Genomic DNA, 72,089 nt, shown 5'->3' with positions numbered 1-72,089 from the left:
CAAAACCCGGGTCGCCAGCGCCAGCCAGGTGGAGGCAGCCCCAGGCTCCCCAAACTTGCTGGGATGGGGTGCAGGGTGGGTAGAGGCGGCTCAGGAGGAGAAACTGGGTCCGACCCCACACAGGACATGGGCGCCCCAGGAGTGGGAGCCCCACGGATGCGGCCTGGAGAGGGGCCAGCGTGGGGCCAGCGCGGGGACGCAGGTCCCACCGGCCGCCGATCCAGCAGCAGAGGCTGCGTGAGGCCACAGGTGAGTGCCCACGGCCTGGGGTCTGGGGGTACATGCTGAGGTCTGGAGTATGGGGTCTCCGGATGCGGGGTGAGGGCTGGGGCATAGTTGGGGTCTCCATGTATAGGGTCTGGAGCGTGGGGTCTCTGGGCCTGGGGTGCCAGTTGGGGTCTGGGGGTGCAGGGTGGGGTCTAGAGTTGGGGTCTCTGAGTGTGGGGTCCTTGGGGATAGGGCCAGGCCTTTTGTAGTATAATATACATGAAAGTGCAAATATTGTACAAGTGGGCATTTCAAAGAACTTTCATTATCTTGTACATTTGTATAAATAGCATCAGGCTCAAGAGAGGACATTGCCCTGACCTCAGACTCTGCTCACAACTCCCTTCCATTGTCGTCATCCATAAGAGTGACCTTTATCTTGACTTCTAATGCTGTAGATTATATTGTCCTATTTTTTTGTGTGTGTATATATATATATATATTTGCATAAATAATATAAATATAAATAGTTATATATAAATATAAATATTTATAAAACTCACTTTCGATGTGTTTTCTTTTGCATGATTTATCTTGCTCAACTGTATGTGTGGGATGTTATCCTGTTGTTGTGTGTTGTGGATCACTCATTCTCATTCTGTTGTGCACATACACCACAACGCATCACGTCTTCTCCTAAAGCGTGCTTGGGTAGTTTAGGTTTTATGGACACTGGCAGTACCTTGCTAGGTATGTGCTCATTTGTCTCACGGCACATACATGTTTAGGCCTCTATGCATGAGGTGTGGCCGCAGAGTGTGACCGCTGTGTATGAGTACGGTATGGTCAGGTTTAGGTGGCACTGACAAATACTTTTCCGGCAGTGAGTGTTTCCAGTACCTTCATAAACTCTGTAATAATTACCATTTTTTTCGTTTTTCTAAATTTTTGCCACTCTGGTGAGGGTTCTTATATTTTATTGTGTTTCTAATTTGCATTTCTCTGATTGTTAATCAAGGTGAAATCTTTCATGTGCTCTTCTCTGTTTTTGCATACATTTTTGCCTTTGGCTTTTCACCTCTTTTGCCCAGTGTGTGCACTACCACCTTTTACTAGTTTTCCATAATGCTACGAGGAGTTCCTTACATATTACAGATCTGAGTCTTTTGTTGGTTATTTGTATACCTCACAAATGTCTTCTTGCGCTTTGGGTTTAATTTTACATTATTTTTATTATGTTTGAATGAACAAAAGTTCTTAACTTTGAAATAGTCCAATTTACCATTTTTCTCTGTTCGTATTTTTTCCCTTTTAAGAGATAGCTGCCTAAGCCACGATCATTAAGACAAGGTCTTACATTTTTGTTAAAACATTGTTTTTTCTTTGATACTTAAATCTGCAAACTATTGATTTTTGCTGATAGGGTGAGTTGGGAACTAATTGAGTTTTGTTTAGACGGTGAGGCAGGGATTTAGTTTCTTTTGGTCTCAGGATGTCCCACTGTGGCAGGTAGAGTCCTGAGTTACCCTGGGAGTTCCCTGCCCCTGGTATCTGGTATAATCTGCTGCCCTAGACTGTATGGACAATTTTAAGTAGGATGGATTTCACTCTTGATTAGATTATGGTATAGCACAAAGGTAAAGTCATATTTCAGATGTCATTAAGGCCCCAATTCAGTTACTTTGATTAAATTAAAAGGAAGCCCATCCTAAGTGGATCTGATCTAATTACATGAGCTCTTCCAAGGGACTTGGCCCTTTTTGAAGGGAGAGATTGAAAGCATGAGAGAAATTCACCTGCTGGCTTTGAAGGTGTGAGCTGCCATTTTGGAGAGGGGCCCAGGTGTGAGGGAGCAGCACATGGTCTCTATCCACTCAGGGCCTGAGTTCAACGACCACAGGGAAATGAACTCCAACAACCACAGCCCTGACCAGCACTTCCGGTGAAGCCTTGCGAGGGCCTGAGCAGAGGACCCAGCTAACCTCTACCCATACCCACAAAAATGATGAGTAACAGATCTGGATTGTGTTAAGCCACTAAGGGTGTGATAATTTCTTAAGGCACCAGAGAAAATAATGTACTTGTTCATATGAAACTACTTATTGAAAAATGCACCACTTTCCCCACTGCATCCTGGCAACACTCTGGTCGTCAACCCACATAGAAGTGTCTGGTTTGCTCCTGAGTTCCACTGGCAAGTTAGTCAACGCTTGTGCTGATGTTACATCGTCTTTTTTATACTAAGTCTTGATATCTGGTAGTGTTGAGTCTTTTAGGTTTGTCCTTAGGCTTTAAAATTTCCTTGGCGGTTCTTGGTCCTTTGTGTTTCTGCATGGATTTTAGCACAAGGCTGAACTTCTTGAAAAATAAATGCTGAAGATTGATTGGGATTGAATCGAACCTACATAAATATCGATAATGCTATATTTTTCCCCACAATTTCAGATTTTTATGTAGTACAAATTAATTTCATACTATGTGTAAGAATGCAATAAATATATTGCATACATATTTCTAACTTCGGTATAAAAATAGTGTTTCTTACTCTTTATCTTTATGCTCATGTTTATTTACAGTTTTCTAATTTATCATATTCAGTTCCTATAACTCAGCTGCTGTGTGTAACAGATGATGATACCCGTATGTTTACAGTGCCTTCCACTTTCCTTATGTCTTTCCTCAAAGCTGTTGTATTATTTCTGCATTATTAAGACTTATGACATGAACATTCTGTTCTTTATGCATAAATAACATATTCGTTTCAGTTTGTCTTACGGTAAAATAAATTCCTCACCATTGCCGTTTTTTTGATAGCACTTTTTCCACTCATCTTTCATTAGTTGAAGTTTTCCCTCCTGCATGTTCCTTGTTTTGTTTTTGAATTGTTTTTGTTTTATTTATTTTTTTAACCTTAAGTTATAGTTCGGCTGCTTATAAAATTCTTGGTTCACATGTTCTTTCCCTGCATATTTTGCACTGAGCTCCTTGGTCTCCTAGAATTAATTTTGGTCTGGAGAACACTGAGGTCAGACTGATTTTTGCTCCTTTTGTTCACCGCTGATCAGACGACTTTCCTCTGCTGTCTTTGTGAAGGTTCCTGCTGCATACAAGCATCACAGATGGTGTTGTGGTTGTCTTTAACCTTTATTATACGGCGATTTTGCATTTCTGATTTTCCTTGTTACCATGGGGTAACTTTCAAGTCAAGAGAACGAAGCTATAACAGCACACTGTCATTTTAAAGCCAAGAAATGCTCCTGGTTTGCTCCCATGGAGTCACACTTCTAGTGGGGCTACAGCTTTTTTTTCTTTTCTTTTTTTTTTTTAAATATTTATTTATTTATTTATTTATTTATTATTTATTATGATAGTCACAGAGAGAGGCAGAGACACAGCCAGAGGGAGAAGCAGGCTCCATGCACGGGGAGCCCGACATGGGATTCGATCCCGGGTCTCCAGGATCGCGCCCTGGGCCAAAGGCAGGTGCCAAACGGGGCTACAGCTTTACACTTGCGTCAGTACGATAGACAGCACCTCATAGGTGACTAAGTCACAGAATGCTCTTCACCACTTACTGAATTTGGAAAAATAGACATGACGGTTGCCTTGGGTTAAGACTAACCAAAGCATCAGCAGCTTCAACGACCGTGCCAGTGGCAGCTACAAGCAGTAAGTAATTCCCATGTGCAGGACAAATTTTAATCACTTCATATGGATTGTCCTACTCAGTCCTTACACGGGTGCTCTTCTTAGCTGAATACTAAGATCTAGTGAACACAGGAAGGAGAGAAGCCACTCAGGGGGCAAGAGATGGAGCAGTGCTGGGACCCAGGTGTCCTGAGTGTGTGCTGCTCTTGCACACTTGCACAGAGACTGCTCTGGAGGCGTGCACACCCTCTCTCGTGGAAGAATTAGGCATTGTTTTCCATGAAGCTCTCATTCCCGCGGAATGCTGGTGTTTCTCTAAGGCCAGGCATCACGTCTGCAGAAGGTCTGTCACCTGTTCTATAGTTTCATGGCCAAGAATATTCCTTCCTCTTCTCCCCCGTCTATTGCACACTCCTGCAGAGCACAGAAGATACAGAAACCTGGGAGCAAATCAGACTTCACCTTTGGAGCTGGGGGCTCAAGTCTTACTGGAGTGGTGTGAAGTTTGAAAAGGTGACTGTGAGCGTGGGAAGTCCTTAACCCCTCTGAAGTTAGTTTCACCATCCATGGAACGGGGCATCCTTTGTTCCCATCTAGGTATCTGTCACCTTCAGGGCACTCGACGCACGTTGCCAGAAGTGATGCTGTCAACGCTGGCCTTAGCTCGGGCACTGTGGTATGAATCGCAACGGCTTCCTTCCTGTGGTTGGGAAAGCAGGTGGGATGTGAGGACGGGGTTGGATTCCAGGTCCTTTCCTGGGTGGTAGCTCAGGGTACTTGGTGCATCCACTGTGGTTATTGTGAGAACGGCACAGATCACCCCTCTGGAAGGGGATCCCTGTTGGTTTTATGATCTGTTCCTCGGTTGTGGATGGTGCAGAGGGGCCGATGCAGCAACATCAGGCCATGCTGCATTTCTTACCAGGGACTGGCTTTCTTTCCCCGTGTAATTGCCAGATCAGAGTCTCTGCATCCATCCCATCGGTGTGTAATAGGCACTTAGAATGCAGATCCCGTCTCTGAGCACCAGCAGCAGCACCAACCACCAAAACGTTCATGGCTTCATCATTTGCCTAATTGATTTAAGCGAAATAATAACTCGATAACTTTGAGCGAAATACACCCAAACCAAAATTCAGTGATGAAGTCAGCAAAGGTATGGACGTGCCTTCCAAGTATGAGAAGCAAAAGACTGATTTAATCAAACTTTTGACTAATGATCCCAGAAAATATTCTAGTAAAAGTCTATACACAAAAACTTAAAGGTTTCAAAGTGAACTTTTTCTAACCAAGTCTTTTCTGAAAATCAGTTACCATGGGAATCATTTTTCAGATTTAATCCATAGACTGCTGGGGACGCCTGGGTGGTTCAGTGGTTGAGCATCTGCCTTCATCTCAGGGCATGTTCCCGGGGTCCTGGGATCGAGTCTCACATCGGGCTCCCTGCATGGAGCCTGCTTCTTCCTCTGCCTGTGTCTCTGCCTCTCTCTCTGTGTGTCTCATGAATAAATATTTATTAAAAATTTTTATTTATTTATTTATTTATTTATTTATTTATTTATTTATTTAGAGCACAAGCAAGGGGAGGGGTAGAGGGAGAAGGAGAAACAGGGAGCCCAACACAGGGCTCGATCCCAGGACCCTGAGATCATGACCTGAGCTGAAGGCAGATGCTTCACCTACTGAGCCACCCAGGAGCTCCTCATTTCTTGATATTTTTAATGTACTACAAATTTCCTAATTTTCTTCAGTTTTATGGAATGCTCCATACATAAGTATACTTACTGAGAAAATTTTTACCTGGTCTATACATGTCTGATATATTTTCTTCCCAAAGCATGCCAAGCCAACACTGAGAGTGTGCTTTCAGGGGGTGGACTATCTCAAAACTAGTTTGGTTCATTTCCAAATGTACTAGGAGATCTCTCCTTACCTCCTCTTGCCCTAACTGCTGAATTAATTCTCTTCCAATGCCCTTTAAATTAAAAAAAAAAATGTTTTTAAGTAGGCTCCACACCCAGCATGGAGCCCAACACAGGGCTTGCACCCATGATCCTGAGACTGTGACCAGAGCTGAGGTCAAGAGTTGGATGCTCAACTGACTGAGCCCCCCAGGCACTCCAAGCTGCTGAATGCAAAATCAGCATGCACCCAGGGTCTGCTCTTCCACACACAGCATATTCTGTTCTCCTGGCTGAATTTTTGGTTCATTTTGAGGCTTTTTAAAGAATATGTTAATGGAATTTTTATTTTTTTCAAAATGAAGTTATTTATTCAATATAATGCAAACCATGGGGAACTACTTGAAAAGACAAAAAGCATTCTTATTTCAGTGACTCTTCATTTAAATGCACCAAAAAGCTTCCTAATTTTAGGTTCTTAAAAAATCCATTTCAGTCAAATGTGGCCAATAAATATATAAATGATTAGCAATGAATATTTTATAACTGTAATTTTGAAAAAATTTTAATATCTCAGTCCACTTTTAAAAACTATGAGTGGTAAATGTAATTTTTGAAATCAATATGCAACTTTAGCAAGTTTTAGCAAGTTAATATATTGTCTGTTAAAATACACATACATGAATATGTATATGTAATATACACAATATATATAAAATACACAATAAATCCCATACAGAGAGTTTTCTTAAAGGTTGTCTGATTTGAAATTTTGCCCAATATTTTTTGGCTTATCTTGCATTGGTTTGTATGTATATGCTGAAAGTATAGACTTTTTTCTCTTCTTCTTCTTCTTTTTTTTTTTTTTTTTTAGTCCTGGGAGTTTAACATATATCATAGATGGGGATTCTGTGTAGCATTTTCTTTTTTATTATAATTTTTATGGAGATAACTTTAAATTCACACATATTTGTAAAAAACACTGAAGAGAGATGATGTGTATTCATCATCCATGTGTATTCGGTTTCCTCCCATGGTGGCTCTTAGCTGGGGCTGCCATAACAAAGTACTTCTGACTGGGTGGCTTATAGACAACAGGCATCTATTTCTGATGGCTCTGGAGGCTGGAGGTCCAGGACCAAGGCATTAGCAGGTCTGGTGAGAACTGGCTCCCTGGTTCACAGATGGAGTCTTCAGCCCGTGTCCTTACATGGGGGAAGGAGAGAGTGACTTCTGCGGAATCTCTCTTATAAGGGCACTAATCCCATCATGGGGGCTCTATCCTCATGACCGCATCACCTCCCAAAGACTGCCACCTCCCCATACCATCACATTGGGGTTAGAGTCTCAACATGTAATTTTGGGGGGACACAAACATTCTCTCCGTAGCAATAACATTTTACAAAACTGTAGCATGATGTCAGAACCAGGATATCCATATTGATAAAACCGATTTCTCTTACTTGGGTTTTCCAGTTTTACTGACCTCTGGGTGTGTGTACTAATCCATTCACTTTCCCTACATGTGCAGATTTACATTTCTACCACCACAGTCATAATGCACACCTGGCTCATTGTCACATGGGCTCTTCTGTTGTCTTTTTATAGGACAACATATACATCATACATCAACATATACATCAACTCCCCTCTGTCCTTCTGACCACCTCTGTCTCTACCTCCCCTTAACCACTAACCTGTTCTTCAGTTTCTTAAGGCTGTTATTTCAAAACTGTGGTGTTAGTGGGATCACATATTATGGAACCTTTTGGGGTTGGCTTTTATCACACAGCACATTTCTGTGGACATTCATCCAAGCTGGGTGTATCCCCCGTTTGTCCTTTTATTGCTGAACACTCTGTGGTGGACACATGCCACTGTTTATTTAACACTTCAACTGTTGAAGGACAACTGGGCTACTGCCGGTTTTTGGTGACTGTAAATAAAACTTCTATGAACACTTGCATATAGGTTTTTGTGTGAGTGTCAGTTCTCATTTCTTTGGGATAAATGACCATGGATGCAGTTGCTGGTCCATGTGGTCATTGTGTGTTTAGTTTTACAATAAACTGCCAAACTGGTCTCAGGCTGCTTGTACCACCACATATTCCTACCATGTTCATGCTGCCTTTGACATCATTGAGCTTTGTGTTGGCCCCACTCTGATGGGTGAGTAGTGATGGCTCATGGTATTTAATTAGCATTTCTCTTTAGATCATGGTGTCAGACATCTCTTTGTGTTGCTCCTGCCTTTTACCCATCTTCTAATGTGACAGCTACCATTAAGTTTTGAGAGCTCTTCGAATATTTCAGGTACCAGTCCTCTGTTGTATGTGTGGTTTGCAGATTTTCTCTCAGGCACTGGCTTGCCTTTTTTCTCTTCATGCCACCATCTGTGGAATGTAATGTTTAAAGTTTGATGAGGTCTGTTTATCAGTTTTTATTTTGCAGCTTGTGCTTTTGTGTCACATCTAAAGCTCTCTGCCTTGCCCTGGTTCTGAAAATGTTCTCCTATTTTTTCTAAGAATTTTTATAGTTTCACATTTTACACATTTATGATCCATTTTGTGTTAGTTTGTGTATAACATGTGCTTTTTAGGTCAAAGTTTATATCTGTATTTATCTTGGCTGTGGCACCATTTTTTGGATCCTTCCTCCATTTAATTACCATTGTGCCTTTGTCAGAAATCATTTCAGCACATTTGTCATTCCTATTTCTTGTGCTCGCTTTGGCAGCACATATACTAAAATTGTTGTCCTATATCTTGGTTCTCTATTCTGCTCTATCAATAGATTTCCATATTTATCTTTCAATATCATGCTTTCTTGAGACAGTATGCTGTGGTGTACAGTATACAGTACGGTGTACAGAGTCTGTACAGTATATGGATACAGTATACAGTAAGCCTAAATGTTGTATAGAGTGGCTCTTCCTACTCTATTATTCTTTGTCAGTATTATTTTAGGTATACTCAGCCTGTGCCCTCCCTACCAACTTGAGAATAAGCTTGTACATGTCTACAAAATGTTTTTGGTGTTTTAATAGGAATAAATGTGCCAAAAAAAATCTACAGATCCATTTTGGGAGAGCTGGAATCTTCATTGTGCTGAGGCTTTTAATCCATGAGCATGGTATGTCTCTCAGTTTACTTAGGTGTCCTTTGCCTTTGATTTTTCTCCAGAACTTTGTAATTTTCATCACCATTGTTTTAGGAAGATATTACTGTCCTTACCACTAATATATTCCCTGTGAGATGATAGCATATAGTCATAAATTAAAGATTGTAGTCCAGAAGATAAATGGACCAAGTACCTAATCACTTACTAATATAGGAAAAATAAATGTTGACAACCATGTGGCTAAAAATCTTGTTTGAATAGGAATCACAATGTACAGATTAAACGAAGGAATATCAGACCTATCTATAATTTTTAAATGGTATATTTTGACTATAAAAAATTATGCAAATGACAGTCATATGTATTGCCCGTGGTTGTGCTACATAAAATATTTTTCTGAATAGTCATCATTTTCAATATTAATTCATGGTCCTACATATGTTCTTCAGTATTCATTCAATCCACAGATACTTATTGGATGACTACTATCAAACCAAACCATATCCTAGATGCTTGGATATAGTAGCAAACCCCAAATTTTTATGAACTTTTCATTCTCGTGGGAGGAGATAGGAAATGTACCACTGATCTAAAAAATGTGCAGTTTTACTATATCTAGGAACGCTAGTTTGTTTTTAAGAAATATTTTGTAGAGTGCATTTTCATAATTCAAGTATATTATTATAATAAAATTAATGGCATACCTTTATTTTAATAATTTGACATACTATGTATATCAAACTTTAATGATAAAAGGAGTAAAGATAAAGGAAATAAATAAAAACAATGTGATGACATGTAAGTTTATTACTGCTATAGGTTAGCAAGCCCTATTGTGTAGGAAAAGTAAACAGCACTGTCACCATCCATGACAGTGTGTAGGTGACATGGTGATGGCTCTGATCATGTTCAGCTGGTGGTGAGACAGACACAATCCACATGCAGCCCTCCTAAGCCATCGTAGGCTATTGCATGAAGTGTCTCCAAAGAATTTCCTCTAAAAGAAATGTTTGCCTCTAAGTATAATATCAGGTATACGTATAAATGCTGTGAAAAGAAGTAAAGTGAGCTAAGGGTAGAGCGAGAGCTGCAGCCAAGCCCCATGAGAACATGTCCCAGGGGTTGACTACTTGAATCTAAGGAACCAAAACCTGGAAGAAACATGAAAGCACCAGCACAGGTGTGTCAGGCATGGGGCACGGCAAGGACCAAGTCTTGGTGTGCAGATGTGATTGGCTTGTTTACACAATGGTAAAGGTGTAGCCCAGAGAAAGAGGGCAGGAGAGGGAGCAGGTAAGGAGATGGGTGTGGGGTCAGACCACAGGGGAGCTAAGCAAACGTTCTGTTGTAGAGTGCAGAGACTGCCCTGCTTTATAAATCTGAACATGTACCAAGTGCCTACTCTGGCCCAAGCATGAGCCAAGGTGCCTAGAGATTGTTGTAAATAAAACAAGTTTTATCCTCATTTGTCTTTATAGTCAATTGAGAGGGAAGGGAATGGAAAGTCAAAAGATACACCCATATGGAAAATAAGTCCCATAGATCAGAAACATGATGGTAACCCTTTGGAAATCGTCAGTAGCAGAGCCACATGGTGACACGACATAGCAGACCAACACTGTAGATGCTGTAAGAAGTATATACCTGATTCAAGAGTACTGTGGAGGCCGAGAAAAATTAAGGCCATTCTACCTCAAGTTTAGCATTAGCACAAGTACAGCCATCTTAGGTCCCTGGGAATAAGAGCTGAACTTTACAGGAAAAACTGCAGATTGTCCTAGGCAGGGAATCCCATATCGGAAAGACAATAAAGCTCAGAATGCCCTCGGCAGAGAATCCCGTATCAGATCTTAAGAAACTCCCCCACCCTTTCCCCCATATTGGAATGGAAAAAATTCCTCCACCCCTTCTGAAGATCACCTAGACCAGCCCATAAAAAACCCAGCTGTAACCCACTTCGGGGTCCATGTCCCTGCTCCGCTGTGTTGGGTGCACTTGGACCCAAGCTCGAGCTTGTAAATAAACCCTCATGTACTTGCATCAGTGTTGGCTCCTTGGTGGTTTCTCAGATTCGCAATCTTGGGCACAACAAGTACAAACTATGAGACTGGTCTAGCAGCTGAACAGTAATGGAGGATTTGAAAACGTGGTACCACTGAAAAGAAGTCAAATTCAGAATGGAAAGTAGACACACCAAATATTTTTTTAATGTATTGCATCTGGGTTGTGGAATAAAGAATGGATTCAATCATGATTCACAGGTATTAGACTAACATAATCAAATATTTAAAGATGCCATTTACTGAAAAGTGAAGCACTGTAAGAATAAGGTTTTATTGAAGGAAAATAGATGCTTTTTGGATGTCTTAAATGTGTCAAACTTAATATACAGTTAAAGGAAAAAGTTCAGGGTTGCATATTTTTGTCTTAAATCCAGTTTAGACATCTGAGCTGGAGGTAAGCTAAATTTGGGAGCAATCAGCATATGGATGAAATCACTTGGAGAATTAGTGTAGCAAGGGGAAATGTTTTAGGGTTGAGATCTGGAGCACCATAGCATGTGATCAAGAAGAATTAGGAAAATCCAGAACAGATGACTCAGAAGGAACAGTCAGCAAAGGATGGGGAAAAAACCCACAAGAGTGTGAAAGCACAGAAACTAAGGGAAGAAAAGTTTTCAAGGAGATTAAAAAAAGGTACTTGTCAAATATAGCTAAGAGAGGCAATGGATGAGGACTTTATATTGAAAACCAGATATAAAACTATGAAAGTTGACAGTAATCCTGATATAAGTCCTATGATTGGGTAGTGGAAATAAAAGCATGATTCTAGTGGGTTGAACAGGTGTAGAAGGCAGGAGAAACATGAAGTTGTACTGAAAAATTGTCTCTTGTGAAATAAAGTTTTTGTTTGTTTGGTTAGTTATTTGCTTCTTCTTACAATTAGGAGATACTTAGCATACTTCTCGTTGATGGGAATAATCTAGCAAATAGGAAATAGTATGATGGGGTAGAGATACATTTGTAGAGTGAAGTTTTTGAATAGGAGAGTTTATGAAGTTGTATATAATGTAGAGCAGAATATCCGGTTACAGATGCAGGTGCAGTGTGAGCGTATGGAAGGTTCTAAGCTGATTGCTACTTTTATTGACATAAGTAGTGAGGTCTTTTTTTTTTTTGTTTGTTTTGTCATTTTCAAAGAATAAGAAAAGGTAAGGAATTCTGGAAGGTTGATGTGATGGTTGATTTTATGTGTCAACCTGCCAGGTCCAAAGGATGCCCAGAGAGCTGGTAAATGATATTCTGGGTGTGCCTGTGAAGAAGTTTCCAGAAGAGATGAACATTTGAATCAGTAGACCCAATAAAGAAGATGATCTTCCCCACTGTGGGTGGGCCTCGTGTTGTCTATGGAGGGCCAGAGTAGAACCAAAGCAAGAAGCAGACACATCTGTCTTCTGCTCCTGGGTCTCAGGCCTGTGGACTTGGACTGAGCCACACCACTGCCTCTCCCACCCTCCAGCTTGCAGACAGCAGATTTCCAGCCTCTATAATTGTATGAGCCAGTCTCTCAAAATACAGCTCTTTCTATACACATACATCCTATGGTTCTTTTTCTCTGGAGAACCCTGACTGGTACAGTTGGAAAGAGTGGGAGGGAAATTGGCAAAGACACTGTGAGCAGAAAGAGTTAGGGGTCCCCAGAAAAAGAAAGACAGAGCTTTCCTGACACAAGAGAAGTCATTTTAGGCCCTGGTGATTATCCTGTATCTGTGCCTCACTAGCTCTACTAGTAAGCACACACCTCTTCCAGAACTTCCTAGGAGGTGTCAGGATTACAAAGAAATGCAAAAAGCTCAGTAGTTAAGGATTTTAAGGGAACAAAGGGAATGTAAAAAGTAACCAAATCTCACAGGCCCTGGAAATAGCCTAACCAAAGAAGAGACCATAAATCAGTGGTGTAACTCCAGTGTAGTTTCAAAAGTAAGCAAGGCTCCCTATGGATGGAACTAGAGTGGATTATGCTAAACTAAGTAAGTCAGTCAAAGACAATTATCATATGATCTCACTCCTATGTGGCATTTAAGAAGTAAAACAGATTAATATAGGAGAAGGGAAGGAAAAAGAAGATAAAGACAGAGAGGGAGACAAACTATAAGAGACTCTTGACTCTAGGAAACAAACAGGGTTGCTGGAGAGGAGAGGAGCTGGGAGGGTAATGGGGTAACTGGGGGAGGGGCATGAAGGAGGGCACACGTTGTGATGAGCGCTGGGGGTTATCTGCAACTGATGAATCACTGAGCTCTAGCTCTGGAACTAATAATACACTATATGTGAATAACTTGAGTTTAAATAAAATCTTGAAAGAAAAGAAGAAAAAAAGAAAAAAAAAAAAAAGCAAGACCGCATTCCTTACCTAAGACAACAAGCCCAAAATCCCATGGGAGTTTATGGGAGCATGTCCATAGCCCCTTCCTTGTGAATCTCCTTCCCTTTGGAGCACAACCACCCCTGCTTCATTATAATGTTAAAGCCTCCACCCCAGGAGGAGTGTAAACCTCTTTAGCCTGAAGTAGGATGCTTGTATAGGCCGTGTTTCCTAAGTATGCTTGTGCAACCTTATTCTAATGCCATGACAAAGATCCTTTTTTCTGAATATTCATCCTAAACCCTAAACAAAGGAGCCCACAAAGCCCTGCTCAGGGGGTCACAGCTTCGGGGGTTATTTCCCCAGGATATCCTTATTTGCTGCAAATAGTTTCCTTGGCGTGACAACTCTACCTGGTATAGTCTCATCAGCGCCTCATCAAGGAGTGAGCTCACATCAGTTCACTTACAATCTCACACTTCTCAGGGACCATGAAGGCTCAGTTTGAAGTGTGTGATCATGGTTGTAAATTGAGACATAGATTTGTATTTTTCTCACCTGCTTTAGAATAAGATTTTGAAAGTGTTTTTCAGGGATCCTGGCAAAAGAGGGCAGAAACAAAACAGTTGAATATGCATGAAAAGGAGAGTTGATAAGCATGGAATCCCATCTAGTATATAACTGGAAAGATTATTAAAGACAACCATTGGAAGACCGGAGAAAATGACAAAAAGCAGAGCTATCAGTTGAGAATGTTTGCTCATGAGAAACTGCACTGGGGGAGAATGAGGAGTCGGACTCTGCGTCTGGGAGTACTCCCATGCTCCCACCCAATTTTGGACAGAACAAAATACAGTTTCAGCTGCAGGGGCTGGAGAACTCATTTAGTGGCTGGCAGAGAAAGCCAAGCAGTTTTGCCAGCAAGAGGTAACAGATTCTATTTGGGTGAGAAGCAAAATCCCAAAGCATTTATTTGTTGAAGGTGGAAGACTTCATTCAGAGTGGGAGAGGCTCCCCACAGCTTTACCAGCTGGTGTTGACAGACTGGGTTCAGGCATGCAGCAAAACCCCGGCTTTCCTGAATGAGCTCTAAGGTTTGGGATGGGAGCTGTAGGCAGATCCTCTAACCATGTAACTGGCCAGTGACAGAGCCAGGGAAGGGCTGAGTGAACCTGAGAATGAGTTCCTCGCTCCACCACAGGGTGGGTGGCAGAGGGTGACCGCGCGGCAAGTACCAGAGTGTCTGAGCATAACTGCCTGAGTCACTGGATGGCTGCAAAGTACACGGTCACAAGGGACACTTCTAGGGAGTCAGCGGGAGAAGGGAATGGGAAGCCACCACATCGTGACATCGTATGCCAGAAGTTGCACTCACGGGCCAGATTTTACAGTGTAAGTCAAAGAATATTCCTAAAATAAAGAAGCAATAACTCTCAGAAAAATAAAACAGAACCCCAAGTTGTCTCCTGTGTTATTTATAATGTCAAATCCTCAACCCAAATCCCCAGATATGCAAAGAAACAGAAAGGTATGACTTATACTTAGAAAAATCATTAGTGGAACCTGGACCCAGGTGGACACAGATGTTGGCCTTAGCAGACAAAAACTTCAGAGAAGATGCTACAAATATGTTCAAGGAATTAAAACAGAATGTGTTCAAATGATTAAAGGAAGATGCGTTCATGGTTAATGAACAATTAGGAAAAATGAAAAGAGAAATGGAATCTGTAAAACAGATCAAATGTTAATTCTAGTACTGAAAATTACAATAACTTAAATGAAAAATTAACTAATTGATTTCGGTAGTAAATTTGAGATAGCAGAAGAATCACTGAATTTAAGGATTTAGGATTAGAAATTGTATAATTCAAAGAACAATGTGAAAAAATATTGATAAGGAATATCAAACACTTAAAAATACACAGAAATGAAATATTAGAGAAGAAATCAGAGGGTATGGAAAGAGTATTTGAAGGAATAATGGCCCCAAATTAAGGCATATCAAGGGCCTAAATGAATTCCATAAGAACAAAGGAAATCAAACTTAGACTCATTACGGTCAAATGGCTGAAAGAAAAATTGAGGAGAAAAATCTTAAAAGCAGCAAGAAAGATGGGACATATCATGTTTGGGGACAGTAAAATTAGCATTGATTTCTCCTCATAAAAACAGAGGCCAGGAGGCAGCAGGAGGTCATTCAAAATAGTGAAAGAAAAATATAAAATGTTCGAGATTTATATCCTGGAAAGCTGTTGTCAAAAACAAAGGTGAACTTAGGGCATTTCTACATCAGTAACAGTGGAAAGCACCGTTGCCCACAGTTTTAATTACTGAAAGAAGTTAAAAGTGAATACATGAGGGTGAGGGACGGTGGCAGGGCTGAAGGATCAGTGTGGAGCAGATGGCCCCGGGACCCTTCAGACTGGGTGGCACGGGATCAACACAGGCTCAAGTGAGTCGGAGCCTGCCTTGTGGACGTGGCTGGGGTAAGTAAGGCATCCGACACGTGAAAACCAGGGATCTGACATGCTGCAGAATGAAGAGCACACCCACGTGATCACCTCAGTGGTGCAGCAAAACCATTGACAAAGCTCAACATTTTCAGGGCAGAAACAATCAGCAAACTAGAAATACAAGGAAACTAAAAATACCTAAAAATAATAAAGTCCGTATATGAAACACGGATAGCTGACGACATACTCAGTGGTACAGTGTTTTGAACATACCCTTCCTTTATCAGAATAAGGAAGTTTAATTTGATTTTCAGATTGCTAATTTTTTGTTGTTAAGTATGAATAGCTTTTCAGTTATGTCAGTTTCATAGGAAGATTTTAAGAAATTTTGTGTGTGTGTATACATGCACACACATATATATATACGTATACTCATATATATATGAGTGAGATCGGCTTTCAATACTTCATTCCTTTCCTGTCTCTGTTAAAATTTGTTATCACGTTTTTGCCAGTATGTAAAACTGATTAGAATGTCTTTAACAACTGTCTATTCTCTGGGCAATTCTGTGAAACATTGGTACATTCTTCTATTAAAAATTTGATTAAATTCACTAGTATAGTGTCTGAGGCCTGGGTTTTCTTCATGAGAATATTTTTAATAATTAATTCAATTCATTTAAGATTATATGATAATTTAGATTTCTATCTCTATTTGGTCAGACTTACATTTTTCTAATAATTAATCTCTTTAGTCTGTATTCCTAAATCATTGCTATCTTCCCTACCGTATTATTATCTTTTTTGACAACTTTGAAATTGATAATGATGTATGCTATCATCTCTAATATTGATTATTTCCATTTTCTGCCTCTTTTTTGATCAATATTCTGGGGGTGTTCATCAATTGTATGAATTTTTCAAAGGGCTAAGTCTAGATTTTTCATTGACCTGTCTGCAGCATGTTTGTATGATATTTTGTTGATTTCTACTTTTATCTTTAATATTTTATCCTTTCCATTTTTTCCTAAAAATAATTATATCAACATCCATCTCAATAAATTTAAAAAAATTAATTTCAAAGCTTTATAGTAAAATTTATAGTAAAGCACATTTTAGTTCAAAATAATCTTTTAATATCCTTTATACTTACTCTTTACCAAATGGGTAACTTAGAAGTACTCTCTGTAATTTCTGAATTTATGGTAATGTTGCAGAGGGAGTGTATGATTTGCAGAGTGGTCAGAGAGTATACCTAGGATTTTAAATCTTTGGAGTGTGTTGTTTTGTGTGACATTATTGAAAGCAGAAAATTCTAGTAATACCTTTGCAGATGGTTTATTTATTAAAAAATATAAGCAATAAATTTACAGTAATAAACAAAAATATTTAAAAATATATCTCTGGTAGAGGTGCCTAGGTGGCTCTGTCAATTAAGTGTCTTATTCTTGGTTTCGGCTCAGGTCATGATCTTGGTGTCCTGAGTTTGAGCCCTGCCTTTGTCTCTGCCCGGTGTCAGATCTGCTTAAAGATTCTCTCACTCTTCCCCTCCTTCTGCTTTCACATGCATGCTCTCTCTCTCTCTCAAATAAATACATAAATCTTAAAAATAGGGATCCCTGGGGGGCGCAGCGGTTTGGTGCCTACCTTTGGCCCAGGGCGCGATCCTGGAGACCCGGGATCGAATCCCACATCGGGCTCCCGGAGCATGGCGCCTGCTTCTCCCTCTGCCTGTGTCTCTGCCTCTCTCTCTCTCTCTGTGTGACTATCATAAATAAATAAAAATTTAAAAAAATCTTAAAAATAGATATATATCTCTGACATCTAAAAGTTTAAGGATATTACAAAAATAGGAAATAGGTAAATTATAGACATTAAATAATTGAAAAATTATAAGCATGGTAAAGTATAATTTGGTTAGATATAATATTTTTTAAGTATGTGGGTTAAATGTACAATATTCTAGAAATGGCTGAAATCTATTTTTTTGTTAGTAAAGTGTATATATTCAATTAAAGCTAAACTATTTACAATTTGTTGTGCGAGCATGAACCATGTCTTTTATTTTATTTTATTTTATTTATTTATTTATTTATTTATTTATTTATTTATTTATTTATTTCAGAAGTATAGTTGATATATAATGTTATACAAGTTTCAAGTGTACAGCATGGTGATTTGGCAAATTGTAAACATTATGAAATGGCCTCATAAGTATAGTATTATCTATCACCATGCAAAAATATTACAATATTATTGACCCTATTCCCTACTCTCTACTTGTTATCCCCACGACTAGTTTTGTAACTGGAAGTTCATACCTTTTAATCCCCATCTTTCAAAAAGATCCAGTATGTTATGCTTTTAAAAGGTGTAGACAATAGCTCATAGAGTTTGTAGAACAAACTCCTGCTTCGGTTCCATTTTATTGTGATAAAGTGAACATGGATCCCTTCATCCCTTTAGAGAACTCGGATGGGCAGCAGGTAAGTGTTGAGGAGGGCAGGGGTGGAGATGCAATAGCCAAGTTTCGACAGTGAAATGAAATCTGACAGTTCAGGTCCCTAGGAAGAAGGAGAAGAGAAGTCTTGGGAAGGAAAACGGACACGCAAGGGAGGAGGATTTTATGTTTAGCCACCCCTCTGTGTTTTACATGGTGGACTGATTGAAAATACTTAGTGGAACAATTAGGTTATTTTCTTTATTTTCTTCTTTCTTTCTCCTGATTTATTTTATACTTTATAAACACTCTGATAACAAAACCCAACTGTTAGAAAAAAGCATAAACAACCGATAGCCAAAGATAACAAAGATAGCCAAAGAAATCAACCATTGCTAAACAGACTTGGATAACAATTCATTCTACTTAAGCCTACTGGGGTTAAAATGATGTGCAGATAGGAAGTGGGATCCTGGTCCTTTGAGCTGTCCTCACTGCAGAGTCCAGGCTCAGACCTGTTGCTGATTACACCCGCTGCCCTACTCTGGGTCATCCGAGCACACCTGAGCAGGGAACGGACCAAGGGAATGGGAGTAATGCTTACAGGGCAGTGCAAAGGTCTTGCATGTGGTGGGGAAGGAGGCAGATAGGAAAATAACTATCTGATAGTGGAGGTAGGAGAGAATGATCTAGAGTTTTCTATTGGTGTACTTTTTTTTTTTTTTTTTTGTATATTGTGCACAGATTTTCAAAGGACAACAGGAATATGAATATTTAAAAAAAGGTTGAGGGGAAATGATGGATTCCAGTTAACTAGCTCAGGTTTGCTCCACATATTGCAAGTCTCCATAGGGCTTCTTGGGCTCCTAGTCTGTGAGGATATACACACTCCTCTGTCACAACTTCCCAAATAGATGAGAATTTACCACGACATAGATCTTTTACTGAATACTTCTTGGGGATACAGAAAAAATGATTGCGTTATACAACACACGGAGGTCTTGGCTTTCATTCCCTTTCAATATCTCTGGTTTTCCCCGAGGTTATTCTTCAGTAGCCAATGACCTTACTTGTTTCCCTTTATTTCACACGGTATCGAAATTCTTCAGTGTTGTCAAGGGTGAGTTGGCTCTGGACATTTAGGAAGGAAAAGATCCCATCATTGGAAGAATCTAAAGATTCCCGAGTTGGAATGCGATAGAAGACTCTACTGTGTGGGTCACGGCCCTGCGGATCCTCATCCATGGCTCTAAGAGCCTTATCGGTTGTTTATTCAGGAGAACTGTAACCTCTACTACGGAGTGGGGAGTAAGTGCTGCTTGCAATAAAAGATTTTTCCATAGCCTTGGGTCATTTATAACTTTTGCTTATTTTACTTTGTTTTCTGACTTACCCAAGCTTGAACAGCAGGATAAAATCAATTTTTTCCATATAGGAGCAAACAGCACAATCAGGAACAGAATATAAATAAGATTCTCTTCTAAAGGGTGGGTCAGGGAAATATCAGAATGCCTCAAGTCACTGTGAATTCAAGTTGTGTGTGTTTATAAGATCTGAGAACCATCAACACATTTCAAATTGATCATAACAAAGCAAGAAAAATCAAACAAAAACACAATTTAACCATTTACAAGATACACACAGCCCGTGAATAATTAGATCTGTATCCAAAATATTAATTTTATTTGTTTGTTTGTTTATTTATTTATTTATTTATTTATTTATTTATTTATTTATTGACAGGCCTTTTCGCCCATAAACTTAAGAATTTTTAACTGAAATCAATGGGGGTGAAAAAGAGGATGGAAAATTTTGTCTTTCCAAAGTATTTTCATAACACACAGCTTTTCATAAACATCAGTACTGCTTGCTCCATGTGAGGCTCATGGGCTCTGTGTTGTGTTCATGTTGATGGGATATTACATGTGGGCAGTGACGTGCATCCGTGCAGCTGGAAACTGCACCGCCTCTGGGGTCCGTGCTGGTGTGGACCACGAGTCCGCCACGTCCTGGATGTGTTTGCAGACAGGACTGTTCCTGCGTGCAGTACATTGGTGTCATCAGGGTGTTACCACCATCTCTCTCTCACCTCGATGAGCATCTGATGATATTTATCTAGTAACACAACAATAACAAAAACTGTGTGTGATCCAGGCTTCCCAATAGACATACATGATTTTACAAAATGTGTACTGTTCCATCACATGTCAGAGCTTGAGATGCTTCTCTATGGATCCCAAAGTGGCAGGATGCCACAGTGAGACCTGGGGGCATGGACGTGCTGTTACTCACGCATGAGCTCTATGTTGTGATGCAAAAGGTGAAGTGCTGTACACGTGTACACTTCTTCTACTCATCCTGGTTAGCTACCCAAGAGAAAATGCTCTAATGGGTTCTTACAATGTGTAAGAGAATGCAAACATCAACACTTGTAATATTCCTAACAGCCTAATAAAATATTTTTCAACTATCCAGTGGCACAAGACAATGGCCTAGTTTAGTCTTCAACTTTGAGATAAATCAACACTATTCCCAGGTGGGAAACTTATATTTAAATGCAAGAATCTGAAGAGCCCTGCAGTATCTTATAGGGTAATTTTTATTCTTTTATGAAACTATGTGAAAAATATTTTCCCATGTGGGAAGAACTGAACCGGGGCAGGGGGTGGGGGGTGTCTCTCTGTTCTCTGAACTGGGCTCCACTGGCTTCTACATGGAGGCTTGGGAGGGGGTGCTTTCTCACACCCCCTTTCCCTAATTCTCATCCTTACATACTTCAATTTTCCCCGAGAAATACCCCTTGAAGGATGGTGCCAGGGGAATTGAGACTCTGAGGCTTGGATTGCCTCATGTTCAAACACGTGGTTTGAGTATTAAATAATGAATCATATATGCTGATACCCCTGGGCTCTTGGGGACTCAGTGGTGACATATTGTTAACAGCTTTGCTCCTTTAGTTTATCTGTTAAAAAATCGACACTTCAATTAGTCAATACGAGTAAATTTATCATGGTAATAATAATTTCTCTTCCTTTACATACTGGATAGCTTGAGCATGTGCTGCTTCTTTCAATAAGCATCTGATTTTTAAATTGCCTTTTATTATAATTTACTGAGATATAGTTAACACATAACATGGTGTAAGTTTAAGAACATGCTGATTTGACACATTCACAGACTGCAGCATGATTACCGCCTTAGCTTTAGCTAACACCACCATCATGTCATGGGGTTGACGTGTCTTTTTTGTGGTGGGAACAACACTAGATCTTCAGATGTAGTGTTGCAGCAACTCTGAGTTTTGTGACACAGTGTCGTTGTTGTCTATAGTCACCGTACTGTCCATTAGCCCTTACTTACTTATTTACTGGTTCCAAGTTTGTGCCCTTAAACAACATCTCCCCAGTCAACAGCCACCTAAGACTACTCAAACTCAAAGGGGACAATCAGAGAGACACTGAAACTATTAATTTATTTATTTGTTTTTGAAGTTTGTTCAGAATTATTTTTCCTGTTAATGTTACCAGGTCATCTCAGTGTGACACGCAGCCTGGGTCTGTGGGCTTTTACAATGTCTTGCTTTTTATGAATTCAGCTGATTAAAAACATTGATTATTGAGGACATCAATAATTGATCCATCACACTTTTGCAGAACTGGATATATGTTTAAGAATTCCTTGTTGAGGGACACCTGGGTGACTCAGTGGTTGAGTGTCTGCCTCTGGTTCAGGGTGTGATCCTGGGGTCCCGGGGTCCAGTCCCACATCAGGCCCCCTGCAGGGAGCCTGTTTCTTCCTCTGCCTGTGTCTCTGCCTCTTTCTCTGTGTCTCTCATGAATATGTAAATAAAATCTTAAAAAAAAAAAAAAGAATTCCTTGTCATGCCCAGCATGAAAAAATTCCCTCCCAAAGACCTAATATGCTTATGTGATCCTTATGCTAAATTTGGACAAATGAGAGGTTATTTTTCTTGCTTTGCTTTGGTTGTTACAGAAGAAAGAACTTCAGGGTCACTTCTTCAAGGAAATTGTTCCAAACCTTCCCAGTTCATATTCATTTATTATATGATGTCACAGAATCATTTTGTTTCTCCTTGACCACGTAGTTCTTAAAGTACATCTTTGTATAATTATTTAATTTTTCCGTAATGCACCATAGTGTAAACCATAAAGGCCCACCCATGCATATCTGCACACCACTCATTCTCTAATGACTAAACCAGTCCCAGAACACAAATGGCATTTAAGAGGAAGACATTCCCAAATGAGTGAATAAATGAATTTCAGTATCAATATCTTCCCTGGACTTTTTTTCAAAGATATGATTCTCATCCTTCACTTTTCTTCATTTTTCTCATTGACTTTTTTAAAAAGCCACTTCAAAAAGATATATTCCCTGCAAATTAGTGCAGCCACTCTGGAAGACAGTATGGAGTTTCCTTTAAAAATTGAAAATAGTAGAAATACTAAATGATTCAGTAATTTCACTACTGGTTACACAAAGATAATGAAAACATGAATTTGGAAAGATACATGCATCCTTATGTTCACTGCAGCACTATTTATAATAGCAAAAATATGGAAACAGCCCAAGTGTCTGGCAGTAGATGAACAGATAAAGATGATGTGGTGTATATGTACATAGATACATACGTGCACATACATATACATTACTCAGCCATAAAAGAAAATGAGATCGAGCCATTTATGACAACATGGATGGACCTAGAGGGTATGATGCTAAGTGAAATAGGTCAGACAAGGATAAATATACCATATGATTTCACTTGTTTGTGGAACTTAAGACACAAAATGAGCAAACGAAATAAAAAAAACAGACTCTTAAACACGGAGAACAAACTGGTGGTTGCCAGAGGGGAAGTGGGTCAGGGGAGGGTGAAATAGATAAAGGGGGTTATCAGGACTAATATAAGTATGTCACAGAGGTGAAGAGTACAGTGTAGGGAATATAGTCAGTGAGGTCGTAATAATGTTTGGTGACAGATAGTGACTATACTTGGTGAGCGCGGTTAACGTATAGCATTGTTGAACCATTATGTTGTACACTTGAAGCTAGTCTCACGTTCTATGTTAATTATACTTCAATTAAAAAAATATTCCCTCTTCCCCTCACTAGTTTTCCTTATCCTTTCTTCCAACCATCCATTCATCCATCCATCCATCTGCTCTATCTATCTATCTATCTATCTATCTATCTATCTATCATCTATCATCCATCCATCCATCCACTTTATCTCTTTATCCATCTATCCATCCATCTATCCATCCATCTATCCATCCATTCTATCTATCTATCTATCTATCTATCTATCTATCTATCTATCTATCTATCTTATCTATCTATCTATCATCTAATCTATCATCCATCCATCCATCCATCCATCCATCCATCCATCCATCCATCTACTTTATCTATTTATCCATCTATCCATCCATCTATCCATCCATCTGTCCATCCATCCATCCTTCCATCCGCCTTATCTATCATCTATCTATCTATCTATCTATCTATCTATCTATCTATCTATCATCTCATCACTTGTGTATATCACTAACACAACTGTTTACTAGGTTTTGATTGTTGTATTATTCAAATTATCTATCAAGTCACTCCAGTGTTTTCCAGTCATGTGCTACTTGTAAAGAAAGGTTGCCTGTAGATTTCTGCTTGGTGTGGCTGGCTGTCTCTGTTCTCTCACATGAAGTCAATAAGTGATGTCAGACTCTTCCATCAATTCTTCACATGTTTTAATAGCCATTATATTATTTATGAAGTTGAATTCCTTTTTATTAATGGTGAACTAAGAGAAGTTGTATTAAAATTTAATTTACATTTATGGTAATGTTGACACTATAAAAACATGTCTGTATTATTGACAAGAAAGTTAATAATACGTTTGATGGTAGATCCTATTTAATTAGTTGGCTTAATTTTGTTGATTCCCATTCAGGTTTTGTCCATGGAGCATTGCTAATAACATTTGGTATTGTATCAATATTTTACAAACTGTAAAACAATAAACATATAAACTTTACTTTTTTCATCAAACAGCATTGCCTTTTCATACAGTTATTTCACAATCCTATAGTCGTACTCTTAGAAGACACTTTTTTCTTGCTTCGTGTTGTATCCTATTGTTTCATTTCTGTGATTTCTGCATCTCTGCCAAAGTTCCTTCACTTAATTAAATCAAATTCCCTTCTTCAAGTGAGTCTTCCTGGTCTAATAACTGAATCATTTTTCTTTTAAAACAAAAGAAAATATTGATATATCTATTAGAATGTATTTTATTAAAGTCAAATCACAATAATAATTGTAATTTTTTGCAAAGATTATTCTTTTTTCATTGATTTCCATTAGAGTAAATTTATAAGATTTGATAAGAATTATGAACTCCTTCCTAGCCTTTACATTAAAACTTACCATCCAAAGTCCAAATTTCCTTCCAAAATTCATTCTTTCAAGTCTTGGTATTTAATTCTCTGAGAAATTTATTTGACATATGGTTGAAAACAATTAAAGTAATTACATTTTTTATTTCCTTAGCCAGAGAAAATTTCATATGGTGAATCTGCCAAATTAAAACCTTCTGAAACTTTCCCAAGATTTTGGCCCAAACTACATGTTTTCTTCCCATAATTTTACTGATAGAATCTGTATTAAAATCCAATTATGTTTTTATATAAATATTATTTTCATTGGAAATTTTTTAAAGCACACAAACATTTGATATACAATTTCACATATTGTTCTTTTTAGCTTCTTGGGATCAAAAATGAAATTATTCTAAGGCCTGAATTTTACATTTCAAAGAAATTATTTGAAGTTTTACTTATGAGAAGTAAATCATAATAATTATTGAAAGTCTGTTACCTTGATGATTTTTAAATTTTAGCTTTCTTATGAAAGTAGATACAAGTTTTGAAATGAGGGAAGGCTATATCTAGGTAATAATATTATTAGCTTTTGAAGCTTCAGTAAATAATAATATCAGAAAGTACTTGATTATTTTTAACTATTCCATATATATTAAAAATTCTAATGTCAATCTCTGAGTGTTTTTATTTGCTTTCTCAATACTTTTATAGTGTATTTTATAAATTTTTAGTATAAAGTACTTTAAGTATTTAATTTGTTTAGGTTGTTTCATCTTTGATGATTGCACATTTTATTCATTTGCACCTTGAGTTTGTTTGTTTGTTTGTTTATTTATTTATTTTGCACACTGAGTTTAAATAAAATATTACTTCACCCTGACAATGTATCTACATATTTTACCCTTTGGGATTTAGGGACGTAATGTTTGAGCACCATTTGCTGACATTATGTCATCAGCAGTAGAAATCCACTCATATACTTTCTTGAAATAAAGTGGTTCAATTTTACTCATTTTTACTTATCAAAATAGATTCCTGTCTATTCTGATTTTTACAGTGTTATGAATGTCCCAGAATATTGTTCATTATTAATATCATTTCATTTCCTGCTGTCCCCAATTTAAAGATTCATGCTTATTATAGTTAAAGATCTGAATCCTTATCCAAACTTCACGGTCTTTCCTTTTCACTTTTCTTATTATTATTTTACTAAAAACTCCCTGGTTCACAATAATATTTACATTAGCATTGCTGGTGCATATGTTAAGGAAAATGTGAAAATCAAGTATCTAGAAGGGGCAGCACAGCTACACAGTTTTAGGATGGTAAGCTGGAGGTGCTTCAAATGCACCATTCAGGACCTGATCTGGTCATGGAATCAGCTAGCGGGGATTTGAGATTTGATGACTTCTTGGTAAATCATCTCACGATTATTAAATCTCAATAATTAGTAACGCTTCCTCAGTTGAAATGTTCTTTGTATGGCATTTAGATAGGGAACCTAGGGTTTTTGTTTTTGTTTTTGTTTTTCTTTTGTTGTTAGTATTTTTATGGTGTACCTTTTCTCATACTTTTTCCATCAACATTATGGACTTCATATTTAAAATTTTGTCTTACGTATAACATTGTTAATCTTTTTTTTCCAATTGGAAGCTCTTGATTTTACTGAGTATTTAATTCATATTCCTGTATATAATTACTAGGATTTTTGATTTATATGAAAAATTTTAATGTTTTTAAGTTTTATTTTTTAAGAGAAGTATTAGGTTCATAGTTAAATTGGGACTCATCATATGACCCAAAGTCCATACTTTACAGTAGGGCTCACTGTTGGTGTTGTCCTTCTGTGGGTTTGGACAGATGCACAATGACCTGTATCCACCACTAGAGTATCACACAAAGCTGTTTCCCTGTCCTACAAATCTTGTGCTCTACCTGTATGCCCCCCTTACCCCACCCTTGAAAACCCTTGATATATATATATATATATTTTTTTACTGTCTCCAGAGTTCTGCCTTTTCCAGAATATCATGTAATTAGAGTTATAGCGTATGTACTTTTCTCAAAGTGGCTTCTTTGGTAATATGCATTTAAAGCTCTTTCATATTACTAAGGTCTCTTCATGGCTTGATAGTTCATTTCTGTTTAGTGCTGAATAATATTCCATTATCTAGATATATCACATTCATCTACTGAAGGACATATTATTGGCTGTTTCCACATTTTTGCAGTTAGGAGTGAAGGTGCCATACACATATGTGTGCAGGTTTTTGTGTGGACATAAGTTTTCAGCTCACATTGAGGTCTGTGATCCACTTGGGGTTAATTTTTGTGAAGAGGCAAAGGTTTGAGTGGAGATTTTTTGTGTGTGTGCGTAGATATCCACTTGTTTAGAACTATTTGTTTTGAAGATTATCTTTGCTCAATTTTATTGCCTTTGCTCCTTTGTTTTCTGCAAATAGATATTGTACATATTTTGTAAATGATCTCAACTCTCATATGTAGAGGGAAAACACAGATTTGCATGAAAATGTTATTTTTATGGTTACAGATATTTATCCAAGGAACTCACAAGTTGATAAATCCAGCAGATGAAAACAACATTGGCATGTAGAACATTAGAACAACGTCATTCACAAGGTTGAGCTAATAGAAGACAGCACCCAACGGGGAAAGAATGTACAGATTCTCAAAAAAAATTTACAGATTTTAAAATGCAATAGCAGCATTTTGTTAATTTAGTGTGTACTAGGTTCTAATGTGAAATTCACAAAATGAAAAAAAAATAGCATTATAAATACACAGATTGGTTTCAGTGAGTTAGAAATTTTAGTGGCAAGAACCTGGACTCTGACGCCACAAATACCTAGATTAGAACTGTACTTTGTTCAGTTGTTTGTGCTGCCTAACTTCCGTGAGTCTGGATATCTGTTTCAGTGGAAGAGAAATGATAGATCCCAGGCCGGTTTGCTGTGGAGATTAGAGCCAACGTGTCAGACTAGACCGCAGTTTCTGGCACTGGCTTTAGAAGCGCTCACTGCATGCGAACGTAAAGATGTGATGTGAGTGAAATCTTTCCTGGGGAAATTAAAGATCCTTCAGACACTGAATCATGGAATCATTAGCGGGTCTGTGGACTTTTGATACTTATTCGCCCAATATTCATTCACATATTTTGCTAAACCAAGTATTTCGAATGAATAATACAGTTAAGCTCCCTGCCGTTCATGTGTCATCATTCTCCAAGGCGCTCTAGTTACAACTGAAAGCTGAATTCCAGTCCCACGTCCCCGTGGAATTGTCTTTGTTGCATTAGTGACAGTGACACATAAGTCCACAAGTCACAGTGAGGGTTAGGTGGCACCCCACCTGGATGCTCGCCTCCATGCAGTGACTCTGGGATCTGGGCACAGGGACGGTGTAGGTCATGTGGCTTCCAAGGTCGATGTGGAAAATAATGGAAAAGCACAAGGAGATCTGTGGCTAGACCCAGAAGTACCACGTCACTTACAACAATGTCACACAGCAGATAACTCAGGCTCATGGTCCCAAACCAACCGCAGGAAGAGTTGTAAATGCCGTGGGATTCCACACCCACACAGATAGTGTAGTTGTGGTAGGTACTGCCTGTGTCAGGCAAAGTTCAGCTCTCAGCTTTGATGCTGTCACTTTGCTGTGCAGTCTACTTAACTCGATATTCATACAGCCTCTCCTGTTTTCTCTTGATTTGTGTTTGCGTGTTTCTCACGATGTTAGCCTGAGCTGGTCATGGTCAAGAGGCTTCTGTCTTCTGAGATTTGCCCCTTTATTATTGCTGTGGCAAGAGAGCTGGCTTTTCTTGGGACCTTTAACAGAATCTGATCCTGCTGATGTGTCTGGGTTGTAGGCTTCTCTAGCCCCCAACCCAGGATCCATAGAAGGCAGAAGGAGAACTCCAGAAACACCACCCTTGCAGCCTTGTGCTTGTTTTGTGCACAGTGTTCATGGTTTTTGGTGGGAGGAATGTGGTGAGATGTAAGTATTCCATCTTTTCTGGATTGAAGAAACTCCTCTTTTATTATACTTTATAATTGGCTATTTGTGATGTACAGGAAAGCTACTGACTCCAGTTATTTCTGAAAAGGAGTAGAAATAAAAACATAGGTTGCAAGTTAGTATTTATAAGCATATGCTCATGACATGTTAAAATAAAATACTTGCCATCCATTTATTTTTTTCACACCTGGCCCAAATATCACCTCCTTCAGGAAGGTTTCTTAGTATTATTTTCACTGAATTTGTTCTACTCCATTAAACCTGTACATTTGATAGTGTGGCTTTTTAAAAAATATTTTTTTTATTTATTCATGAGAAACAGAAAGAAAGAGAGAGGCAGAGACACAGGCAGAGGGAGAAGCAGGCTCCATGCAGGGGACTCGATCCCGGGACCCTGGGGTCATGCCCTGGGCTGAAGGCAGGCACTCAACCACTGAGCCCCACAGGTGCCCCAGTAGTAAGCCTCTTAGCATATACTTCAACATTTAATTGCACTCTTCTTATACTCTGATTATAAGCTGTTCGAAATTCTCCTGACTCGTGAACATCTTTTGGTCTTTTCTAAGTGTATCTCTTGCCAACAGGTGATAAGCTCCGCCGTCCTCTTTGTATACATACAGAACTCACCCACCCTCATGGCAGCTGCCCACTATGGTTTTGGAAACAACGGACGGGTCCCATTTGAAGTCCTCAAGTGACACAGGGCTCCTGGTCTCTCACACACTACCAGGGAAGCATTTGTTTTTTGCATGGATTACTCCCAATATGGTAAAGTTCCTGATGTGGCCCCCTTTCTTTAACCATGTAGGATTCTTCTCTTGGGGCACCAGGGTGGCTCAGTCGGTTAAGTGTCTGACTCTTGGTTTCGGCCCAGGTCATGATCTCCGGGTCCTGGGACAGAGCCCCGCATCAGACTCTGCACTCAGCAGGGAGTCTGCTTGAGGTTTCCCTTCCCCCCTCCAGCTGTCCCTCTCCTCCACTCTCTCTCCTTCCTCTTTCTAAAATCAATCAGTCAATCAATCTTTTAGAAAAAGGATTTTTCTCTTATCATGAGTGGGATTGGAGATAGACACACATACTACATGCATCTGGGGGACAGATTGCCTGGGTAAGGTCAGAAAATGAGAGAAAACAAACAGCTACATAAGAAGTAGCCGAGTGGCCGCCGAGCCCTCCCCCAGCAGCATGCTTCCTCCCACCCACGTATGTGGTCATCCTTTCCAGGTCTGTCCCTTCCTTGTTTAGAGACCCCATTCACATGTTGGAGTATCCTTTTGTGTACCATGTTTCTGAAATTTTTGGAGAGTGAGAATGGATCTTCTACATGAAAGGCATCCATCAAGAAGACCAGGCTCTGAGGAGCTCAAAAGGCAGCTAGATAATGTATATTTTGTGTGTATACCTTTATTTTATTTAAATTCTTGACCTGTGGGGTTTTACGAAAACCACAAGGACAGCAAAGCATTCAAGAGTTAAATTATATGGAAATTCACTTAAGATGATTTTCTAGTTTTAAGCTCTTGCACCTCTTTCCGGATGGGCATGAGAAAGAGGGTGTGGAAATTAGCTTTTGGATGGCATGGGATTGAGGAAGATCAGCTTAGTGAGCAAAACCCTGAAAAGCAAACTTCTGTCTGCCGGAACGTTTGCACTAAGGGATGTGGCTTTTCCTAATCCTTTATCCTGGATGCGCAATAATGCAATATCCACCAGGAAATTAAAGCTTTAAAATGACAGTTATAAATTATATTGACAGATAGTAAAAGGAGATGATGAAAAATTGCATTTCTGAAAATGATTTTGCAAAGTCTCTTGATCAGGTTCTACAAAAGATGATTTGTGAACCGTAATTATGGTCGAGTGAATGCACTGGTCCTGTGGTTAGGGACTGCAGGGAAACACAAGCAAAGCAGTTCACAAATTAAAGACACTCAACATTGGGAGCTGCTGATACCAGAGAAAACTTCAGGATTCAACGTTTTCAGACTCAATGAATTTATTCAAATTTCTAGACCACATCATCAGTGAATTCACTGTGCATGTGGTAGTCAAAATTAATATTGCATAAAGTTGCCATGTTTTGAGAGATAACAAAATAATTTTATCAGTCACTATAAATGCAGTATAAAGAAAATGAACAGTAAGAAAGTGTAGGAAGGCCAGCCTACAGCTCACAGCTTCAGAGCTTCCCCGGTGTGTTACTGCTTGAAGGAAAAGTAATGTGCGGGGGGTCTGCAGGGGGGGAGAGCATGAAATTTTAATGATTGGTCTCCAAACTGATGATTCATTTGTACAGTGAATACTTTCATCAAAATTCATAAACTTGGCAGTATTAGAAGCATTTTTAATAAGGTGAATAAAATGGAAACTTCCCTAATTATTAAAAAAAAATATGACTCTGATAGACATCCCGCAAAATCAACTTTATTAAATGCCACTGATTCCTAATTGACTTTTTACAGACAATGACCTATTAGCTCTACTTAATCCAGCAGCTTGACACTGTTGTTTAATAAAATTATACGTGTGGTTAGTAATTTTCAAAATTGGGCTCTGGTTGTCAAAGTCCATTTTGCCTGTTCTTTTACTCCCAATCCCACAGGATATATGAAATGAATACGCCTTCACTTTGATCATTATGTCATTGGTCCGCGGCCAAAATAAAGCCTGCATTGAGTAGAAGCCACAGCCTCCCAATTGGTCTATCAGAGACTGCAGTGATAAGAGAAGTATTCATTTAGCGCCTTACGGTGCTGAAAAAAATCTGTACAGACTAAACAACCAAGGTGATTATTTGGGCTGAGACAGTAATTTAATAAAATTGCTTTTGTCCATTACATATATATGAAATTTATATGCAAGAATGTAAGAAGTTATGCATCCATACAGAAAAAAAAATTATCTTGCACAGGTAATGCTGGTAAGATTTCAGAATTAACTGCAACAGTTGGCCACTTAGGGAATATTCTTATTGTTTTATCTTTAGTCCTGGAGCACCAATAAAAGTAGGATAAGTTTATATTTACAGTTCTGAACTTCAGATTATAAATTGCATCAAGGTTGTATAAATGACTGGTTACATATCCCCTGGTGTCTTCTGGGGTTTGAAATCTTCCTCCAACATATCCACACGAATAGCTGTTCCTCTTTAGAAGATTTATGCCTGTTGATAAAGAAACTGCACTGAGTTCATTTTCCTGCATTATGCACGGGTTCTGCAACGCCTGCTGCATTGCCCCGGGCCACAAGCCCTCCTCCTTGTTTCCTTCTTTTCTGGCAAAAATGTCATCATTCTGGGGCGCCTGGGTCAGCTAAGCCTCCAACTCTAGATTTCAGCTCAGGTCAGGATCTCAGGGTCGTGATCACAGGGTCATGATCTCGGGGTTGTGAGATCAAGCCCCACAGGGGAGCTCTGTGCTGGGCATGTAACCTGCTTAGGATTCTCCTCTGCCCTTCCCCTCCCCTAGAAAAATCCATCATTCCTTAGGTTCAGATGGATGCCCTTCCTAACATCCATCATATTTCCTCAGTGAACACACTGAGGCAGGTACGTAGATACCTTCTCTCCATTGTGTTTATTTTGTAATGAGTATCACCCTTTCAGTTGGATTAGACATCAGTGGAGAGATGAAGTTGTGTTTCTTATGTCCCTTTATTTCTAGAATTTGCTAAGTGGCATGTGCCCACATGGGAATTAATGTATGGTCTCTCTTCAAATTACTTGTAAGTGGGCTTGCAATAAAAAAAAAAATGAAAAAAAGGAAGAAAAAAGTCTTCATGTTTTCGAGGGTCTTAATCAATGGCTTGGAAATGTGGAATTTTTTTTTTCATATTTATCTTTCAGATCTAAATGGCTCTACAATCATTCATGAGGCATGAAATTTTAGAACAATTGTGTTTTTGGATGATCTGCGAAGGAGAGGCCAAGGTTTCTTGGTCATCATAAAGGAGATTCTATGGATCGCCATGACTCCTGACACCGGGGGACGTTTCAAGGCCTCGACAGATGGGCTCTGTGGCCAATGTGTGCTTCCCTTCAAAGCTGGGAACCATAGGCTTCACCTGTCCTACCACCGAGCCCAAGTGTTTTTACCCATTGGCTCAAGACTGAAGGCGAAGGCTTAATGAAATCCTGGACCTTTTCATTCTCAAATAGTATACATTTTTCATAGTGTTCAATTAAAGCATTCCATATTAAAAGTTGTGATGGCATCACACTGCATATTTCAGTTCATAATCCACTTTAACACCCACTGGATAAATCCTTATTTAGTTTTGAATACAATTTATATTGTCTATGGCATTGATAATAACTCACAGAGACCCCCTAAGTCCTTCACCCAGTTACCCCACAGATGACATCTCCCATCATGGTAGTACAGTATCACAATGGGGAAAATCAAAATGACATAATATGCAGACCTTACTCGATTTACCAGTTTTACATGTACTTGGGTGTGCGTTTAGTTCTATGTAGCTCGGTCATACGTGTGGATGTGCGTGTCCAACAACGCAAGATACAAGAACTCAAGATACAAAGAGTTCCAACACATGGGCCTCACATGCCACCCCTTCACAGACATGGCCACCTCCTCGCCTACCCCTCCCCAAATCCTGGCAAGCACGTATCTCTTATCCAACCTAAAATTTTCATGTTTCCAGGATGCTGTATAGATAGAATCATTGTTTGTAACACTTGGAAATTGGCACAGCACAATTTCCTTGAGACTCACCCAAATCGTTGCTAGTGTCAGGAGCCTCCCCTTTTTACTGTTGGCTGGTATTCCATAGTACGGGTGCACAAGGGGTGTTCACCATAGACTGCCAACAGACTGGTTAACTACTCACCCCTGAAGGATGTTTGGGTTGTTTGCAGTTTGAGTTTATAACAAATAAAACTGCTACAGACATTCATGTGATGTGCGGATTTTGTTGTGGAAATGAGTCTTCGGTCCTCTTGCCTATGTGTCCTCTAGTGCAATCTCTGAATTGTACAGTAAACTCAGGCTTCATCTGTAACAGCCTACCACCCCGTCTTCCAGAGGGGCTGTGCCATTTCACATTCTCATAAGCGATGTAAGGAGGACGCAGTGGAAACACATCAGTAGCAGCACTTCTTCTTCTTCTTCTTTTTTTTATTACCAGCACTTCTTGCTATCACTAGTTTTATTTCTTAAAGCAGTTTTTAGTTTACAGAAGAAATGAACAAAATGTACAGAGAGTTCACATGATATACACAGTCCCCCTCGCATCGGTGGGGCACGCTTGTTCAGTTAGTGAATGGATGTCTCAGGTTGGTACTGACACAAGTCCACAGTGCACATCAGGGCTCCCTCTTTGTCCTGCACATTCTACAGATTTTTCCAGATGCATTTGTCATGTATCTGACGTGATGCTATCATGCAGATGTAGCTGCACCATCCTTAACATCCTCTGAGATCCACCTGTTTGCTTCCATCCCTGCCACCAACCCTTGGCGACCACCGATCTTGCTTTGGTGTTGGCTTTCCTGGAATGCCGTGTAGTTGGAGGCATGCAGGTGCATCCTTTCCAGATCAGCCCGTTCCCCTTAGTAATATGCATTCAAGCTCCCTCTGCGTCTTTTCAAGGCTTGATGGCCCATTTGTTCTCAGCACTAAATAATGTTCCATTGTCTGGATGGGCCACTGTCGGCTTATCCGTCACCTGCTGAAGGACACCTTGATTGCTGACAGGTTTTGCCAATTGTGTGTGAAGCTGCTATAAATTTCAGCGTGTAAGTTTTTGTGTGGACGTAACTTTTCAACTCTTTTAGTAAATACCAAGGAGCATGATTGCTGGATTGTATGTTAAGAACAAGTTCAGCTTTGCAAGAATCTGTCAAACTCTCTCAGAAAGTAGCTGTGCCATTTTGCATTCCCACCATCAGTGACTGAGAACCCAGTGCTCCACAACCTTGCCAGCTCTCAGTGTTTCGGATTTTGGCCTTGCTAGTAGGTAAGTAGTGGCATCTCCGTGCTGTTTTCTCGATTGATTGTTTTATTTTGTTTTTTAAGGACAATTTTTTAGAGCAGTTTTAGGTTCACAACAAAATCGAGAGGAAGGCATAGAGATATCCCACACCCCCTGCTCCACATACCACCAGCCTGCCCACTGTCAATAATTCCTTCCAGACTGGTACATTTGTAACAGTGATGAAACAATGATAGGTATACCATAATCATTGAGAGTCCTTAGTTTACCTTAGGGCTCAGTTTGGTGTACATTTTATGGGTTTGGATAAACACATAATGACATTCATCCATCATTATATTGTCTTATGGGCTAGTTTCCTGTCCTAAAAGCTCTCTGTGCTCTGCTCTTTCATCCTTCCCCTATACCAACCCCGGCAACCACTGATCTTTTTACTGTCTCCATGGTTTTGCCTTTATAGGTCCAGTCCTATATTAATTTGCATCCTCTTGATGACATATGATGTGGAGCATATTTTCATATGCTTATTGGCCATCCATCTATCTCCCTAGCTGAAGATATCTGTTCAGATATTTTACTCACATTTTAATTGGTTTGTCTTCCTATCATCAACTTTTATGGGTACTTTGGGTGTATCTAAGAAATCACCATCATGTCCAAGTTCATACAGGATTTTTCCTATTTTATTTTCTAGAGATTTTATGCATTACATTCGATGTCTGGATCCATTTTAAGTTAATTTTTATGTGTGTGTGTATGAAGGTGTAAGCAGTGTCAGGATTTATTATTATTATTATTATTATTATTATTATTATTATTATTAACATACAGTTTTCCCAGTACCACTTATTGAAAAGATCATCCACTTTTGGTATGAGTTGACTTTGCTCCTTTTTCAAAAGAATCAGTTCACTATACTTGTGTTAGCTATTTTTGGGATTTGTGTTACATTTCATGGACATACTTGTTTATTCTTTTGCTAATAGCTCATTGTCATGATTATATTAGTTTTTATAGAAAATGTTGAAATCAGGTGATTACAGTCCTCCAATTTTGTTCATTTCAATGTTGTGTTGGGTGTTCTGAGTCTTTTGCCTTTCCGTGTGAACTTTAGAACCAGTTTGTTGATATCCACAAAGTTACTTGCTGGAATTTTTACTGGAATTATATTAAATCTATATATTAAATATAGTAAATTCAATATCTTAACAATATTGAGTCTTTTAAAGATGAACATAAAATGCTTCTCCATTTATTGAGACTTTCTTTGATTTATTTTGTCAATGTTTTATAGTTTTTGTCATATAAATCTTGTACATATTTTCTTAGCTTCATACCTCATTATTTCATATTTTTGGTTTTAATTCATTTATTATTTTTAAATATTTTATTTATTTGAGAGAAAGAGAGAGTAAACGAGAGAGAGAGAGAGCACAAGGGGGTGGGGAGTGGCAGGAGAGGGGCGAGTAGACTCTCTTCTGAGCAGGGACCCCAGTGGAGCACTCGATCCCAGAACTCTGGGATCATGACCTGGCCAAAGGCAGAGTCTCAACTAACTAAGCCACCTAGGGGCCCCTTGGTGCTAATTTAAATGTGTTTTAAAATTCAAAGTACATTTGTACATTGCTGGTATATAGAACAGCAATTGACTTTTCTTATATTAACCTTGTATCCTGCAATCTTGTGATAATCACTTATTTATTTTAAAAGCTTTTTTGTTAACTCTTTGAACTACATAGAAAATCATGTTGTCTGAAAACAGTTTTATTTCTTCCTTTCCAATCTGTGTATCTTTAATTATTTTTCTTGTCTTATTGTATTAACTAGGACTTCTAGTACCATGCTAAATAGGAGTGAGCGATGGAGGGGTCATTCTTGTCTTTTTCTTGTGTTCTTGTCTTTCTGGGAAAAGCATGTAATTTCTTATGATTAAGAATAGTGTTTGCTGGGACACTTGGGTGGCTTAGCAGTTGAGCATCTGCCTTCGGCTCAGGGTGGATTCTGGGGTCCTGGGATCGAGTCTCACATCAGGCTCCCAGCAGGGAGCCTGCTTCTCCCTCTGCCTATGTCTCTGCCCCTCTCTATGTGTGTCTCTCATGAATAAGTAAAATCTTAAAAAAAAGAATAGTATTTGATATGGGGTTTTTAGATATCCCTTATCAAGTTGAAGTTCCTCTCTGTTTCCGGTTTATGCACAGAAACATGTATTTTCATTAATCATGTTAGTGTTGGATCTTGCCACATGCTTTTTCTCATCTATTGTAAGATTAAATGATTTTTCTTCTTTAGCTTATTGGTGTGATACATTAGATTTATTGATTTTTAAGTTCATTTTTTAAATGTTAAATTGGCATTGTGTATATAGAATAAAACCAATATGGTCATAGTATATAAGTCTTTGTTTAAATTGTTGGATTCTATATGCTAATATTTCAGAGTTATGGCATCCATGTTCAGATGTATTTGTCTATGGTTTTCCTTTCTTATAACATTTTGTCTGGCTTTGGTATTAGGGTGATGCTGCTTTACTTAATGAGGTAGAAAATATTCCCTGTGCTTCACTCCTCTGAAAGAGATTGTAGAGAATTGGTATAACTTATTAAATGTTTGGTAGAAACCTTTCATGAAACCATCTGAGCCTGAAAGTTTATTAATTATTAAGGTAATTTCTTTAAGAGATAGGCTTATTCATATTATCTGTGTCTCCTTAAATTGAGTTTTGGAGGATTGCTATTTTTGATAAATTGATATATTTTATATAAATTATCCATTTTTTAAATCATAAATGAGTACTAGATGTCAAAAACTTTGTTCTGAGTCAATGATATGATCATATGTCTTTTCTCTGTTAGCTTTTAGGTAGGATGATAACTTTGATTATTTTTTAATATGGATCCATACTTACATATCTAAAATAAAACTCACTTGAACATGATATATAATTCTGTTTTATGCGCTGCTGATTGCACTTGCTAATATTTTATTGAGAATATTTGCATTGAAGTTCATGAGAGAGACTAGTCAGCATTCTTTCTTCTCCTTTTTCTCCTCCTCTTTCTTCTTAATGTTTGGTAGGAGGCACCTGGGAGGCTCAGTCGGTTAAGCATCCAACTCTTGATTTCAGCTCAGGTCATGATCACAGGGTCCAGGGATCTAGCCCTGCATAGAGCTACATGCTCAGCGAGGGGTTTGTTTGAGATTTTCTCTCCTTTCTTCCTCTCTCTCTTAAAAAAAAATGTTTGGTAGAACTTTCTGGTGAAATCATCTGGCAATGGAGTGGAGGTTTTTGTTTGTTTTGCAAGAGTTTTAAATTACAAATTCAATTTCTTTGATAGAGTACTAGACTCTTCTGGTTGGTCACACTCACTTCTGTTGAGTTTTTGTAGTTGTGTTTTTCAAGTAGTTGATCTATTTTTTGAAAGTTGTGAAATTTATGCACATATATTTGTTTGCAGTAATTCCCTCATACTCCCTGTAATTTGCTATGGGATCTGTTGTGATATTCTCTTATTTCATTCCTGTAGTTAGTGATGTGCTTTCTTTAATTTCAACATTGACAGTTTGATAGAATTATTGACTTTACTGGTGTTTTTTATTTGCACTCATTACGAATTCCTTTTTTCTGCTTCTATTGTGGGAATTTTGCCCTTCCTTTTCTTGTTTCTTGGGTCAGATCATTGATTTGAGAACTCTCATATTTAATTGTAAATATTTAGGGCTAAAAATTTCCCTATAGCAGAGTTTTAAATGACATATTTTTATTTTGACTTTTCATTTTCATTCAGTTCTATGTATTTTTACATTTTTTGAGACTTGTTTTATAACCTATGGATTATATAGAAGTGTGTTGCTTAATATTCAGATAATTGTAGAATTTCCCATTTTCTTTCTGTTACTAATTTCCAATTTGACTTCATTGACATCAGAGAACATATTATATGATTTTAATGCTTTAAATATTTGAGATTTGTTTTGTGAGTCAAGATATAATTTGTCTTGAGGTTTGTTGCACAGGTGCTCAAACAAAAGTCTATTTGCACTAATTGGTTGGTGTGTTGAGTAATGGCAGGTAGACTTTGTTGGTTGATTGTGTTGTTCAGTAGTTTCTAGTTACTAGTTATAGGTGCTCTTCTACAGCACTGGGCCCACAGATCTCACACTGCTGTTATAGAAATGGACCACCCACCAATGATATTTTGGAGCAGTGTTTTCTCTGTCCTTTCTTTACTAATGACACTCCTCTGAAATCCTCCTGATATTTTTCTTTATTAAAAAAAATTTTTTTTAAAGATTTTATTTATTTACTCATGAGAGAGAGAGAGAGAGAGAGAGAGAGAGGCAGAGACACAGGCAGAGGGAGAAGCAGGCTCCACGCAGGGAGCCTGATGTACAACTGGATCCCAGGTCTCCAGGATCACGCCCTGGGCTGAAGGCAGCGCTAAACCACTGAGCCACCCAGGCTGCCCTTATTTCTGTTTAAATATTAGTTGTTATAAATCCATTTGGTAAGATGCTAGTCAAGAGTGGGTATTTATATGTACCAATGATAAGAGATGTTACCATTTTCTATATAAGCTATTTAAAAGAAGAATTAAAGGCCAAATTTCATAAATGCTTGATTAGTTCACATTTACTGAGCTAAGAGTAAACTTCATTAGCCTTAATTCAACCTTATTTATACATATCAAGTTCAGATTTTTAAAAATAGATATTAGCTTTATTGTGTTTTTCTCTTTCTGGATTTTTGATACTCGTTTTCCTACAGATAGGATTATATGTTGTAGCATTGCAGGAATTTCTTTTACATTAAGAGCTCTTTAGAAAAAAAATCTTGCCAACATTTATGTTCAGTCAAGATTGATTCAAGAAAAGTCAATTATAGTCTGACTCCAACATTTATTTAGAGCAACTGTAATATTCTCTATGGAATACAGAGATAAGCATTTCTGAATATTTCAAAGTATTCTCTCTTACAATACTTTCCCCTCTCCCAAAGTGTGTTCTTGACCTACAATCTGTAGCTGTACTGCCATGTTCTGGAATGTTCCTGACATCCAGTGGACCCCTCTACCCCCCCATTCATCCCCTTCACCCAGGGCGTGATCTATTTCAGATGTCTAGCCAATCTGATAATTAATCTGACCTTCCGTGCAACCAAATGGGATATTTTCTGTTCCTTTTTTTTTTAATGCTAAGTTAGGTATTTACATTTTAATTTGATGTTTCAGTGTCAAACTAGAAGACCAACTTTATCTTGAGGTCAGTTAGGATAATCTTACATTGAAGAACATTCTGAAGGGTTGTCTGAAATATTATAAAGGCTTATATAATTATATCATGAGGTCTGTATGCTTTCCTAAAAGGGCTCTCTTCAGCCAGCACCCATTCACTGATCTCCTGTTAAATTTGAGGCATCATGGGAGACATTGCAAATGAATGAATGAATGAATGAATAACGAAATGTAGTCATAGACTTTTAGAGTCTAGTAAACTGAATCTTACATAAATCAATGGAAGAAAGTACGTTATATAATGAATGCATGTTAGGCTGATTTAAAGGAAAAATTTGTACAACTAACATTTATTTAAAATCACTACTAAAAAGAATCAAGTTAACTAGAATCTGAGCTACTTATTTATCTTTGAATATTGTTTTCCTAGTACACTTTATAGAAAATAATGAGATTAATTAATGTTTGAAAAATGAATGGGAGACTTTTCCAATTGTGGTATGCAAAAACATTTTATAGTAATAGCAGAAAAGTTATATATAATATATATAATATCAAATTATATTATATATATGTGTATATACATATATACATACACACATTTACGTGATAAGGGCTAAGATAAAATTCATCATCTTTTCCTCAATAGGTTTTGACATGGTATGATAATTTATTTTGTGTTTCTTATCTACAGACTTATAAATAGATATATTAAAAGAGATACCCCTAGGGATGCCTGGGTGACTGTTGGTGAAGCATCTGCCTCTGGCTCAGGTCATGATCTCAGGGTCCTGGGATGGAGTCCCATGTCGGGCTTCTTGCTCAGCAGAAAGTCTGCTTCTCTGTCACTCCCCCTCCACCCTGCTGTGCTTGCTCTCTCTCTCAAATAAATAAATTAAATCTTTAAAAAAGGGAGAAACTCAAAAGAAAAAAATCCAAGGAAAAAGAACATAAGAATTTATTTTGAAATAATAATTACGATTTTATTATTTATAAAGCCTCTCACTTGAACTAATCATCATATTTCGAGATAGAGGAAAGGATCTTTATATATTTTTCCTTATGTGGCTCTACTGGCAGAATGGAGGGGAGTCGGAGGGAGTGAAGATGGGAGCTGCCCTTGGGCAGAAGGGTGCAGAGGCCTTGACCCCTGAAACTGCAAGGTCAGAGTGAGATGTGCTGTAAAAAAAAAAAAAAAAAAAAACCAGCAGACAGTTTACTTGATTATGGGTGTGTGCACATGTATACACACACACACCCCTCCCAGCCTTACCCCCTGTTCCAACTTCACAAATAATATGCTGTCCCTGAAGCATTTTCATCCAGGTGTTTTCAAGAAGGGGTCTGATGCTCTTAGACTTCATCCAAAGTCCCAAGAGTGGAGTGTCTACAGGCGTGTTAGATTTGGGGACATTCAAGAATTCACACTGTTTATCTTCCCATGCGGATTTTCTGCAGATGTGATTTGAGGTTGCTCTCCAGGAAGACAGGTACTAAACCGAGCAAACAGAACTGAGATCTAAGAAGAATGGTTCCAATAGGTAAGAGTGGCACATGGCACATCTCAGGGGACAGCTCTGTAGAGATCAATTATTTTCTACTGGAACAGAGGAAGAAGGGAGCAGGGCAAGATCTCTGGGTCGAGAGGATGGGAGGTCAGACAGTGTGATGGGGATGCTGCAAGAAATTAAGTATATGACAAAAGAACAAAAGGATATTCTTAAGAAAGAGAATCATTTCTGTTTGAAGGTTGAGGAACATTCAGGAAAGTTTTTCAAGAAAAGAAATTTCATCCTAGGAGACTATTTAATCATTATTCTCAGCGATGAAAAATGCCCATACATAATGCATTTTCAGCAATCAGAATCAAAGGGCTCATAAAACAGGAGATAGAGAGGTGTGAGATTGTCATGCAAATGTTACCAAACTCCCCATTGTAGAGGTTCTGATGATAGAGTCAAAGGAGCCAGGGGAGGTGGGCACAAGTGTGCGAACAGTCCCATCATTTTACAAAATGAGGGATCAAGATGGAGAGTCCATTTCTGAGAAAAGAAAAGAAAGAAATAGAAGTTGTTAAGTATATACCATTAAAATTACCAAAGTAATCAACAGGTGTTAGACTCTACTGAGCGAGTAGACGGGGGGGGGGGGGGGGGGGGGGGGGGGGGGGGGGGGAAGCATGCAAATAAACTTGATCGTCACACACAGGGATACATAGCTAAAGTTTGGAGCAGATAATCAAGAAATAGCAGTGTGCTCATTACTGAGAAATATGGGGCCAATCCCCAGAACAACCAGAATCAGGAAGGATCATAAATGTTCCATATTTGGGGGATTTATTCAGGGTCATACCAAGAGGTTGTATTTATGCAGGAAACAAAAGTCTGACTTACTAATAATCCTTTAATACAATTTGGTTTTCAGACTACATGTTATTTCCAAAATACTTTGATTTTGAGTTAAACGAAGACGGTTGTAAAAGCATGATTTTTATTTCGTAGATTAAGAAAACAGCACCACAGTGCATGTTTGCTTTGCCCGGGAAAGGTGGTGGAGTAGGGACCGCCCCATGAGATTTCTTTGTCTGGGGATCTCTGTCCTAAAATTCAGTGAAAGATGGTGTGGGGCAGGAGTCCCCATGTAGGCAAGCGGTCCTCTCAGATATAAAAAGATATTCTGGGAAAATGTCAACAGGTAGAAAAGCACTGGAAAAATCCAGTCCCACATTGGCTTTTTGCTAGAGGGTAGGTTGGAGAATTCGAATGGAAAACCAGTTCTCACGTGACGATTGTTCCATTTAAAAAGAAATGCTCTTTGCTCCTTACTGGAAATAGTTATTGTTTTTCCCTTTCCTGTTAGAACGGAGGAAATTGGCTCCGGACAAGAGTCTACTTTTCATTTTAAGTACCCAATAAAAGTCCCGCATATATACTTGAAGTGTCAGCCAGAGGACAGGCAATTAGAAACCTAGGAAATATTTGAACACAGGTTTGAGGTTATTTGAACTAATAACGACATTTATTACTAATGAGACAGGAGATATGATTAGACTTTCTTTGTGAGCAAGCACAGTATCTCCTGGCAACCACTGATTTTATTTTGAAAAAAGATACCTTTACTTTATCACACATAGTTTATCTGACTACAGGATTCAATTGTTGGAATATTGAAGTATTGTGACATATTGTAATCAAATCTGCATGCAATTTTCTCTGTAAAATAATTGTAAGCTTTCACTGTATGAAGGAAATACTTTCTAATAAAGAAAACCAATGCTAAGTATGGGAAGATTTCACTGGATTCTAAAATTTTTTTATTGACAACAATGTTACATGTAGAAAAATTTTGCAGGAATTTAAATCTGGAGGGTGTTGTAGAAATTATCACTATTTCTTATTCTAATAGATAGCAGAATACCTATAAAGCCAGTCCTGGTAGGCGAAGACACTTCAGTAATACATAATTTATATGTATATTATTTTTCTGAGTATCTTTTCAATACTTAGAAAAGGGGGCATGAGCATAAATATGCAATTTGTTCAACCTCATTTTTCTTTCCTTGGACAACTGGTTACATATTCTACAATCATAAATTTCTATATGTAAAACTGAAAGTTGGTATTTAGAAGATGAAGTGTAAATAAACCACTTAATAAATTTTTAACTTACAGTATAATAAACCCTCCCTTAGAATAAAAGTGAACTAGCAAGCTATAAAATCAATGTCCAAATTAAAGAGGATAAAGATTGATTTATCTGGTCCATATTTATATATTAATTAAACGCATTATTTTTTGTTTTCATAGTCACAAGTCACTTTTTTTTTCAAGTATGACAAAACACAGAAGGTTGAAAAATCCTGTAATTACTTTCCACCTCACTAAGAGTTAATCCCAGCTCTCAGTTTAGTGTCCAGGGTATTTTTCTTCTTTACAGTAAAATGTATTATAAATATATTTCCAATATATTTAGCTTTTTCACATATGAGTATTTAGCTTTTTCACATATGAGCATCTTTTCAAGTGTTCTTTCAGTGTGTATTGCCATTAATCTTAACCTGCTTTCACAATGATTGTTCAAAATGATCGCTTTTCTTAAACCTAAAGAGTTTTCAAGATTAATCTAAACAATATTACTATGCTGTGCAAAATACAATAAGAGACTATTTAAATGCGATTCTATTCTTGAGGATCATAAGAAAACAGACTATGGATAATGTACTAAGGAAATGCAGGCAAGAGATATTAAAAGTAATGATGAGATGAAAGGGATATTTTGAAGATTGTCAAAGTCACTCTTTGTTTATGCTATGGAATTTTGAGGAATGTAAGTTTATATGTATTTTTAAAAATGAGATAACTATTTCCATTAATAAAATATCGCCTGTTAATTACCATGTGACCTATCCATTTATGAAAACTTCATATATGTTGGCTAACTGAATTTAAATTAAAAGAAAAAGAAAAGAAAAAAAAATTTAAAGAGAAAATTTTAAAATGCAGCTGCCTTCCCACACTGCCCCTGATTTCAGAAAGTGTGGTGAATGAGATGAATACTCTGGAGGCTCTGCTGGCTTTTTTTGAATAACAAAAACAGTAAGCTTCTAAAAGTTCTAAGATATTATTAATAACCACTTTTCCCCACTGCCATCCCCATAGGCATGCTAGTATGATTACTTGTTTTATTTGAATCGATAAATGTTTTTCTATTTAATAAAAACAGGTAGAAACTATTTCCTGTTCACTGTTATTTCCCTGGGCACTCAGCATGTCATGACGTATTATCTGTTAAATTCATTTCATAACGTAAAGGAAGACGTCAAAGTTCTCAATGATCAGATGCTTAGCAGTTTTGCTATCGTGTAGACGACATATTGCCAAGTGGATGGAGATGGCAAGGCCAGAAGGATGTGGAGTGTAGGTGCAGCCAGGGGCAGGGTGAGGGAAGGGCAGAAGAGGAGGAATGTAGTCTGGATGAGAAAGAAGACAAGCCTGATGCCGGTGTCTTGAGTCTAAGAGGAAACTGAGCCAAAATGTCCACACTGGAAGAAGAAAAATTCATCTCCTGTGTTTGTTCATTCACAAACAATTGTCCAGCGCCTAGTACTACAAGGCACACTCTGCTCTAGCGTTTGGAATGCACCATGAGACAAAGTTTCCATGCCAGTGGACCTTTCATGTTGGTGGGGACGTCAGAGAACAATAAATATAAGCAAATTACGCACAATGTCAGAAGATTGAAGATGCTGTAGAAACTAAAAGTGATAGAAAGCAGAACAAAGAGGTTGGTGCCTGGTTTATAGTATTAAACAGGGAGTCAAGCCTAACCTTATTAAAGTTTAGCTACTTAAAACAGGATTCAAAGATGAGTGGGTTAGCCAAGGGAACAAGGAAAGGAAGCATTCTGGACAGAAGAAACTTCTAGAAGATGCCGCCCAAAGGGAGAACGTGCCTGGAATGCTTGGGGAACTGCCTGGAATCCAGTGTTGCTGGAGTGGGGAAAAGCGGGAAAAAAGGCCCGTAAATGAGTAGCCAGGTCATGTAAGGTAATCTAAGCCATTGTGCGAGCTTTGCGTTTCCTGGGAAGGCGTTGCCGAAATATTTCCTAAATGATTGGATATTGGAGGAGAGAAGTCAGGCTTGAGTAGAAGGGCTTTATCTCCCTCAACTGGAGAGGAGGAGCTAGCACCAGTGGAAAGGGAGAAGGCTTATCTCCTGGTCGGGAGGGCGCATTTTATCAGAGCAGGTGATCCTTTTTGAACATCTTGCATTTGACATGTCAGACAACCAAATGGAAGTATGGAATATGCAGTTTGATACATGGCTCTGAACTTCCAGATATTATGAGTTCTCTATCTCACATATCTCTATCCCTATGTCTATCATCTCCATCATCTCCATCTCCATGTCCATCAACTCCACCTTCTCCACCATCTCCAGCATCTGCAGCATATCCATGTTCATCACCTCCACCATCTCCATCTCCATCATTTCTATCATCCCCACCTCCATGCCCATCACCTCTCTCATCTTTCTCATCTTCATCTCCATCATCCCCGTCTTTATCATCACCATCATCTTCATTATCTCCACCATCTTCATCATCTCCATCTCCATCTCCATGTCCAACATCACTATCTCCATCATCTCCATCAGGTCCATCTTTAGCTCTAGCCCTAGCTCTAGACTTGGACCCACACTTAGATCTAATCTATCTATATATTAAGAATATAGATTTCATCCAAGGGTATGAGACTGGATGAGATCAACAAAGTGAGTGGACAGAAAATAGAAGAGGATCAAATCTGGAATTGGGACACTCCAATGTTATGAAGTCAGTGATAGAGGAACCAGAAAAGAGGACAAAGAAAGAATACGTGGGTAGGAGCAGATACCAGTCAGGGTGTGATCAGGAAAGCAGAAGCACTAGGGCTGGTATAAAATATGGAATTTGTTATAGAGATTCGTTTTACAGGGTTGTGGGAGATGGTTAAGCAGTGACAGCCTCTGGTGCTGGGCCTATTTTAAGAGTGTGAGAAACTGAAGGAGAGAAACTGCAGGCTTTCCTCATGCTCTGCACCCCCCCCCCCGCCCCCCACCTCAGCAAGATGCACAGCAAAACAGCCCCAGCTGTGCCCGGGCCCCCACACCAACCTTCAAAGAGACATGTTGCTGCTTTATTGCTTCCCTCCAAGTCTGGCACAAAATACCTCATGTGGTCCAATCCGTCAGCCCTGTGAAAGGAAGGGATTTTAGGAAATGGAGCTCCAGCTTGGCTACATGGACTCAGTACAAGTCAACCACCAAGAAAAGCTCAGAAGCTGCGGCGACCTGGAAGCAAAGTAGATACAAATAAATAAAGTGATTCAAAGAAGAGAAGCTAGCCATGCATTTCAAATGTTCCTGATAAGTAAGATGAAGATTGAGCAATGGTAAATTTGATAATAGTTCAGTGGAACCAGGGGAGGGGCCAGCAAAATACCCAAGTGGATTTGAATTGAAGTGAAATCGAATCAAAAGTGAAGTGGATTTCAGAAACAAGGGACAGAGGGCCCTCAGGGGCTGACGTGGAGACAACATCATGCCGACATTCTCTACAAAAAGAGAGAAGAAAGTGGGGAAATAATTAGCCAGGGAAAAGGAATTAGGGTTGTGTTTTTGTTTTTAAAGGGAGAAATAGCAACATTTTAGAAGTTGATGGGAAAAAACCAGATTTTTTTTTTTTTTTTTTTTTTAATGAAAACTAAAAGTTGATGTGTGTGGGAATGGCTGCATAATGTCGTGTACAGGCAGGGCGGGACGTGGCCTGGCCAGTGGCGGGGGCCACAGAGAAGCACCAGGCCGTCCCCAGCGAGGGCAGGGAGGACTGTGCCACCCGAGGAGCCCGTGCTCTTGGCTGCGGGCTGGGTCCTCAGCTGGCTGCTCTCCTGGAAGCGGGAAGCCAGGGCGTCCGCTCGGGGAGGCCCAGGGGTTGTGGAGGTTGGAGGAGACCGAAGGGACTCGGGATTTTAGGCGATCGCCTGGCAGCTGGAAGGACTCCCCGAAGGCTCGTGGCTGTAGTCTACAAAATAAACGGTTCCCCTGGAGCCTCGTTTCTCATTACTGAGAGGAGTGTGATTTGCTGCAAATGTGCATCCCTTCAAAAACTCTTGGACTGCGTGGCACCAGCAGCAAAACGCGTGCTCGGCGGACAGAGGCCAGGTCCCCTGGCTGTTACCGACATCGGGCTCTGGGTAGCAGGGCTCAGGTTTAATAACGGGGCCATAATAAAACTCATAACCTAAATTTGAAAGCCTCTCAAAATCACTTAGTCAGGTGGAAATGTAAGTGCAGTTCTAATTATAAGCTACGCAGAGAGATTAACGTGCCTCATCAAATAATTTTTTTAGAGTAAGTGCAAACCAGAGCCTTAGTCCAAGGATCTTCCTGCTGTGGCCTCTTTATTGGGGCTGCAGACTTGCATAGCTGGGGGTGCACACATTCATTAAGCAGCCTGCAAAGAGCAGCGCTCAGCGCATAAGCGCACACACTGGGATGAATCACTTATTGGCACCAACTACATCACAGCCATATGTAGCTCATCTTATTTCACTTTTTTTTTTTTGTATTTCTCCAGCCCACCCATGGAATTTTATTCTTTTTTTTTGCCAAGTTACACCCCTATGCTTGGTTTAGAAACAAGACATAATATTACACTTCTGTTTTCACACTTAAAACACAGTAGAATAACATTGATTCCTGATCTCTCTTCAATTATATTTTTTTGGAACAGATGACTTGGGAATTGAGGAAGGCCTGAGGAAGGAAATAATAGACTTGTTATTCAGATGGACATGTCCATGGTCCTCAGTGTTTGAGGAGAACAGGACACATGTCCAGGGATCTTGTTTGTGCTAATGGCTCTGACATGCCAGCCCCAGTATCTCCACCACCAAGTGGGGCAGAGCCTGTCTTGGGGTCAGGAGCACTGGAAGTGCAGGAAGACCATGGCATCGATGGCTGTTGAGGTCCATGGGGTGGCCGTGCAGCTGAGACATTTTGAGACATTTGAACTGTTTTGACAAATGTTCTCCAGACAGTAACTTGTATGGAAACCCAGGTGACTTGCCTGGGAAGTTAAGTCCATTCAATTGAGTTCCTCATGTAACCGGGGACAGTTGGCTTCAGGAGGGACTGATGTCATGGTTCTCCCCACTTGTGCCTTTTTAGCCAAATCAAATGCCATTGCCTGTGTTGGAGTCACACATTTACTCATGATTCCAGGGAACTGAAAGAAAAATTCCGTCTTCTGACTACTCGGTCATTGGTCAGCCTTCTGCATGGATGTATTTTTCATCTGTATGTGTGTGACCAAAATTCTAATACTTGACTCCAAGTCATGAATATCAGGATAGACCAGAAAGTGTGAATTTGAATCCTAATTAGTTCCAGTCTCCCTCCAGCCCCATTTATCTTTTCTGAATATGAACTTTCTGTCCCATTTACTTCGCCGTGTGGAACATGCACCATAAGGGACACTTACTTTAGGTACCCCAACTCCCACATAGTTGCCAGTGCTCCCCGACCACCTGAGAGAGCCATCGTGGCAGTGACGAACACCAGGGTGTAGCAGCCTTCTCCTCTGAAGGCCAGATCCTCTGGGGAGCTATCACGTACTAAAGACCCGACAGCGAACACAAATAGAACAACGCTTCCCTGTAAGGAGGACTGCAAGACCTGAAGTACATTGGGATGGGTATGGAATGGTCCCTCTGTAAAGGGCAGACCGGAGGCTGGCCCTCAAAGAGTTTCATCCAAGACCCAGTCCAGCTTTTTGTCTTGTTTGCATGCCGGCCGGTCGTAATTTCTCAGCCCCGGAGATGCGTGACCTCATTGCTTATGCAGAGGTGGCATTTGATGGGCAGCACACGTTTTATTTACACTATAATGAATAAGCCAGGGAGGGGTCGGGGGGGCAGGGGGTATCCTTACCTGACAGAGGTCAGATGGTGGGCAGTGTCCCCAACAAAATGACACGACGGTAGGTGATGAGTGCTGGATGTAAGGAGCATGAAGTTATAATCCTCAGATTTAGGAGACCCAGTCAACCCCAGGTCTTGAGGTCTATGTAGTCCTCCCAAACTTTCTGGGCTACAAAGGCTACAGGAAACCAGAGGCCCATTAGCGGTGGGCTCAGACATCTTGAACTATCTATGCTCGGTATCAGCAGAGGTTTACCTCCTGCTCACGGCGAAATAACATGCAGGAACATGGTAATTTGTTTAGTCGGGGGTGATAAACAATGAACACAAGTGTGGTTACGATGATTCCAACATGGTCATAAATTTGTGTGGTGACAGATGGTAACTACACCTCTTGTGGGGAGCATTTCATAATGTAGATAGTCATCGAATCGCTATGTTGTGTACCTGAAGTGAATATAACATTGTGTGTCAACTATATCTCACATTAAAAAACAAACACCCCCCCCCCCCAAAAAAAAAAACAACAAAAAAAAACCCCATTCCAACATCGTCTCTGAGGCTCCCAACCCAGATCCCTATAAGGTCGCCTTGATCTTCAGGTTTCTCACAAGCACGCAGAGCCCTGGATCAGGGAGCCAGGAGGGATTGTTCCTGGACACGCTCTCACACTTCTGGGGGTTGAGCAGGTTCTAAATTAAGAAGAACTTAGTCTCCAAACAAGTGAGTTTATCATGCAGCTAAAGGGACACTGCTAATTAATTTGTCTTGTGACTAATGATTATGGCTTTTGCACCAATTCAAGCCGATCTTTGGAGTTCAGGAGGGTCGATTATTGCTTACATGTAAAAGAGTTTTTTATTAAGCCTTGATGTACCTGCTTTGCACAGCAGTGGCTCCCAGTGAGATGCTAACAGTCCTCTGTCCAGGGCTCAGTGGTACCAGGATGCATGCAGATAGCGACCTGAGATCACCGGGAAAAGCAAATGATGAAATTATTGCAATGAGGGAAGAGCATGCATCTGGGATCATTGCAATTCCCAAGTTTTGTGAGTAGGGAAGTGAGTGTTATCTGCAGAAACTTGGAAAGAAACGCTTGAGAACGTGATGTGCCTCAGCCCCAGGAATTGTTCTAGAATTTGCATCTACTCCTTACAGGTCTCACTTGGTTCTAACGTCACGCTGACACTGAAGATTAGCTTAAGAATATTTGGGGTGTCAACAGGGTGCCTACCAGCCAGTGAATACAGATCTGTTGTGTATGCCTTCTCTTGATCAATGCTCCCAATATCACTCCTTCCCAGTTTCTTCCTACTTGATTAAACTTGAGTCGTCTTCGAGAATTCTGCTCAGGATTAATCCCCAGGAGTCCCCTGGGCCAGAGGGAGAGAGAATCCCAAGCAGACTGCTGAGCTTGGGGCCCAACACAGGGCTCGATCCCACAGCCCTGAGATCATGACCCAAGCTGAAATCAAGAGTCAGACGCTCAACCAACAGAGCCACCCAGGCGCCCCTCCTGTGTCTTGGTTCTTGATCATCGCCATCCTCACCAGAAACAACTTCTTCCAATTCTACCCAATTCTGTATGAGAAGTCATGGAGGGTATAGTAGCCCTGGAAAAGGTTAGTGTTTATTGTGTGCTTAAAAATAAAATGTATGCTGATTTTAATGTGTAAAAAAAAAGGTGCGGCTCCCTGCTGGCCGTGGCCACTGTTGGCAGGGAAAGCCTGCGCCTCGGCAGCTGGGATTCCACGGGGGTCCTGAGACTGGTGACGGGAGAAGGTCCTGTGGCATCACCATCACTGGCACGTGGGGAGTTTCCTCTCTCTCTGTCCTCACTGTGGGCATCTCCAAGGCACCTCTTAACTGAGGAAGAGAATGATTGCACCCGGTACGTATGCTCACCCAAGGGGAAACCCAGAGCTGCTTCTAAAGCAAATGGGTTTAAAGAAGTAAAAAAAACACCGAGTGCCCAAGGATGTATTTCACGTTACACTCATGGACAGAGGACGAGGGAGGACCCGCCTCCGGCCTCGCGTTTGTGCTCTACGTGGAATCAGCCTGAGGCGTGTCGGGCGTGCGGGGGCCACCAAGGCCAGTCCAGCCTTCTGCTTGCTTCTGGCAGTTACGCCCAGTGTCCTTCACTGTGAGCTGTGCGTGGGAGGGGCCCATCCACGACCGTCACATGGGCACCTCCATCCCGAACAGCAGTGAGGATCACGACCCTGATTCTACTTTTAATTTCCTGGGTGAGAATTCTCTGATCCCAGTTCAGGTTGATGTATGGAATCAGCCATGAGCGAGGGGGCTTGGGTGATGTGTTGGTCCTCATCCAAACCCCAATCAAGTCAGATGCAGAAGACACTGAACTGCACCGTCGTGCATCAACATCAGGGCAGAGTCTGTGAGCCCTCTGGTATCATGTAGTGTGTGTTAGTTGTGCATTGCACACCGTGCGGAGGTGTTCCTTTCTGGCTATTGTGAGTGTACAACATGCTATTTAAAGGCAATGCATTGCCTCTAACCATTGTCTAGGACTTTGACTCCACGTAACACCTCCGTACATGGGGGTGGCAACTTAAGTGTCATGGGAAGATGAGACGAGAACAGGAAGGGCGTTCATATGGAAGACTGTCTTGTCTGGGGAAGCCTAAGGGTGCCTTGACCTACTTCCAACGAGGGTTTCAGAATAGTGCAAATAACTGGGGTCTCCGAGCATCATGCTCCCCTGAGGGTTTCCAAGCACAAACTGCGTAACTGAGAGCTACACCCCCCCTGCAAGTGGACGTGGACGCACATTGGTGGGCTTAGCTCGGAGCCGACCCATGGCAGCAGGTCTTTGGCGTTCAGCCCGGCAGGACGTATCAGAGAAAGCATCTCATGGTCAGTACGTTTGGTGGCTGTGTCAGGTAGCGGTCTCACATAATTGGTTCCTCTGTCATGGGCAGATCACACCAGATAATTAGAGAACATTCAAGAAAACTAAGGGGCACCTGGAGTCTCGGCAGTTGAGCATCTGCCTTTGGCCCAGGGCGTCACCCCAGGATCCCGGGATCGAGTCCCATGTCGGGCTCCCTGCATGGAGCCTGCTTCTCCCTCTGCCTGTGTCTCCGACCCCCCTCTCTGTGTCTCTCATGAATAAATAAATAAATCTTAAAAAAAAAAAGAGAGAGAGAGAACTAAATAACATAGGTGCACCGTGGGGGTGGGGAAATAGGGAATTTCTTTTTCTTTTCTCCTTGTGAGTGGTCATCACATCGGTTTAAGAGACTCTCACCTACTTTATTATTTTATTATTATTTTTTTTTTCTCTCACCTACTTTAAAGTCCTACTTCACGTCCACAACTTGCTGACCCGAATGAAAACTTCCAGCGTCTGCAGGGTCAGCTCTGCCTACGTGGAGGAAACGAGAAGGGTTTTGACCATGTCCCACTTAACGTGTGTATAAAGCAAGATAAATAAAACACGTCCCGAGCGGGGGGAGACAGGATGTGGGCCTGTGACACCCTCCCTCGGCCACAGGCCAAGGAGTGTGTGCGTGGTCCAGGCCTCTGTCTCCCAGGGGATTCTGACGACAATGGGACGACGTGCTCATCTCCTTTCCGCCATGGTTACGATTAGTACGAGGTCATCTACCAAAGTCTTACTTCCCTGGGGCAGTTCCCAAAGAGTCTAGTAGCGCGATTCCATTCCGAGCCCTAGTGGAACGATGCAGAAAACCCCTCCTAGTCTTGTTTTGTTTCGCTTGGTTTCTTTTTTTTTTTTCTTCTTTTTTTTTTTTTTTTTTTTTTTTTTTTTTGTGGTTTCTGAGGGCTTCTGGACCTCGGTGACGTGTGTCTCCATGATACGAGCACGGTTCTTTTTTTTTTTTTTAATTTTTATTTATTTATGATAGTCACAGAGACAGAAAGAGAGAGAGGCAGAGAGATAGGCAGAGGAAGAAGCAGGCTCCATGCACCGGGAGCCCGATGTGGGACTTGATCCCGGGTCTCCAGGATCGCGCCCTGGGCCAAAGGCAGGCGCCAAACCGCTGCGCCATCCAGGGATCCCACGAGCACGGTTCTTACTAAAACTTCAAGTATTTATTTTTCCAGCTAAATTGGCTTCATTTCCCCAAACGGTTCTAAGTGTTCAGCCGCACGTAGTCCCTGTTGCGGTCTCTTCACACAAGCACGTGTCACCGAGTGCCCGTAACTTGCTTTTACGAGTTCTCCCCCCATCCCCCTCCCCTGGATTATTGCACCTACTTTGCATCTAGGAGTTAATTCACTTTTTTGCTAGAAACAAGTGAGTCCTGAAGATACTACTTCTCATGCTTACAGCAATTCCACGTCTACTTGTAGCTCTATTTGTCAAGTTTAATTAATTCTTTAATCCGGTGCTGCTTTTGTTTTACTAGCTAATATCTCGAACCGTTTTTAAATGGGTATAAATGTACTCTGCTTGTTGACATGCTTAAGTGCCTCTTCTAAGCTGTTCTTACAAGCTACTGACAAATTTAAGACATTATTAGACTAGAAAATCATACTTTTTCCTCGAGAAATCCAAATGCATTTTAATACAGCCATAAAATGCTCACACATTTGTGTGAAGTGAGTATAAGGAGGTGATAGCCATGATTTACGGGGGAAAACATTTATGCCATCCGGTGTAAGACTTTCTTCAAAATTCACCAAATGGCAGTGTTTTTTTGGTTTTATTTTGTTTTGTTTTTTGTTCTCCCCTTAGCTACTACAGGATTTTTAAAAAAATTTATTTATGATAGTCACACAGAGAGAGAGAGAGAGAGAGAGAGAGAGGCAGAGGGAGAAGCAGGCTCCACACACCGGAAGCCCGACGTGGGACTCAATCCCGAGTCTCCAGGATCGCGCCCTGGGCCAAAGGCAGGCGCTAAACCGCTGCGCCACCCGGGGATCCCCTCCAGGATTTTATGTTGGGCAAACCTCGTACCACTTGCCCACTCAGCCTGCTGAGGATCACAGTGCCCCCTTCAGTGGTTGGGCCTGTGAAACGTTCGTCTGGACCTGGAGAGGCAGAAAGTTCCATCAAGTCAATAGACCTGCCCGAGAACCCGACCACCGTGGCCATGACCGTCTGCAGCGTCCCTGGAAGGATCGACAGCCCCGTCCCCCTGAACGCGGGGTCCACGCCAGTCCCACAGCCGGTTCCTGTGTGCCCGCCAGGTCCCCACTCTGACCCAGTTCAGGTTGATGTATGGAATCAGCCATGAGCGAGGGGGCTTGGGTGATGTGTTGGTCCTCATCCAAACCCCAATCAAGTCAGATGCAGAAGACACTGAACTGCACCGTCGTGCATCAACATCGGGGCAGAGTCTGTGAGCCCTCTGGTATCATGTAGTGTGTGTTAGTTGTGCATTGCACACCGTGCGGAGGTGTTCCTTTCTGGCTATTGTGAGTGTACAACATGCTATTTAAAGGCAATACAGAAGCCCCCGCCCTTCTGCCCAAACCCCTCTCTCTTGATTCCGGCGCCCCGGGGGCATCATCTCTTTATCAGTGTCACCCACACTCGGGGCCTCACCCACCCGGAGCCTCTTTCCTTGCGCCCCTCTCATCAAATACAGAACACAGCACGCGTCCTTCCTGTGACGCACGTTCCCTTATCCCCCTCCCATGGACCATCAGCACACCGGCCACACGTTTACCACTTTTCAGAGTAGCACCACTGGGTGAAGCCAGCCACATCTTGCCTGCTTTCTTAAAGCTTCCTGCTAACTGGTTGGGGAATTCATTCCTTCCCTTACTCGTTCATTTATTCATCAGTCAGTACTTCACCTGCCGGTGGCCCTTTCTGTGCCAAGTGGGCAGGAGCCCGGCATCCGTGCCTGTAATGGGGGGCGGGCATGAACCGGCAACAGGCCGTGATTTGTTTCCTGCACGTGGGTCTCCTACTGTCATTTGTTTTCACATCTATGTGTGCGGGGATTTTCCAGTGAGATATGGTCCTTTTTGACTTATTGGTTCTAAGCTTTGGACATAACTTCACAGGGCACATGTTTATTTTTGGTTGATGGAGAGAAAGCAGAGCCCTGGGTGGGGCAGGTGTTGCTTAGTCCCGAAGGAGCAGAGACCCCACTCCGCTCTAAGCACTAAGCTACATTGGGAAGCTGGACATGTCGGGTTTGGTTTGGCTCCTGTATGGGTTTGGCTCAGAGCAAACCCTGACTGCGGGTCCCTGCAGAGCAAGACACAGGTGCTCCAAGGGAATAAAAGGCAGAGAGGGTTCTGCAGTCTCCCCAGCCGTGAACACCTCACATCGGCGGGGCACACCTGTTCAATGAGTGAATGGATGTCTCAGGTTGGTACTGACACAAGTCCACAGTGCACATCAGGGCTCCCTCTTTGTCCTGCACATTCTACGGATTTTTCCAGATGCATTTGTCATGTATCCGACGTGATGCTATCACGCAGACGTAGCTGCACCACCCTTTACATCCTCTGGGATCCACCTGTTTGCCTCCATCCCTGCCACCAACCCTTGGCGACCACCGATCTTGCTTTGGTGTTGGCTTTCCTGGAATGCCGTGTAGTTGGAGGCATGCAGGTGCATCCTTTCCAGATTGGCCCGTTCCCCTTAGTAATATGCATTCAAGCTCCCTCCGTGTCTTTTCATGGCTTGATGGCCCATTTGTTCGGCCCAGCACCGAACAATGTTCCGTTGTCTGGATGGGCCACTGTCAGCTTATCTGTCACCTGCTGAAGGGCATCTCGGTTGCTGACCAGTTTTGCCAATTATGCGTGAAGCTGCTATAAACATCCGTGTGTGAGTTTCTGTGTGGACCTACCACCCTCCTCGGGACTCCTGGGTTGTATGTTGAGAGCAAGTTTAGTTTTGCAAGGATCTGTCAAGCCGTCCTCCACAATGGCCACCTCATCAGCACGCGGTGCTGTCCGCACTTTGGGCCTGGGCCATCCTACGAGGTGTGTGTTGGCTGAATTCGCCATTTCCCCCAGGACGCATGATGTGGGATATTTTATATGCTTGCTTGCCAACTACACGTCTTCTCCAGGGAAGGGGCCGTTAAAGACTTGAACCCACAGCGGCTTGATTTCAAACTATGGCTCTGACAATTAAACTTCACATAAGAATGCCGGTCAACAGAGGGCTTAAGAATGAATGCTGTGGGAGAAGGCCCTGGAGCCATCCAGTTGTGCGCCTAGGCCTCGGACTGGTGCTTAGAGTGTGTGGTGACTGACCCCTGAGTGCCCTGGCATGATTATCCCCGCTGGGGATGCAGTGGACATGCTGGCCATTTAGCAGCCCGTGAGCGTGGTGGTTAGTGCAGGGTTGTCGAAGGCCCACGCGCCCTTCCCTTCGCGGACGGCCTTCCGTGGCCCCCGCTGGACAGAGTTCCACTTACCCCAGCACTGGCTGGTTGGGAAGGTCCCCAATACTGGCTGCCTCTGCTCCCGCCGTGGGGTCTCCAGCTTGGGCTCCTACTCGCCGGGCTGCCTCCCACCTCAAGTCTTTGCTGCGGGCCCCCGTCTGGGGCCTAACAGAGCCTTCACGCTACCGTCATAAAGGCCTCCTATTTCCTTGTGGCAGATGAGCCTCAGAAGACAGATCTCCCATAAACCAGCACCACAGGAACCTTAATCATGTGCACTGCGCTCTCCATATGCCCTTCATTATCGTCCCATCTTTCCTGGACAGACTCCTGGCGGCACACACCTCACCGGCCGGGTAGGAGCCGCACTCCTATGTCCCAAGGGTCTTTGAGGGGCCTTGGCTGCAGCCTGCGGCCCTTGTTCTCAGGTGCCCTCATCTTCTCATGAGGAAGCCAGCCGAGCTGGATGGGGACCCGTCCTCCACCAGCAGGACCACACCTTGACTGATTGTATCTGCTCCGACCTTGTTTAGAACAACATTACATTGTGAGGGGCTGGAGCTAGGATGTCTACATGTGGTTCTTGGAGGGACACAATCCAACCCATGGCACGTGATAAAATAGAAGACGTAGAAAAGTCACAAACTTTGACTTAGATGATAAGGAACTACTGGGGATACCACGTACACCATGAGGACTGTGGTTGACACTGCTCTGTGGGGTGGGAATGTTGCTGAGACAGGAGGTCCTCAAGTTCTCACCACGAGGAAAAACACTTTTTTTTTTTCTTTTCCTTGTTTCTGACCTTCTTTTCTTCCTTCTCCTCTTCTCCTTCTCAAGTAACTATGTGAGGTGACCATGTTAATTCATTGAACAAGCTCGGGCCATCAGTTCACACCCTGTGCAAGTCCAGCCACCAGGCCGTGCTCCGTACGAGAGTGCTGTATGTCCATTCAGTCTCAATAAAACTGAAGTGAAAAAACAGTTCGTTTTCAAGAAAAGCTCTCCTAACAGGATTACTAGGTGGAAAGTATATTTTGACAAATGTTTCCTTATTATGGATTATTAAAACTGTTTTTTTTCATCCAGTGTTTTGACAATTCAAAAAGTTATGTCTCCATTCACATTCTGTACAATGTGTATCTTAAGAGTTATATTTAAATGGGACTATATTTCAAATTTTGAAAAGCATTTCTTTTTCGGGGGTAGGGGAGGGCAGAGGGGGAGAGACTATTAAGCAGGCTCCACACCCAGCACAGAGCCCGACGTGGGGCTTGATCCCACGATCCCTGAGGTCATGACCTGAGCTGAAACCAAGAGTCGGATGCTTAACCAGCTGAGCCCACCCAGGTGCCTCTGAAAAGCATTATTTTAATATAAAATTATGCACTAGTAGATAGATATACTTTATAAAATAATTTACAATATTAGGTAATTTAAATTACCCATATGCAATGTTGTTTGGTTTTGGACTATCAGGTAGCTTTTTCTCAAATTGTCTTTTCTTCAAAGTCAAGTTGAAAAATGATTGTAATTACTTAATATTTGTCTTCCTCTCTTTCTTTTTTCTGACACAGGGTCCTGTTCACTGAAGATATTGTTATACCAGTTATTTTATTTAAATATTATTAAATATTTAATATAATATTAATTATTATATAATTATATATAATGGTATCAATATTACAATATTAATATATTATTTATTTATTATTTGCATTTCTTATGTAATGGCTTGGAAGTCTTATAGTAGAATAGTTCCACATTAGGGAATAGAAAGTTCTTTTATTTTCTAGGACAAATTTAAGGAGGTGGAATAAAAGCTCACAGGTTTTGAAATCTGTACAAATAAATTCCTCCTGGGACAAACTGAAAAAAAAAGTTTTCACTAAACTCTGGTGCTACATGGTCACACGCAGAGAGAACCTACATGGTGTTTGTAATTTTCTTTATGTCATATTTTAAGAAAAAATATGAAATTTTATTTTTTTAAATTGAAAGCTCTTTAAACAGCCCCTTGGCAACTATTTAGCTCAGTGGTCTTAATTCGAATTTGTCATCTAATATTCAAAAAATAAATACCTTTACAATTAGAGAGACTTGTCTTCCAACGTTGAGAAATCCAAACAATGTATTATTTTTGCTTTTCTTGTAATTGAGTTCTTATACAAATGCTGGTCCTTAAGCACCTGTCCGGATCCCCCACATGATTGAGCTGAGCCATTCCCGTCATCTTAGGATGCTGCAGAAATGAGCATGTTGCTCAGGCAGATGGTCAGGTCTGTCCCCTGGTGCTTGTGGGTGACACGATCCGTGGCTGGCGGCTGCACATGGGCAGGCGATAGGGACATGGGGTGCTGTGTGGGCCCCTGGTCCATGCATGGATACTGAGCTCCGGGACCGCCTTCGGGTTCGGCACACCAGGTTGGCGTGGTGTGCAGCGCAGCCTGCCTGGGCACCCAGCGGGCTCTCGGCCACCATGTGGGCTTTGCCAACTTACTGGGTACAGCACTCTGGGCCTCAGGAGGGTCCTCAACCTCCTTGTATCGCTCTTTTCGTCTGGAAACGAGGCTGCAAATACATGCCTTGGTGAGTTTTCTGAGAGACTCCAGTGAGGGTGCACACATATCACCTAAAACCCTATTGAAAGGTTGCTGGGTGGTATTGTCTGTTATCCCTGGGTCATGGAGGAGCGTGGCAGGTGGCGGCAGCCTGCCTACCCACATTGCTATGGCCTCCGAGGATGCGGGACTCACACGTGACTCTGAACAGAAGGGATTTCAGACATTATCTACACACTTCATGGCCCGTGAACGCCTTACTCGGTAGCGGCTATTTTGCGAGCGTAGAAGATGGTAGTTTGGGTTCTCTGGGTGTCTCAGCAATCAGTGCTCCTTCACGAAGCCCGTCGGAGATGACAGACATGAGGGCAGTCCCTCTTCACATACGATGCTCAGGTTGTGGAGTATAAAGCCAGAAGTTTCCAACTCCTTTGAGGCTGTATCATCTCAACTCTTTTTAATTAAGAGCACTCAAGCTTGCTGCGTTGTTACAGAGCGTCCCATGGGCACATATCGGGAGAAGGTGCTGACAAGGGGACCCGACTTTGCATTTGGGGAAGTTTCTGAGATATTACTCTAGCAGGAATAGATTTGAACCAATAAAGTAACAAGTGATGTGGTTAGAGCAGAATTTATGTCACTTGTACTCATCAGGTGGCATCGGGTGGCATCATGTGAAATTATTTATGCCATAAGCTCTGACTTGGGCTATGGATGCATTCTCTCGAAGGTCGGAGGCTGCAGAGGAGTCCAGACGGCAGGAAGAGGTCAGGATTTTGGAAGGCCGCAATGAAGGCGGGTGTGGCAGGTGTAATTCCCTCTGTTAGTGTTGAAGTCAGGAACGGAATCGCTCTACCCACCAGTAAACATTCTCAGTCAGCGCCTGGGCAGACGGGTGAAGCTGAGGCACGTGCTTTCTCAAATGAACCCTGTTTCCTCCAACGAGTTGGTTGTTCAGAAGTCAGAGGAGCAGCCAAGAGAAGAAATGAGCAGGGTAGGAACGAAGGGAGATACTTAGGTCGAGGCGGGCTTGGCCAACGAGGAAGATGATGGAGATGCGTCCGCCTCGCTCACATGCACCCAGCTCTGCGGGGCCACATGGCGTGAAGGGGGGTGTATGTATTCAAAAGCAGCCCATCCTGTTTGTAGGGTCTTGATATATGACTATTGATCAGCGAGCAGCTGATTGATCCAGCAATTTTCCTGAAGGTAGGGTCAGCTAAATATCCCCTTATGTTTGAGTGAAAGACAGAGACAGAAAAAGAATAAAAGTCTCCATCTCCATTTATTCTCTACCTTTCATGTTGTCTCAACATGACATCACGGGAGAATTGTGGTGACTTATTTACGGAAATATTCATGAATTTCTTCACTGCGTTGGGCTCCACAAGGCTGATGCTCAAATGAGCAGCCCGTTGAACACACTCAGCAACAGGTGTCTCAAGGTTATGCCCTCCCCTGTTTTCCCCCTTATGTCGTTTGTAACAACTATGGTCTCTGACATTTAGTTAATTAAATGTGTCCACACTATCTGACTTGGTCGTGCAATTCCTCCGAGAATGTAATTTTTAAAGGTGGCAAGAAGAATGGTTAACCTTGATGAGGCGGTTAGCCACCTCAGCGAGCTATTCAAGGGAAGGGGAAAAAAATCCTACTGTGGTGGGTGTGAGCGGCCCCCAGACACAGCACAGCTGCAGGATCCGCGGGACGAGGTGACGCTTCAGAAGGCAGATGCAGGAGAAATCAAATGAGTCCGAGGCTCGGGAGCTGCCCCGTGCCAGCCAGGGACCTCTGAACATATTCATTTATTAGATTCTTGATGAGGAATTTTCACATGATGTTTTTGTTATTACGGCTGTGTGAAGCGTCTCCTTTGACATCGTGTTCCATCTTTTTAGAAAATGTGATTTGGCAGTTTTCATTATGATTTTATGGGGCTCAGGCAATGGCTGGTGGTTCTCATTGCGACCGACACTCGGGTCACACGAGGAAGCAGTTCCCGAGGGGAGACTGGAGAGAGGGTCAGGCGGCCGGACTGCCCCTGGGGGCAGCAGGTGGCGAGGGGAGGGGGGTCGGCAGGTCGGGGGGGTAGGGGGGAGGCAGGTGGCTGGGGGGTGGGGATGGCAGGTGGGGGGGGCGGGGATGGCAGGTGGTGGGGGGAATGGGGGCGTCAGGTGGCTGGGGGGTTGGGGACAGCAGGTGGCTGGGGAGACGGGGACGGCAGATGGCTGGGGGGTGGGGATGGCAGGTGGTGGGGGGTGGCAGGTGGTGGGAAGGTGGCAGGTGGTGGGAGGGTGGGGACAGCAGGTGGCTGGGGGGACGGGACGGCAGGTGGTGGGGGGCGGCAGGTGGCAGGGGGGCAGAGACAGCAGGTGGCTGGGGGGACAGGACGGCAGGAGGCTGGGGGGCAGGGATGGCAGGTGGCTGGGGGGATGGGGACAGCAGATGGCTGGAGGGATGGGGGCGTCAGGTTGCTGGGGGTTTGGGGACGGCAGGTGGCTGGGGGGACGGGGACAGCAGGTGGCTGGGGGGCGGGGATGGCAGGTGGTGGGGGGCGGCAGGTGGCGAGGAGGTCAGAGACAGCAGGGGGCTGGGGGGCGGGAATGGCAGGTGGTGGGGGGCGGCAGGTGGCGGGGAGGCGGAGACAGCAGGTGGCTGGGGGGACGGGATGGCAGGTGGCTAGGGGGGCGGGGATAGCAGGTGGTGGGGGGACGGGGACAACAGGTGGCTAGGGGGGTGGGGATAGCAGGTGGTGGGGGGCGGCAGGTGGGGGGGGCGGAGACAGCAGGTGGCTGGGGGGTTGGGGTTGGCAGGTGGCTGGGGGAGCGGGGATGGCAGTTGGCTGGGGGGATGGGGGGCAGGTGGGGGGGTGGAGGGTGGTGGAGAGTGCGACAGCAGGCCGGCGGTGGCAGCAGGACAGGGCCTGGGGTCGGGGTCGGGGTCGGGGAGGGCGGTGTAGCCCCTGTGGGTTTTGACTTTCCTGTTCACGGGCTCAGTCCCATCGGGGTGGGGTCCCTCGGGGTCCCGAGCAGAGGTTTTACTCCCAGGGTGCGCATCTGGCCCCCTCCCTGGAACCAGGAGTGGGGCTCCTGCCCCGCGCGGTCTCCCAGGCCTGAGCACCGGCTGCCAGGGTGCAGGGACGCTGCGTGTTGGGCCGGATGCTCATGCGGAGCATTGCGCCACGGGGGGTGGGGATGGCCCCAGCCCGGTCCCCTGTCCTGAGGACTCCTCAGCGGGGCTGGGGAGGAAGGGAGACCTGAGGACACCTCCCGACGCCCCCCGGGGCCCTGGACGTTCCTTCTCCCTCCCTGGGCTTCCAGGCCGGTTGCTCCTTCTGCGCTGAGATGTGGACCCTCCTCCAGAGCCCTGCTGGGGGGGGGGGGTCCGGGTGGGGGGTGAGGCCAGTCTTCTCTGCTCTGAGCCTTGTCCACCCCATCCAGCCAGTGGACAAAGGCTTCCCTGACCCTAGGAAGGGAGGAGGACCATGTGGAGCAAGTGGGGCACTGCAGCTGGCCTCCCACCCGAGCATGAGAAGGGGGCGGGTTCCAGGTGCAAAGGTCGGGTGCCCCAGGTGGTGGGTAGAGGAGGGCGTATGGGGCCCCCGGGCAGGGCGGGTGTGGGGTGCCCCTGAAACCCGGGATCCGTCCCCCGCCACTCCCAGGCCAGCCAAGTGAGAGCAGGGACAGCGAGCACTGCGGAGGGCAGGCCTCCGGGTTTAGGAGGCTGCACTTGCGCAGAATTTGGGATGGTTTCATTCTCAGCATCACCCTCCTGCTTTGCCAGTTCGTTACCCTAAACATGCCCACACACCACCACAGGCTGCCCCATAGCTCAGGCAGGTGCGCCCCTGCACACGTGTCCTCAGCAGAGGCCCAAGAGAAGGGTCCCGCGAGGAGCAGGATTTTCACAGTTACTAAGAGAACTAGAGGGTCCCATGAAGGTGACCTTCGCGCCTCTGAAGGAATCGTTCCCTAGAGGGCTCCCCGGGCCCCCCGAGGCCTGGTCAGGGCTTGCAGCTTCACCGGGAGAGGTGGCCTGGTGGCGAGGCCCGGTTGCTCCTGCTCTGCGAACCCAGCGACTCAGGCTGTCGCTTGCTGCCACTCGTGCTGGTAGTTGGTAGCTGTATCACGGTTCCGTCTCTGTGCTTCCTGGCAGAGACTGAGGAACATTACAAAGTTGAATCCGCATTATGTATTCACTGCTAATTTGGCACCGGCATCCGTAGCCCTGGTGTTATTTAACACAGAATGCTATTTACAGAATTCTACAAAGTGGCCTCGAATCGCGTATTTCTTGAGCAGTAGGACACAAAGAACAAAAAGAAAAAAAAAATAGAGAACACATTCAAGTAAAATTCCATAAAGATTTCTGATAGAAAGGAATTTTATTTTAAAAACAAGACTTGTACTCATGCATTATCTCAATCATCCGGCTGGCCATCTTTGAAAATTACAGATTTCAAATGCTTTTTTTTGTGTGTGTGTGTGCGTGTTCTATGAAGGACGGAATCTAAATGATGCACTAAAACGTTGTTTAAAGAATATGTTAGCTGTTCAAGGGCAAAGCTTGACCTGAAATTATTTTCTAGCGTTCAAGGCAATTAACAGAGCGTTAGATATCCATCGAAACTTTAATGTATATTTATTGATTTTATCACTTATTCTCTTGAAAGAAGCATCACTTGATGATACCAATTTTGGCCAATGAACTTTGTCCTCGGGTGAGTTACTAGACATAAATTTTAGACCAGCAGTGATGAGAACCGGGGCAGGGGGGCAGCCGAGCTGCTGGAATGTGGGAGCCGCTGAAGGGAATAGTGCAGCAACCAAAGAAGGGATCTGGCTGGAGGCGTTGGAGCACCGTGGACGTGAGGGGGACAGAGCAAGGCCTGCACTTGGCACCGTGTTGATGAAGATGACGGACTTTTGAATCCGAGTGGTGGTCAAGGGTGTTAGGAATGCTAACCCATGGCTTTGAATTTTGGAGTAACTGAAGAACACGTGCAGTTTGGCACAGGGTTGAAGGGAGAGGATGACAGAGGGGAAAATGAGAATGAAGGTCAAAACATGACTATATCGGTTTTAAAACTTAATGAGGAGAAATTTCCGCTTCTGGCAGCAGGGTCCGTACCCTAAAGGAGACCCGCTGCAATCACTCACTTCCATGTGTATCACAACAAAATGAATGTCAGCCAACATCCGAGGAGTAAGTGAAGTCAGAAGCTGGCACCGCCTTTAGGGTTAGCGTTCACAACACACAGATATTTTTTTTTTTTAATTTTTTATTGGAGTTCAACTTGCCAACATTTAGCATAACACCCAGTGCTCATCCTGCCAAGTGCCCCCTCAGTGCCCATCACCCAGTCACCCCCACCCCCTGCCTACCTCCCTTTCCACCACCCTTTGTTCGTTTCCCAGAGTTAGGGGTCTCTCATGTTTTGTCACCCTCACTGATATTTTCACTCATTTTCTCTCCTTTCCCTTTATTCCCTTTCACTAATTTTAATATTCCCCAAATGAATGAGACCATATAATGTTTGTCCTTTTCCAACTGACTTATGTCACTCAGCATAATACCCTCCAGGTCCCTCCACATCGAAGCAAATGGTGGGTATTTGTCGTTTCTAATGGCTGAGGAATAGTCCATTGTATACATGGACCACATCTTCTTTATCCATCATCTTTCAATGGACAACGAGGCTCCTTCCACAGTTTGGCTGTTGTGGACATTGCTGCTAGAAACATCGGGGTGCAGGTGTCCTGGTGTTTCACTGCATCTGTATCTTTAGGGTAAATCCCCAGCAGTGCAATTGCTGGGTCATAGGGCAGATCTATTTTTAACTCCTTGAGGAACCTCCACACAGATATTGGAAGACATCTGATATGAATGATAATCGAATTCAAGGCTTGTTCTCAACTTTGACTTGGAGAAGGACATGGGGAATCTGAGACCTTTACTCTAAGCTGAGATATTCAAAATAATTCATGTCCTCAGTGAGAGAATGAGGTGGGAACAGTCACACTGCCAACAAAGGGCACAAGCGAGGAAATGCGTTGTCACCTAGGAATCTGGGTCAGCGTTAATAATATTAAAGTTGTGTTGTCTTCACAATCTCTTTTCCATTATGAGAGAGTCTACGTTTATTTCTGAAATCCAGACAATCGGCATGAATCAAACCACTCTTCATTGTCCTAAAATATCACTAAAATTCACGAAGTCATCTCTACATAAACAGAAATCACAATAGGAGGTAAAATGCTGAACACTTTCCCCAATCAATTAAAAATATTTTGTTAGCAAACAATTCTTTCTTGGGCAGGAACATGGTCTTGCTCAGCTTCAGAAAAATCCAAGAGGCGTATTCCTGTGTGGACACTTGATACTTTCTCAAAATGTCTACACATGATTGAGATGTTCAATTTTATTTTTGATGTAACTCAGAACATTTCTCATATTTCAGCATGTTGATAAAGTTTTGAGTTTGAGATAGCAGATATTTTTCCTATAAAAATGATACCAAGAGGAAAAATATTTTATAAAGTTTCAAAACTAACATAAAGGCATTCTACTGAAATAACATTTGCCAGGAAGACATTCTACTAGTTATGTCTGTTGCAAAATTTCATAGCTGTGGGCCATCTCTGGGTTGGGTCAGAAGCTCAAATTTGTACTATCCACATAGCATCAGTCACTGATTATTCATTGAAAGAGAAACTGCCACTTGATGATTGAGGAAATGCAATGCAGAGAATGATGTGTCACTCAGAGGTCTGTAAACTATCAGATGATGCCACCGTCCCTATGGCCAGGGAAGTGGAGATAGAAATAGCATTTCTCAGAGCCCGTAATTCCCAGACCCAGGAGCTGCTGAGGCTGGTGGGGATCTGATGGGCCACTTCTGTGCAGGAGTCAAGGAGCAATCATCCCAGCACTGCAAGAACCGAGGGGATCGCAGTCCCTTATAATGTTGCTGCTACTGCCAGACCAGAGTCCAAGAACCCAGTGTGCTGCTGGGCCTGCATTTCCTGGAAAGACATCAGGACCTGGCATTCTACTGGCAGTCATAAGTAAAGAAAACTTTTTTCCCTCCTTACTGCAATTGGGTCTGTACTAATGGCTCCTGCTGGCAGAGCCTAAAGAGAAGCCATTGTTGGGGGGGGGGGGTGTGGGAGGGCATTGTGCAGGCTCCAACTCCCTTCTTCAAACACCTATAGAGGAGAGCCATGCCGGGAAGGACTGGGTTGAGGATCAATAGGCAAATAAGCATGTTTCACACCCTTGTTTACTCAATATCTATTTCTCCATATTTAATGTCTGTAACATAATGGAAAATCTCACTGTTGCCTTATAGAATGCAAGTATGTCTTGGATAAAGCAAAGATCTTACTGTCTCCCTGATAAAGACACAAATATCTGCCCACAGCCCTGTCCAACTCTGGATAGTGTTCATTACTGTTGTAGGTCTGTTATAATCCCATCCGTAGATTTAGGGGTAATTAAATCACAGCCATAATGGCTGCCAGTGACCTTTATCTAACACAGAATGGGGACAGAGTGGACGAAAGGAAGGAATTGTTAAATCTGTAAAACGTAAATAACACAGGGAGGAAGAATGCATCTGCTGTGGCTTGTGTGTGCTCAAGTTAGTGTTTATCTCATTATTCTGAGTTTTTTTTGCTCTGGGCCATCCCCTTGGCTAGAATTTCTTAGCTAGGGTATGTCCATCCAGTCTTTATGTTTTTGTTTTAAATCTTACATATGCTTTCTTTATAAAAGAAACAATGATCCTAAAATGTGCCCCCTCCAAAAAAAAAAAAAAAAAAATTGAAACTCAACAGTTGGTTGTTTGCTGATTGATAATTGCATCAGTTGAGTGCTCAGTATGTGCTAGCTTTGTGTTAAGAATCACACATGGAATACCTAGTTTTACCTTTAAATACTACCTTATAAAAAAAAATAAAAAATAAAAAAAATAAATAAATAAATACTACCTTATAAAGTATTTTTAATAGACTTTATTTTTATTTTTTTTAAAGATTTATTTATTTATTCATGAGGGACACACACACAGAGAGGCAGAGACACGGAGAGGGAGAAGCAGGCTGATGCAGGAAGCCTGATGTGGGACACGATCCCACAATCCTGGGATCATGCCCTGAGCCAAAGGCAGACACCCAACTGCTGAGCCACCAAGAGATCCCAATAGACTATTTTTTTTAAAGGAGTTCTAGGTTCACACAAAATTGAAGAGAAGGCACAGAGATTCCTATTTGTCCCCCCGACCCCCCCAACCTTCCCCACATCAACATCCCCCCACAGATGGTACATTTGATACAATTAATGCACTTACATTGACATGTCATCATCACTGTGCCTTTATCTTACATCAGGGGTCACTCTTGGTGTTGTGCATTCTACGGGTTATGCAAATGTATAACAGGTGTCCTACCACACAGAGTATTTTCACTGCCCTAGAATCCTTTGTACTCCACTACTTCATCCCTCTCCTCTCCCCAATGCCTGACAACCACTGATCTTTGTACTGTTTCTATATATTTGTCTTTTCCAAAAATGTCATGTAATTGGGATCATGCAGTATGTAGCCTTTTCAATGGTTCCTTTCACTTATCAATATGTATTTTAAGAGGCATCAATGCTTTTTTTCTGACTTTTTGAATCCTCTTATTGCTGAATGATATTCAATTGTACAGATTGATCATTTGTGTCTCTGTTTAACTGATGGACATCTTGGTTATTCCCAGTTTTAGGTGTTTACAGATAAAGTGGCAATACACTTTCACATCCAGGTTTTTGTGTGACCTGAAGTTTTCAAATCAGGTGGGTAAATCCTAAGAATGTAATTGTTAGCTTTGTCAGATGCTGAGAAACTGTCTCCCAAAGTGACTGTACTGTGTTGCGATCCTACCAGCACCACCTACCATTCACAACACAGAGTATTAACCACTATACAATCACGGCCCCACATACCATTCAGGATTGACGCTTCTTTGGATTTAGTCCATAGTAGTTATCTAGTGGTAATTCATTTTTGTTTTAGCTTACAATTACATGATAGCAAATGGTTTTCAGCATATTTCTATGTGCTTATTTGCCGTCTGTTCATCATCCTTGGTGAAGTGTTCAGATTTTTTGCACATTTTCAATTTTATTGTTTGTCTTCATATTGTTAGGTTTGAAGAGTTCTTTATGCCATTTGGATACTAATCTTTTATAAGATGTGTGTTCTATAAACATTTTTTTTCCAGTCAGTGACTTGTCATTTCATTGTCTTGATGGTGTCTTTCACAAAGCAGAGGTTTTTAATTTTAATGAAGCCCAACTTGTCAATTTTTTCTTTCACGGATCATGTTTTCTGTGTAGTATCTAGATCTCATTCTGAGGTCATGTGGCTATTCTTTTATGCTTTCTTCTCAATGTTTCATTATTTTGTGTTTTGCACTTAGACCTACATTACATTTTGAATTTTGTCATTGTTGAAATGTGTAAGTTCCATGTTTGCATTCTTTTTTTCTCTTTTCTTTCACTTGTCTACATGAATGTTCAGTTGTTCTATCACCGTCTATTGAGAAGACTATCCATTCTCTGTTGAATTGCCTTTGCTATTTGTTAAAGGTCAGCCGGCCACATTTGTATGAGTCTGATTCCGGGCTCTCCTTTCTCTTCCATTGATCTATTTGTCTACTCTGCTGCCAATACAACTCTATCTTGATTACTATAGATTTGTAGTGAGTCTTGAAAAAGTCAATATTAGTCAATATTATTCTGGCTGTTCTGGGTCCTTTGCTGCTCTATATAAACTTTAGAACAATTTGTTAATCTCATCAAACTAATTTGCTGTGATTTTGATTGAGATTGCACTGAATCTATACATCAAGTTGTGAAGAAGTGACATCCCGCGACACTGAGTCTTCCTATTCATGAAGATGGAGTATATTCCATTAATTTAGATTTCTTTGATTTATTTAATCAGAGTTTCATAGTCTTTTAAGTAGAGGTATTTTACATAATTTGATAGATGAATACCTATGTATTTAAGTTGTGTTATTATAAATGGCATTGTGTTTTAAATTCAAATTGCAATTATTAGTTGGTAGTATACAGGAAAACTATATATATATAGATATATATATATAGTTTTAAAACTATATATATAAGTTATATAAAACTATATATATATGTTATATAAAACTATATATATAGTTACAGGATTAAAATTATATATATATGCTTTTATATATACATATACATATATATATATATATATATATATATATATATACTTTTAATCCTGTAACTGGCTGTAATAATTAGTTTTAGGAGGTTTAAAAATTTTTTTGTCAATGCTTTGGGATTTTCTACATAGACAGTGATGCCATCTCAGAACAAAGACAATTTTATTTCTTCCTTCACAATCTGAATACCTTTCATTTCCTTTTCTTCTTGCACTTCTAGAATGATATCCTATAACAGTCGTGAGAAGGGACATCACTTACTTTGTTCCCAGTCTTGGATGAAAATGCTCAGTTTCTCAGCATTAAGTGTGACACTGGCTGTAGTTTTTTTTGTAGATGTTCTTTATTGAGTTGAAGAAGCTCCCTTCTAATGCTCATTTGTTGTGAGTTTTTTTATAAATGAGTGTTGAGTTTTGTCACATGCCTTTTCTGCATCTGTTGATATGGACGTATGACTTTGCTTAATTAACTTGGTAATATGATAGATTGGATTAACTTATATTTCAATGTGGAATACGCCCGTGTATCTGGAAAAGAATCCCATTTAGTTGTGCTATATAAACCTTTACAGACATTATTGGAATCAATTTGCTATCACTAGGCTGAGGAATTCTGCACATGTGTTCATAGAAGCAATGGTCTGTATTTTTCCTTTCTTGCAGTATCTTTATCGGGTTTTGGTATTTGAGTAATGCTAGACTCATAAAATGAGTTAGAAAGTGTTCCTTCAGTGTCTATTTTCTAGAAAGATTTTGTAGAGAATTGGCATCATTTTTCTTCAAGTGTTTGATAGACTTCTGTTTTGGAAGATGATTAATTATTGATTCAAATTCAGAAATATATATAGGCCTGTTTAGAGTATCTAGTTCTTGTTATGTGAGTTTTCATAGTTGATGTTTAAGTAAGGAATTGATCCATTCCTCATTGACCCATCTCATCTAAGTTACCAAAACTGTGGGCTCGGAGTTGTTCATAATATCCATTTATTACTCTTTTATTATTTATGGAATTAATAGTGATGGCCTCTCGTTTGTGAGATTTGCCATTCATGTCTTCTCTTTTTTTACTTAGTTATCTTGGCAAGAGGTTTATCAGTCCTATTGATCTCTTCAGAGAACTGACTGTTAGCTTCATTGACTTTCTCTATTGATTTATTGGTTTTAATTTCATTGATTTCTGCTCTATTTTTATTTTTATGTTTGCTTAAGGTTTAAATTGTTCTTTCTCTACTTTCTTAAGGTCCAAGATTAGATTACTGATTTTAGATCTTTCTTCTTTTCTAATATGTGCATTTAGTGGTAGGCATTTCCTCATAAGTACTACTTTGCCTCATTCCACAGATTTTGATAGAAAGTTGTGTTTTCATTTTCATTTAGTTCAACAGACTTTTTAAAAATTTCTCTTGACACTCCTTCCGTGACCCACATGATATTGGGAAGTGTGAGATAATTTTTCAAATATGTGGGGATTTGCCAGCTGTCTTGTCACTGATTTCTAGTTTAACCCCATTGTGGTCTGCGGCACACTTTGTATAGTCTCTTGTACTTCAAATTTGTTGAGCTGTGTTTCATGCTCCAGAAAGCAGTCAATCTTGGTGCATGTTCCATGTGACCTTAAGAGGAATGTATTTTCTGCTTTTGAATGGAGTGTTCTGTAACTATCAATTATATCAAATTGACTGATGGCTCTGCTCATGTCAACTCTGTGCACATCATAGACCACAGTCCCTCTGAAAGTTTAGGAGTGAAAAAAATTTGTAAGTAGTTCAACAAACTGGAAAAGCATTCACAACTATGAGGAGGAAAACAAGGAAGGATGGAAATGAATCAAATTGTTATGGAAGGTGTGTTTGAAAGCAAAAACAGATTGTATAGGAAAGATATATTTGAAAAAAAATTATGAATGTTTATTGAAAGGCCTTGTGCTCAGAGGGAATTAATGGAAAATAGGCTTTTTAAATTTGTGTAAACAAGTTGTAGTTTTTTTAAAGATTTTATTTATTTATTCGTAAAAGACACACACAAAGAGAGGCAGATACACAGGCAGAGAGACAAGCAGGCTCCATGCAAGGAGCCCAATGTGGGACTCAATCCCGGGACTCCAGGATCACACTCTGGGCCGAAGGCAGGCACTAAACTGCTGAGCCACCCAGGGATCCCACAAGTTGTAGTTTTAAAGAGTTTGTTTCATTTTTAAATGAAGACATATTTTATTGTGGGAATTCAGAGTCCCATCCAGCCGTGTCAGTGTGATTTTCTGAACTCATAGTAAACAATAATTTATAAACTAGATCATCTTTAACTCTGACTGTTACCCTACGTGACCTCATGCATTTATTTTTAAAACTTTCTTATTATCCCAAGTAGTTTCTGGCCCCAGTCTGTTACTCTTGCTTTTGGATTAAATATATCCTAAGGAGATCAGTCAGCAGCCAGTCTTTAACCCCATAAGCCTATTTTATCTAAAAGCTCACTGTGCCCCGATCTCTAAATGATTGTTCTCAGCTTCATCTTTGGGCCATGTAGGATGGGCTTTTTACATGGCTAATGCACACAATCCTCCTGAGATGGAATGGGGCCAGGAAACCATTAAAATATGCTCTCTACTTAATGCCCTACATGAACTCCACCTGCTTCAAATATTTAGTCAGTCACTTAGCTGCATTTTGCAATATTAATTTTTATGAGTTCATAATTAAATATATTATTAATGGCAA

At 41.3% G+C, this 72,089-nt stretch overlaps 1 long non-coding RNA gene across 3 annotated transcripts; it reads right to left on the bottom strand.

The window, feature by feature from the left end:
- Window positions 1–26,973: 26,973 nt before the first annotated feature.
- Window positions 26,974–52,757, bottom strand: LOC125753289 (uncharacterized). Of its 3 annotated transcripts, none has more exons than XR_007404738.1 (5): window positions 52,527–52,757; window positions 50,088–50,174; window positions 49,221–49,657; window positions 46,404–46,483; window positions 26,974–28,647 (listed from the first exon to the last, which is right to left on the bottom strand). It is a non-coding gene; the product is annotated as an uncharacterized LOC125753289 (long non-coding RNA). The 3 variants fall into 3 exon arrangements; XR_007404740.1 differs by lacking the exon at window positions 52,527–52,757 and adding an exon at window positions 50,445–50,581; XR_007404739.1 differs by lacking the exon at window positions 26,974–28,647 and adding an exon at window positions 40,792–40,929.
- Window positions 52,758–72,089: the final 19,332 nt, after the last annotated feature.

The sequence above is a fragment of the Canis lupus genome, chromosome 2 (assembly GCF_003254725.2).
Source record: "Canis lupus dingo isolate Sandy chromosome 2, ASM325472v2, whole genome shotgun sequence".
In the NCBI taxonomy this organism is placed as follows: domain Eukaryota; kingdom Metazoa; phylum Chordata; class Mammalia; order Carnivora; family Canidae; genus Canis; species Canis lupus.
Note: the sequence above shows the minus strand (reverse complement) of the source record. Positions and strands in the feature narration are given on the sequence as shown.